The sequence below is a fragment of the Chiloscyllium plagiosum genome, unplaced genomic scaffold (genome assembly GCF_037043375.1).
Source record: "Chiloscyllium plagiosum isolate Xiang-an unplaced genomic scaffold, Cpla_swu_hap1 HiC_scaffold_11, whole genome shotgun sequence".
NCBI lineage: Eukaryota > Metazoa > Chordata > Chondrichthyes > Orectolobiformes > Hemiscylliidae > Chiloscyllium > Chiloscyllium plagiosum.
The window spans coordinates 26,017,534-26,089,622 of record NW_028270149.1 but is presented as its reverse complement, the minus strand read 5'-3'; the positions used below and the strand labels follow the sequence as shown (position 1 = coordinate 26,089,622).

Sequence of the window (72,089 nt, the reverse complement as noted above, 5' to 3'; positions counted from 1 at the left end):
TTCCCATCTAAATGCTTTCCCATCCTGTGCCATTTATGAAATAATTTTATTGAACAAGCTGGCTCATCACTGAGCTGTTTAAAGAAGCAATGTCTAGCTATTTATATAGTTAAATGAAGATGTGGGCTGAAATTATCATTACATGGAACATTTGGCTCCAGGGTGACATCTCTATTTAAATGAAGTATTGACTATGCCACTGTTTTGTTAGTGTGATCCTTTGGAAATTTATGCTGATGGAATTCTTGAAGCAATTTCCATGTTGGTCTGGACACCCACAGGGTTTGCTATGTATAGAATAATAGATGTTTCAGGGAGTTACGAGGCAGGATGACAGTCGTGTGGCTTAGAGAATGCCAGGAACCACAAGAGTGATTTACAAAGTTCTCTGAACTACAAGTTTGTCTTACAGGCTTTGGCTTTCCTTCTTTTGTTGTTACTTTATGTTTATGTAATAAGCTTACAAATTATACCAATTTATGTCCTTCGTGTTTTAACTGTTGCTGAAGCACCATTACTCAGATCATGATCCTTGCTACTCAGGTCTCAAAGCATTTGAATCAAATGACAAGAATCAGGGTGATAAATAATATTCACATATGAAATTGTAATACTGATGAGGAAGTTCTGGTTATATCTGGGTACAATAGCATAAGGACCATATTGGGTGACACGAGTTTAAATCCTGTCTTGAAGAATTTCAATTCATACTTGATTAAATAAATATGCTTATTTTTAGAAAACTGCGGATACTAGCTTCATCTTTGTCCAGTGTCCTTACCTAAACGTGACTTCATATTGATAGCAGGAACATCGCCTGAAACAATTCAGTAAGCCATTCTGTTGTATCCAGTGCAACCAGAAACTCCCTCACCATGTGAGCGAATAAAAAAGTTGTTTAGTGTAAAATTTTGCAGATGGGTCTCTCTCACATTGTCTTGCAAGTTTCAGTCACTTTAGAAGAAGATATATTTGTTAAAAAAGTTTAAAAAAGGAAGCCAATTATTACTATTGTAGGAAGAATTCCTGTCATTTCACTCACATGCTTTGAGACTGCATTATAGGAAGGATGTGGAAGCTTTGGAAAGGGTTCAGAGGAGTCTTACTAGGATTTTGCCTGGTATGGAAGGAAGGTCTTATGAGGAAAGGCTTTGGGACTTGAGGCTGTTTTCCTAGGAGAGAAGAAGGCTGAGAGGTGTCATAATTGAGACATATAAGATAATCAGAGGGTTAGATAGGGTGGACAGTTAGATAGGGTGCCTTTTTCCTCAAATGGCAATGGTTAGCACAAGTGGGCATAGTTTTAAATTGAGGAGTGATAGATGTAGGACAGATGTCAGAGCTAGTTCCTTTACTCAGAGAGTAGTAAGGGTACATAATGCACTGGCTGCAACACTAGTAGACTTGCCAACTTTAAGGGTATTTAAATGGTCATTGGGTAGTCATATGGATGAAAATGAAATAGTGTAGGTTAGATGGGCTTCAGATTGGTTTCACAGGATGGTGCAACATCAAGGGCCAATGGGCCTGTACTGCGCTGTATTGTTCTATGTTCTGTGATAAAATACTTCACCGGCAGATGAATTCAGCCATATACTAATGGCAATTGACTTCAGATAGTGAAAACTTATGGGGACAGGTTTTTAGGTGCAGATTAAAATGTTTGTATGTTGTGCGATAAAATATTTCTGTTCTTACAAAGTATTTTGTCTTTATATGTGCTGTTAGCTATGTTACTGTTAGAAAGTACATAACCAAGCAATATACTCATCAAGCTCAGTAGGTAAAGTGAAGGGGGAAGAAAGATAGATTCAATTTAAGTATGCAATTCTTAAACTGAAAATGCACTATAACATGTTATGGTATAAATGTTTCTCACTACTATATCAATTTCTTCTGTGTATAATTCTAACATAGTCATTAACCATTCACTTTAACAGGCTAAAACCTTTATCAAAGGATCAAGTCAGAAGTCACATGACACCAGGTTATAGTCTAACACGTTTATTTGAAATCACAAGCTTTTGGAGGGTAGCCCCTTCATCAGGTGAAAGAGCAGGGAGGCAAAGGCCTAGTGGTATTATGTATCTGGACTATTAATCCAGAGAGCCAGATAATGTTCCAGGGACTCAGGTCTAGATCCTACCATAGCAGATTGTTGAATTTGAATTCAATATAAGATTTGGAATTAAGAGTCTCATGACGACTCTGAATTGATTGTCGGAAAAACCCATCTGGTTCACTAATGTCCTTAAGGGAAGGAGATGTGCCATCCTTACCTGGTCTGGTGTACACGTGACTCCAGACCCACAGCAATGTGGTTGACTCTTAACTGCCCCCTGGGTAATTAGGGATGAGCTATAAATGCTGGCCTAGCCAGCGATGTCTACATCCTGTGAGTGAATAAAGAAAAAAAAGAAAAAAACACTTGGTATTGTGTGACTTCTGAATTTGGCTACCCCAATCCATCACCAGCACTTCCACATCATCAAAGGATCAAACAGCGGAATTTGACATGAATACATGAAGATTTTGCCCAATAATATTAAACAGCATAACTTTCTGGCTTTAAGCTCTATGGCACATTAAAAATCAATGTGTGATAATGTAGTGATGACAGATACCAGTTCCAAAGACTTGCAGTAAAAGACAAACCTTTAGTATGTCTAAAGAGATGCACAGATAAAACCAATTCTCAAACAAATCACATTTAACTCCAATTGGCGTTGCTATCAAGTTGATAAATTATATCAAATATTATAGTTTAGATTATGCAAGAGAGAATATCAAATACATCTAGGCTGTAAAATGTGTAAGAAGTAATAAATAAATTAGGAGTAACAGTTGTGAAATTGGTTCACAGAATTCTTGTAAATGAATTAGTAATGATCAGCTGTACGAATTTGATTAACGGAGGGACTATGTACCACTTTGCTTTGTCAGCATCACACATGATCACATAGATATAATTGTAAGTATTGTCCTGGCTCATTACTCCACATTTTGGATATCTACATAATAATTTAGCCTTTGAAAGAGAAAAGCAAACTTTTTGGGTTAAAGTAAAATTCAGAAATGCATAGCGGGGAGAATGTGCAAACTCCACACAGACAGTCACCCAAGGCTGGATCGAACCTGGGATCCAGTCTGGGTGGGGTTGCTCTTCGGAGGGTCGGTGTGGACTGTTTGGGCCGAAGGGCCTGTTTCCATACTGTAGGGAATCTAACCTAAAAGTCAGCTAATATCCGAATGGATAATGCCAAAATATCTCTTCAGCAAATCGTAGTCTGATTTTTTTCTTATTCAAAAGAAAGCTAATCTGTTTTATATATTTCTATCATTTTGTTTATTTGTCTCAGACTTTCAACATGTAGGTCTTTTCTTTTCATTGAGTTGTTATTAGGTATTCCTAGAGAGAAGGATAAATTTAAAATTTATCCAGTACGGTGAGATGCCTGGATCCCTGCAAACAAAGGTCAGAGAAATGCAAAGAACCCACAATTCAATGATCTGTGCTCTTGTAGGATAGTGCCTTGCTGAAGGTAAACATTCAAAGTACACCTACTATCTGCCCATTGAAATTAATTATGGACATCAAAAAGACATTGGTTCTTAATATAGCTCAGGTGTTATTGTGGATTTAGTGGAAACAAAATTAAACTTAATGGGGCAATATCCCAGGACAGCCTGCGACGCCACCACCTGGTGCTTTTACTCATCACTGCCAGAGTAGTTGCTTCCCTATCTGGAATGAATGTGAAGATAGGAGGCGATATTTTCCTTTGTTTAATATAATAACTCTTTATTGCATTTCATGTACAACTTGCAAGCAAAGTCGCAAATACACATGATTTTTGCAATACTATCTTGTCAGTGGAATTGAAAATGAAAATACTCTGACAAAACGCATCTAATATATGATTCTTTTGCAGTTTGCAAGCAGAAAATATATACTATCCAGAGAATTAAAAAAAACATTTCAAATTCAGCTGTGAGGTGTACAAAACCTTCTGCCAAATGGATGAGCAGCTACAAAAAGAAGCTGATTTGTGGACCTAGCACATGTTCACTGCGTAATGGAAAAACAGCAGCACATTTTTGATCTAGGAGGAACCCCTCCCCACAACAAAGCAGAGATAAGATATGTGAGAAAGTATAACTAAGAATGTGAACTTGCTGTTCACCTTGTACACCATCCAAAACAAGTTACACGACTTGACAAAGAGCCAAAAGTAAGTCAAGTATGCCACTGTAAAATAGCAAAACAAGACATATATAGGCACACAGAAGCATTGGAGATGAGCAGAAAACATTGTGCTCAAACACACAAATATTTTCATGTAGCAAAGGAAGTTAACACAACTGCACGTAGCCATCTTAGTAAAGAGAATGCTCAGCAAGAAGAAACCTCCAAGGACAAAATTACACTGTTGCATTCGCATTGTTTTATGGGATATAATAGGAATGCACAGAATGAAACAGCAGGAATCTTTGAAAGAACAGTAAAGGGTGGAGTTTGGCAACACATATAACTTCGTCATGCCTAAGGCTGATCCAGTGAAAGGATAGCCACACAATGGTAATATCTGATCACTAATTAACTGTCATCTATCTTTATATTGTCTGTTTATTTATGCCTTTTTCACACTCATCTATTTGCAAATTTGTTATTTCATTAAGGAAGTGATATTTTGTATTATTGTGTAGTAGGAGCTCCAAACTGAACCGATGCAAGGACAAACACTGCTTCTGAGAGCAATATATAATTGCTGATTTATTTGGGAAGAAGTACTTAAAAGCACTGACCTGAGGCATGTGGAGTTGTGAGTAGGCCTATTTGCACAATTCTGCATCAATGTATTCAAGTGTGCTTTTGGAGCAAAACTGCATTGGAATAAAGTAGCACATACCATGGATCAATGGTTTGACTTGCTTCTGAGCGTAAGCAATAAGCAGTTTCTGGCATGTGGCTGAAGAGGTCATTAGATGATCTACCATTACATTATCTACCAATTGATGATCAGCTTACAGTAACCAGCTGGGAATACGTTGTTGGTGCATCTGCTATGGGTCACTGCTAAGTTTATAGACAGGAGATTATAAAACAAAATGGGCTGATGTTATTTCTCTGCTAGCACAATTCACAAAAAGTTGCTAAAACTTGTTTCATAATCAGGATATGCCTGGAAGTAATCTGCCTTTATGAGATAGTGATGCCTTTACAATATGATGGTGCAGTGCAGTTGGTTCTATGTTTACTGCCTATATGAACATACCAGCATATGAATTAGGAGTAGGAGCACATCATTTGGTCTCTCTAGCCTTCTCCCCATTTGGTATGATCAGGGCTGATCAGATTGTAGTCTCAACTCTACTTCTTCCCATTCCCTTCGACCTTCTTGGTCTTCAAGGATTGAAAAAAGCTCTGCTTTAAAAGTATTCAATGATTCTCTTGTAGGCAGCAAGGTGGCTCAGTGGTTAGCAATGCTACCTCACCGTGCCAGAGACCTGAGTTCAATTCCACCCTCAGGCAACTGTTTGTGTGGAGTTTGCACATTCTCCCTGTGTCTGTGTCCAAAGATGTACAGGTTAGGTGGATTGTCCAGGGTTGTGTTTCCAATAAATACAGTGTTCTAATGAAAATGCTAGAAATACACATCTTGTCAGACAGCATTGTTAAAGGTCATGAACAGTTCTGATGAAGGGTCATTAACCCAAAATTTACTTTGTTTCTCTACCCACAGATGTTCCTGATCTATTAAATACTTACAGCAGTTTCTGGCTCTGTTTCTGATTTCCAGCATCTGCAATATTTTACATTAGTGTTCAATTGATTTATTATTGAAACTCTTGCCTATAAATTTCTGACCTCTAGCTCAACACCAGGTTATAGTCCAACAGGTTTATTTGGAAGCACTAGCTTTTGGAGCACTGCTCCTTCATCAGGTAGTTGTGGAGAATAAGACTATAAGACACAGAATTTAAAGCAAAAGATTACAGTGTCATGCAACTGAAATTATATATTGAACAAATTTGGACTGTTGTTAAGTCTTTCAACTTTTAGGATGGGTTGCAGGTTTCAGTTCATTAATACATAAATCTCAGAACTTTTTTAAGTCACCCTCTTGAGATAACTTAAGGTTTCATAACAAAATTGACATCTGAGCTCAGACAATGCAATAAAAGGTGTGAAGTTATAGTCTGGCTGTATCCCAATCTTGAGTCAGGCTGGTTCTATTTCTAAAGTGGAGTTTGCAAAATATTACATGGATTGACTGCCTGCAGATTGTGCATTTTTTGAGCAAAATAGAATGTATCTGCAAATATAATTCTGCAAATACAAATTCACTCCATAGACTTATATCTATGTGTGCATGCATGAGAGAGAGAGTGAGTGAGTGGGTATGTGTGTGTGAGTGTGAGTGCATGTGAGAGAGTGTGGGTTTGTGTGTGTGAAAGCTTGGTAAAGCGTGTCTGGGTGTGATGGAGTATAAACCTGTGAGAGGGTGTGTGCATGGGTGTGAGTATGGCGAGTGTATGTGTGTGTGTCTATGAGAAAGAGCGTGTATGAGACAGGGTCTGTCTGATTCATAGAGTCATGGAGTCATAGAAATGTACAGCACGGAAACAGACCCTTCGGTCCAACTCGTCCATGCTGACCAGATATCCCAACCCAATCTAGTCCCACTTGCCAACACCCGGCCCATGTCTCTCCAAACCCTTCCTATTCATGTACCCATCCAGATGTCTTTTAAATGTTGTACTTGTACCAGCCTCCACCACTTCCTCTGGCAGCTCATTCCATACACGTACCACCCTCTGTGTGAAAACGTTGACCCTTAGGTCTCTTTTATATTCTTTCCCCTCTCACCCTAAACCTATACACTCTAGCTCTGGACTCCCCCACCCCAGGGAAAGGACTTCGTCAATTTATCCTATCCATACCCCTCAAGATTTTATAAACCGCTGAGAGGTCACCCCTCAGCCTCCAATGCTCCAGGGAAAACAGCCTCAGCCTGTTCAACCTCTGCCTTTAGCTCAAATTCTCCAACCCTTCCAATATCCTTGTAAATCTTTTCTGAATCCCTTTAAGTTTCACAACATTCTTCTGATAGGAAGGAAACCAGAATTGCACGCAATATTCCAAAAGTGGCCTAACCAATGTCTGTACAGCTACAACATGACCTCCCAACTCCTGTACTCAATACTCTGACCAATTAAGGAAGTGAGCGTGTGAGTATGTAAGAGTGTGTGTGAGAGAGTATATAGTGTAGTGGGGTCACCTGTAGTGTGACAGGAACTCAAGGTCCCAGTTGAGACCATCCCAATGGGTACCGAACTTGGCTATCAGCCGCTACTCGGACACTTTGTGTTGTTGCCTGTCCCAAAGTCCGCCTTGGAGAATAGTCACCTGAAGATCTGAGGCCGAATGTCCCTAAAGACTGAAGTATTCCCCAACTGGGATAGAACACCCCTGTCTGGTGATTGTTGTTTGATATCCATTCATCCATTGTCATAGCATCTACTTTTCTTTTATATTCATACATGGAGCATGGGCATCACTGGCTGGTCAGTATTTATTGCCCATCCCTAGTTTCTTCTGAACTGAGTGACTTGCTTGCCCATTTCAATAGACAGTTGAGAGTTAACCACACTACTATGGGTCTGCAGTCACTTGTAGGCCAGACTAGGTAAGGGTGGCAGTTTCCTCCCCTAAAGGACATTAGTGAATCAGATGGATTTTCCTGACAATTTACTTTGTTCTCATGGTTATCAGTAGATTCTTAATTCCAGATTATTATTGAATTCAAATTCCACCATCTGCCGTGGCAGGATTCAAACCTGGGTCCCCAGAACATAGCTGAGAAGGGGTCTGATTGAATATGTAGAATTTAACACGGTTGGGCAAACTGAATGCAACAGTGACACTAAAGGACGGTGACCTGGCCAGAGGTTCCAGAACAAAGGTCTCAGAGTATGAGGTAGGCCAATTAGATTGAGAGGAGGATAAATTTCTTCACTCAAAATGTGGTAAACCTGGAGAATTCTTGTCCACAGAAGGCAGTGGAGGCCAGCTCACTGAATATATTCAAGAATGAAAGTTTTCTGAAAGTTAAAGATGGCATGGTTCAAGGGGAGAAAGCAGGAGTATGGATTTGAGGAAGAGGTTCAACCATGGTCACACTGAATGTGGACTGAGCTGAATGGGCCAAATGGCCTACTCCTCTTAATTTCTACATTTCTCTAAGTTAAGATTTGTTCCCAAATTTTAGTAGTTGAGAAGTAATGTAATCATAGCTTTCAAAATGAGTAGATCCAGAGAAATTATATCCTGAAGAATCCTAAACAAGAAGTCATATTTATAATTAGAGCTCGTCTGTTTAGGAGTGAGATCAGAAAGTACTTTCTCACATTAAGGATGATGGAATTGTATTCCACAACCACCTGATGAAGGAGCAGTGCTCCGAAAGTTAGTGTGCTTCCAAATAAACCTATTGGACTATACCTTGGTGTTGTGTTATTTTTAACATTGTACACCCCAGTCCAACACCGGCATCTCCAAATCATGATGGAATTATAGCAATTTTAAAATGTTCAAGGTTGTGATCAATTGACATTGCATGAGATAAAGGTATTGGGGGTTATAGATTAAATATGTGTAAATCAAGTTGAGGTACAGATCAGCCATGACCTACTTGAACGACGTCCTGGCTCAAGGGCCTGTTCCTAAGTACTTGAAAAACTTTCTGCCTGTAGCCAAGTAAACAATGTAAAAAAATCCTGTCATCTAAATGGATGTGGCAATTACCACTTGTTTTAATCATCTGCCTAAACAGAGGTGAGTTAATTCCCTTCACTTTGAAGTGGCAGTAACATATACTGCCAAGTATATTCTAAGTGCTTACTAAGCTAGTCTTTTTTCCAGCCAGCAGTAAACAAATCAAAGTTGTCACCATATAGTCAGCTACTAAAATTCCTTAAAGCAATAGACAAATAATCTTTTATGGTCAGAAACAAAACAGACCTCTAATTCATCATTAAGGTCTTAACTGCCATGTTTTCGTCTCAGTAATTTCCCTGACCCTTTTTTTGAATAATAGCAATCTTTGCAGAAGTGCCAAGCTCAAGGAAATGGTGTTTTCCACTTTAATTAGTGAACAGAGAAAAATAGAGACCAAGATCCATAAAACGGTACAGTAGGAGTTGAACATTTTTTTTTGTAGATGGAGTGATTAATGATACCAAATTTCTGGAGGAGTGGAAAGCACTGGAGATAGAATTACGTAAGTGTGAAATGGCTTGTGTACAGTTCAAGTCACATTCCATGAACTTGAAACAGTATAAAAACCATCCAAAGCCATCTCCAGCTCCTGTTGTGTTATTTATTCCCTTTGAACTGAAAACAGAGGATAGTCCATCCTTCAGGTCATCCTTCTTACATTTTGCATCTGTCTCAATTGTTCACTCATAACCTTGCTAGAGATCTTGATGGATGCTGGTTTCAGCCTGGGAAATGATAACACCACTGGTCTTTATTTTGTACCTTCAAACATAAAAGCATGTTCCATGGCATCATACACAACTGTATTCAGGAATTGACACTGAGCCAAAGAAGGAGATATTACAGAAGGGATGACTAAAATTTTGGTCAAAGGTTAAAAAGTTTTAAGGAGGTTTTAAAGAAAAAAAGGTGTAAAGTCAGAGCTTTAGGGAATTTCAGAAATAAAACTCATACAGTTAAAGGCTTGATTGCCAATGGGGAGGCACAAGGTCAGAGGTAGAGAATGTGGCAAAATGTTTGTAGGACTGGAGGAGTTTGCAGATATATCAGGAGAATCAAGAGTATGATAGAAATGTAAGGAAAAGAATTTCACAGTGGAGGTATTGAAATATTGAAACCCATTGCAGATCAGTGAGCACAGGGATGATGAGTGAACAAGAGGTGATGTAAGTTAGGATATGGACAATGGGAGGTGGAGAATGGATGGCCAATGGGAGTAGTAGAAGCAAGTGGAACAAGCAAGGATGGAAATGAGTGGCATTGCAGAGTCAGTAGACAATCATTGCAATGGGCAATACATAGGATTGAAAGCTCAGTTCCATCTCAAATCAAATTCCAATGTTGCAAAAAATCAGCTGAAGTGTTTGGAAGTGTTTCCAATTAAAATTCTTATGTGATGGAGATCGATTATCATTGTCTTCCCAAAGTTCTACTGAAGGAAATTACAGCTCCATTAATATTGGTTGTTGGACATGAGGACTAACAACATAGTCCTCTGAACAGTGATGAGCAGAAGTTGAAGGACAGTTTGATCTCATTATTTTCCAACAACAGGAAAATTCCAATGTAAGGTAAATTTCTTATTTTCAAGGTACATGCCCAAACAAATCCTCTTTACAAATCAAAAACCAGAAGATCTCCGGATGCTGGGAATCAGAAACTAAAACTGAAGTTGCAGGAAAAACTCAGCAGGTCTGGCAGCATCTGGGGACAGAAAGCAGAGTTAACGTTGCGGGTCCAATGACCCATCTTCAAAACTTGCAGTTCCCAACAAAAGGAAAGCTGTTCAGAAAGGAATGGCTTCGACTGACTCATTCTTAACTTCTCAGAAACCAGCATATTTCTTTAAGACAGAAACAGGAAGAGTAGTATTAGGCAATTAGAGATAAGCAAGGGTGATTTGGGCTTGAGCATCTTGTTGCCTGGTGTATCTAAGAATGAGAAAAAAAGAATGACAGACTTAGGGCAAAAGACAGAACATGAAAAGGCAAGCAGACGTGGCAGCTCTCCACCTCTCCCTATTGGACCCTGTTCAGTGCCATATGATATGTGCTTAAGCTGTGGGCAGGGAAATGCTGGGACATTTTTATTGCGAGTTGTAGTGTTTACCTTGCTATTCATAGAGATCCCTTGATACCCACTGTCAGCCTAGCTTAAACTTACAACTGCCTATAGTTATGCAATAACTAATCAATCTTCTTAACAGGAGGTAAGACCCCAAGAAACATGACTAGCATTCAGATTTGAGAACTCGGCTGATCTCTTGTGATGGGTGTGGGCATTTAGGCCAGGCAGGTAACAAAGTATTGTTGATGTTTGAGGGATTAACGCAGCTCACACATAGAACCTGAGTTGATCAGACTAGCAGCAAGAACATTATCAATACTGATGTGGAGGTGCCAGTGTTGGACTGGGATGGACAAAGTTAAAAATCACACACCACCAGGTTATAGTCCAACAGGTTTATTTGGAAATACAAGCTTTCGGAGCACTGCTCCTTCATCAGGTAACTAGTGGAGTAGAATCATAAGACACATGTATCACATCAGTTATACGACATTATGGTCCAATATAGCGCATCACTTGTATGACACTATGATCATTTGCTATAAATCCTGTGTCCTATGATCCTACTCCACCAGCTACCTGATGAAGGAGCAGCACTCCGAAAGCTGGTACTTCCAAATAAACCTGTTGGACTACAACCTGGTGTTGTGTAATTTTTAATATTATTAGTACTCTAAGCATTGTTTCATAATTTATTTAGCTTTGGGATGTAGGCTTCAATGGCTAGGACAGCATTTTGTACACATTGCTAATTGCCCTGAAGAAGGTAGTGGCGAGCAGCCTTCTTGTACAGATGCAGTCCATTTGGTCTAGGTATCCCCACGATGTTGTTAGGGACGCAGCTGCATAGCTACTCAAGCTATAAATCTGTGGGCAGTTGTAAAGGAGGGATGCCAGGAACAATACTAGGCACCACTTCTTAGAATGAGAAACCAGCATAATGTGAACAACGTTGAGCTGCAGAAATCCTAAATACAAAAAACAGCAGGCAGAGCAAAGCATTTACACATTCAATGGGTCAGAAAAATTTTTTTTTATAGGACTACAATACTCAAGAATGGTTGTTGACAATCCGACATCTAATGGGAGGAGGAAGCCACCTGAATAACCCCATCCTCAACTAAATTGGAAGCCTGAACCGAAGTGCAAGAAGCAAGGCTGAAGTGTTTTCAAGTGTCTTCAGTAATAATTGCCAAATTGGTGATCTCATTTGGCTTCCTCCCAAGTTTCCAAAACCATAGATGCCAGTGTCTAACTAATTCAGTTTCAATGAAGTATTAAGAAATGCTTGGGTATTTTGGAGTAGAGCTGGTTAGCCCAATTGATTCAAGTGTGTTTCATAATGACAATGGTGCATGTCAAGGTCAAAAGGTATGGTGCTGGAAAAGCACAGCCGGTCAGGCAGCATCCGAGGAGTAGCAGAGTCGACATTTCAGGATAAGCTCTTTATCAGGAATGTGGGACCCCCAAGGGGGCTGAGAGATAAATGGGAGGGGTTGTGACTGAGGGGTGAGGTAGCTAGGAATGTGATGGGTCGATGAAGGTGGGGGGGTGATGGTGATAGGTCAGAGTGGAGGGTGGAATGGTTGGTGGGAAGGAAGCTGGACAGGTAGGCCAGTTCAAGAGGGTGGTGCTGAGTTAGAGGGTTGGATCTGGGATAAGATATGGGGAGGGAGATGAGGAAACTGGTGAAGTCGGCATTGATTCAGTGTGGTTGGAGATTCCCAAGGTGCAAGATGAGGTGTTCTTCCTCCAGCCGTCGGGTGGTTAGTATTTGGCAGTGGAGGAGGCCCAGGACTTGCGTGCCCTTGGTGGAGTGAGAGGGGGAGTTGAAGTGAAGTCGCGGAGGGAATGCTGAAAGGGGTGGGGAGGGAAATATATCTGTGGTGGTGGGGTTTGATTGTAGGTGGTGGAAATGGCGGAGGATGATGCATGATATTCTAACTGTAGTTGGTGGAAATGGTGGAGGATGATTCTGACTGTAGGTGGCACCACCCCATGGATATATTTCCCTTCCCTCTCCACCCATTTCAGCATTCTGCAGAGACCATTCCCTCCACGATTTCCTTCTTTGGTCCACGCCCCACACCAACCCACCTTCCACTCCTGGCACTTCCCTCGCCACCGCAAGAGGTGTAAAACCTGCGCCCACATCTCACCCTCCACTTCCATCCAAGGCCCCAAAGGATCCTTTCACATCTGGCAGAGGTTTTCCTGCATCTGCAAACATTTACCTTATATACTATGTCCATTACCCTCAATGTGATCTCCTCTACATTGAGGAGACAGGACGCCAATTTGCGGAGCTTTTCAGAGAACATCTCTGGGACACACACACTAAACAACTCCACCGTCCTGTGGTCAATCACTTCAACTCCCCCTCTCACTCCTCCAAGGCGGTGGCTCCACCGCCAAATCCGAGCCACCCGACGACTGGAGGAAGAACACCTCATCTTCCACCTTGGGACCCTCCAACCACACTGAATCAATGTCAATTTCACCAGTTTCTTCATCTCTCCTTCCCTCACCTTATCTCAGATCCAACCTTCCAACTCAGCACCGCCCTCTTGAACTATCCTACCTGTCTATCTTCCTCCCACCCATCCGCTCCACCCTCCACTCCGACCTATCACCGTCACCCTTCACCTTTATCAACCTATCGCATCCCGAGCTACCTTCCCCCCAGCCCCATCCCCTCCTATTTATCTCTCAGCCATCTGGGACGCCCTCCCCCATTCCTGATGAAGAGCTTATGCTCGAAACATCAATTGTCCTGCTCCTCAGATGCTGCCTGACCGACTCTGCTTTTCCAGCACCACACTCTTTGACTCTGATCACCAGCATCTGCAGTCCTCACCTTCTCCTGGTGAATGTTCAACCCCCATAGCAGCTGAAATTGTTGTTCTATTTATCTTGTTGGGATATCATCAAGGTATCAATGAGCCATGATTAAAAATCCATGGACAATGAGGATACAACATGAAGAGAAGGAGAGAGTAGAAAGAGAGAGTATCCTAGAAACAGCAAAGACTATGTACCCTGTAATGCTGAAGACCTATGCACCACAATAGTCTGCTATTCCAATATAGTTATGATTCTGACAAATGGTAGCATTGTAGCAGATTGCCAAGGCATAATCTATCCACAAAAAAAAGAGTAAAGATACACCAACCAATTACTACTCTACCTCCTGCTAATCATCAGCAAAACATTGCAACAGTTTAGATAGTTACTAATCAACCTGTCCGAAGATGTCATTACATACCTCTGGAGCAGGTGGGACCTGGACTGGTTCTCCTAGGTCAGAGGTAGGGATACTATCATTGTGCCACAAGAGCCCCTGAATGGTGCCATCCTGAGATCCACTAATAATTTGATCATTAATGCTGATTTCAGGTTGCTGCAGAACCATTGGGGATCAGACTATGTCATAGGCTTGATTCAGGTGTGGACACCAACCAAAAGCCATGAACAAGGTAAAAGTAACTGTCTTCATAAATAAGGCAGTATTCAACTGAATATGTCACCAAGGAGCCCCATAAAAATTGAGATTGTTGGAATTCAAGATAATAAGCATTTAGTATTTAGAGTTATGCCTGTTTCAAATGTAGTTAGCTTTGGTGGTTGGAAGATAGTTTTTTCAGTCTTATGATAACAGAGTAGGCATTTTTCAAGAAAATGTTTACAGGCCAACTGTCTTCAGCTGCTACATTAATGACCTTCCCCATATCAGAATATCAGGATTGGGGTTGCTTGACCACAGTTATACTAATCACAATTTCTTTGATAATCTATCATTCCAAGACAATCTATAGTAATACATGAAACATCCAGGCTTGAACTGATGCCTCATGGGTAATAAGCTTAAACAACAGAAGACCCAATTATCAACCAATGACCTGCAGTCGCACCACCATCACCAAACTAGTTCCAGCAATATCCTAGGGAAGTGACTACCAACCAGAAACTTCACTGGACCAGCCACTTCAGGAGTGTAACTTGCAAGGGCATCCTACAAGCAATTGACATGCACCTTAGTTCATTAATGACACTCCTCTAACCCAAGTCAGAAATGTAGATGGAATATTCACTACGTGATTACATGGGTAATGGTACCCTCTGCGAGTGTAAAGTTTACCACACCACCCAGCTTTAAGAAGATCATGGGAGCACCAGCAATTCGGAGTTTCCTTCCGGTCAGTTGAGTTTGACCTAAATTATTCCCTTTATAGTGAAGGGTCATCAAACTTGGATTTCCCTACCTAATGCCCTTGTGGATGTACCATCACCATAAGGAATGAAGCAATTCAAGGGATGCTACACCATCACTGTTCCAAGACAATTAAGAATGGAGGATCAATGTAAATTTATCAAATTCACGTACATCCTGAGAACAAGATTTTAAAAAATGACAGCAAACATTACCAATTCTAACTAGAACCTAGGTTCTCTAGGCAAATATTAATGTGGAATTTCCCTGTTGGCAAAGAATGTATCTCCATTGAAAATACATAGAAATGCCATCTGAATAGTTTTTTCAGTTGTATGACTTGGAAACTATAAAATAGGGTAATCAGTTTTTGTATATGTCTGACATCTAGCTGACCAACAAAAATTAAACATTCTCTCAGGCACAACCATGCATTCCTCATGAGGTGCTGAGCCTGGGCATATCATCAGGCAAAGAGGAGCCAAGACCCGAGAGACCTCCCTGAAGCAAAACAAATCTGAGACAAATCAGGCAATATAATCTCAAAAAAAAACTAAGGGTTTATTTTTATTGGGCTTAGATCCTCATTCTCCTCAAAACAAACAGAATACTTAGCATTCAAGGGGAAAAAGGCGACAGCCAAAAAAAAAACTTTATTTTAAGTCTCCATATGAAAATTGAAAAGTATATAATCTTTATATTGTAGCAAGCATGAATAGAAAGACGGCCTATGCAACTATCCATGTCACTCTGAAGGAATACCAGGTTGAAGAGAAGATGGAGAGGTTATTTGATTGAAGTGTCTAAACATATGAAGGGATGGAACATAGCAAATATTTCAAAGACTCAGGAGGGTGTTCTGTAACAAGGGGCCATATACATAAACTGGATGAACCGTAAGGGTTTTGGAACAGAGAACAGGAGCAATCTTTTTCCACGGTGTGTTAAAATGGAATGAAACGTAAGAATCACAGAGTCCCTAAAGTGTGGAAACAGGCTATTCAGCCCAACAAGTCCACACCGACCCTCCAAACAGTACCCCACCTAGACCCATTCCCCTACCCTATTACTTTACATTTACCCGTGAATAATACACCTAACCCACATATCCCTGAACACCACGGGCAATCTAGCATGGCCAATTACCCTAATCTGCACATTTTTGGATTGTGGGAGGAAACATACAGGACAGACTCAATGGACTAGTTAAGCTTTTCTCTTATTGTATTTTGGATGGGGCTTGTTACTTTTAAGAAGAAACAAAGGGAGATTAAAGGAATACAGTTAAAGAGCAGGTAAATGCAACTATAAATACTGTTCCTTTGGGGGTGGGTGGAGGGAATAAGTTCCATCTTATAATATTGTGTATATTTGAGATCTCCTTATTTAAGGTGAGATTTACTTACATTGGAAGTAGCTCAGGGAGGGTTCACTGTGTTGAACCCTGGGACAAGGCAATTGTCTTAAAATGGAAGGATTGGGGCAGGTTGAGCCTATACTTATTGCAATTCGGTAAACTCTGCTGGTTGGAGATGTATGTTGAAGGTCAGTCATCTCAGCTCCAGAACGTCTCTATAGGAGGTCCTCAGGGTAGATTCCTAAGCCCATCAATAACCTTCCTTCCATGATAAGGTCAGAAATGAAATTAACATTGTTCATCGCCATTCATGACTCTGCAGATATCAAAGCACCCATGTTCAAATTCAACAAGATCTGGACAGTATCCAGGCTTAGGCTGACAAGCAGCAAGTAATATTCATGTCACGCAAATGTCAGGAAATGATCATTTTCAATAAGAGACAATCTAACCACTCCCCCTTGACATTCGATGGTGTTACTATCACTGAATCCTCCACTATCAATATCCTGGGGGTAACCATTGACCAGAAGCTCAACTGTACTTGCCACATTAACCCAGTGGCATCAAGAGTAGTTTGGAGGCTGGGTATACTACAGCAAGTAACCCATCTCCCGATTCTCCAAAGCCTGTTCACCATCTACAAGGCACAAAAGAGAAATGTGATGGAATATTCCCCACTTGCCTGAAAGTGTGCAGCTTCAACAACACTCAAAGCTTGACACTATCCAGGACAAAGCAGCCCACTTGACTGACACAACACCCAAAGCATCCACTTCCTCCACCAGTGATGCTCAGTAATAGCAGTGCGTACTATCTACAAGATACACTGCAGAAATTCACCAAAGATTTTCAGACAGCACCATCAAAACCCATAATCAATTCCAATAGAAGGGCAAGGGCAGTGAATACATGGGAACACCACCACCTTCATTTTTCCCTCCAAGTTACTCATCATCTGACCTGGAAATATATCACCGTTACTTCGCTGTCATTGGATCAAAATCCTGGAATTCCCTCCCTAAGGCATTGTGGGTCAATTCTACCACTCGTAGACTGCAGCAGTTCAAAAAGGCAGCTCACAACCACCTCTCAAGGATAACTAGGAATGGGCAATAACTGCTAGCCAGCGATACCTACATCCCACAACTGAAAAGAAAATCCTGGGAGCTACCATGTTTCTTATATATAAATGAAATCTCAGGTTCTTGTCTCCTTCCATACAGGAATAGCTGCCGTGAGACTCCAAATATTTCTGATGATAACTTTGTGAAACCATCAATCTGTCATAGAAAATAGATGAAGCACTTGCTTCTACCAAGGCCCCAGTGGATCAACCTGGAAGACCCTTGGAGGATATTCCCAGAAACTGTGTTACATCATTCATAAGGGCTGTAACCTTCATAACTAGACAAACAGGAGACATAATGGATGCAAAGTGAACAGGGAAATATACAGCAACTTCTGAGGATTGAGATGAAAATGAGGATCAGAACATTCTGATATGTCTGCAGGTCAGATGAGATCCATCCCAGGATACTAAGAGAGGCAAGGAAGGAGATCGCTGTGATCTTGCTTTGACAGAGATCTTTGAATCCCCATCAGCCGCAGGCAAAGTCCCAGAAGACTGGACAATGGCCAATGTTGTTCCTTTGTTTAAGAAGGGCAACAGGGATAATCCAGGAAATTATGAGTCTTACATCAGTGGTAAGGACATTATTAGAGAAGATACTCAGGGACAGGATTGGCTTGCTTTATTAGGAATAATCAGCATGGTTTTGTGTGGGGAAAGCCTTGCCTCATAAACTTGATTGAGTTTTTGAGGAAGTGATGAATTTGATTGATGAGGGTAGGGTAGTGATGTAATCTACATAGACTTTATTAAAGCATTTGACAAGGTCTCTCATGATGTGTTGGTCCAGAACATTAAGTCACACGGTGACTTAGTAAATTGGATACAAGATTGGTTTGGTCATAGAAGACAGAGGCTAGTTATGGAAGGGTGTTTTTCTGACTGGACGTCTATGACCAGTGATGTTCTGGAAGGATTAATGCTGGCACCCCTGTATTATGTAAGCGATTTGGATGACAATGTAGGTGTACTGATTAGTAAGTTTACACACAAAATGAAAATTGGTGGAGTTGTGAATAGTGAGGAAGGTTGTCAAAAGATACAACACGATTCATATCAGTTGAAAAGTTGGGCAGAGAAATAGCAGATGGAGATTGATCTGGATAAGTGTGAGTTGATGCATTTTTGGAGGTCAGATGCATAAGTTTACAGTGAATGTCAGGATCCTCTGGAGCATTGAAATACAGAGGGATCTTGGAGTTCAAGTCCAAAGATCCCTGAAAGTGGCAATACAGTGGAGAAGGAGGTAAAGCAGGTACATGGCGTTTACCATGGCCAATCCACCTCGCCTGCATATCTTTGGACCATGGGACAAAACCGGAGCATTCAGCGGACGCCCACACAGTCACACGGAGAACATGAAAATTCCACACAGTCATCCAAGGCTGGAATCCAACCCAAGTCCGTGACGCTGTGAGGCATCAGTGCTGATCACTGTACCACCATGCCACACTAGTCAAACACAGAGATAACTAGCCAGAGATAGCATGGTAATTTGATTTGATTTGATTTATTGTAGTCACATGTATCTAAGTACAGTGAAAAGTTTTGTTTTGCGAGCAGTACAGGGAGATCATAGCAAACAAAGACATAGGGTGTGTAGACAGAGGGAAGCTACAAGATTAAGGCTGCACAGGAGGTGCAGAGAGCAAGATCAACTTTAGCAATATCACCATTATTTGAAGTTAGAGATGTCAATTCAGCAGTCTATTAGCAGCATAATAATCTAATAATTATAACACTGATGTCCTGCTCCATTTTTCAATCCACTTTGATGATTGTCTTTGACAAACCTGCTGATCCTGTGTCTGTGCATTTTGACAGCATCATTAATGATCAAGAGTATGAGGTCTTCTGCCTGGGGTTGAGCAGATGCCTGATCTCTGGCAGTTCTCTGAAGGTCAGGGACCTAAGGCATTTCTTTCTTGGCTAGCTGCAAAGATTGCTGAGTGATGTGCTCACCAGATTAGATTCCTGAGTCTAATCTAGAAATAGAACCATCCCACTAGGGAAAAAGGCACTGAGCTGGTGGAGGCTGAGAGGAAATCCTTGCCAGTTCATTCTGCAAGAAGTCTTCCTTCTCAGACGTGGTGGTGGCTCTGGAGATCTCTGACACTGGCCTCTTGGTGGAGGTTCACTGGGTGCCACTAGTGCAAAACAGAAGAGAAGGAATAAGTTTAGTCAGAGGGATCAAAGCTGTTGCAAAGAGGAATGAGTTAGTGTTTTTGGTAATGGGAGGGCAGCAAGTCACAGTGAAAATTACTGAGTCGGTTAGCCTTGAAGGGCTCCTATCCCCACATTATGCTCACTCTCATCCAATCCAGGATTTCAAACTTTATGTCTGTCACCCACCTCGTCGCCACAAACCCCACCCTCAAAATCTTGGTCTTGGCTCTCTGAGCTCAGTTTTGATCTTATTTCTCTTGTAATGATGAAAGAATAGAACAGAGTAGCCTTTAATGTCACATAACTCAAATGAGTGCAGTGAAAAGTTTGTAAATGTTGTTGCTTTGGAGCCATCTTAGGTACTGGGTACCTAGGTACAGATACTTTACGTGTTGGTTACAGAATTGAAAGAGTGAAAGAAAGTCTGGCAAAGGAATACAAAGTTTTAAAAAGTACTCAAATTACTCAAAGTCCAGATTAAGAATAAAAAGTATCTTTAAAAAGTACTCAAATTATAGTCCTTTTCACTGAGTTAATGCATGTCAATCTTCACAACATCAGGCCTCGCCACCTCCACGTGCTGGGCTCCGGACTGTGACTCATCTCCAAGACTTGGATTGTCTTCCACCCCGGGCTCCAGGCTCCAGGCTTCGGCCCCTGACTTGCTTCCGGGACTTGTCTTCTAGGTTGGACTGGGCTCAGACTGCCTCCTGCTCCAGGCTCCATCCTGCAACTCGCCTCTAGGACTTGCCTCCCGCGCTGTTATGGTCTCCAACTCATCTCCCGCGTCAGCTGGACTGAGACTTGGATACACCTCCATTCTCCATTCCCTCCAGGTAAAACATGAGGTGGGGGTGGGGGTGAGCTGCAGAAAAAGTGAAGAAAAAAAGAAAGGAAAAGGAACCGGCAAAACAGATGAGATTTGCCACCATCTTGGAACCATAGGGCCAAAAGGAAGGATTGATTCTGATGCAAGAGGATGGGAGAGCAGTTAGTGAAGCGGAAGCTGGAGAAGAGATGAGCTGTCTCCAGTGGGAGAATAAAAAGTGCAAAAAGAAGGTAGGATTAGTAGTTTGGGAGAATGAGGTGGTTGAGCCATTTATGGACATGCTGTGCGCAATGAGAATTGACATCCATGAGTCTCGGTGAGATAGGTTGAGTGGTGGACCATTGAGTGTGAGATAAGAGGGAGAAGATGATGGCACCAGGTTCACTAGATTGATTCCAGATATAAGGAATTTGTCTTATGTCTTATACTGTCTGGAATTTAGTAGAATGAAAGGAAATCTAATTGAAGTATATAAGATGCTAAAAGGGATTGTCAAAGTAAATGTAAAAATGAATGTTCCTCATGTGGAGCAATCTGGAATGAGAGGTCATAGTTTTAAGATAAGGGCAGCAAACTGAAAATAGAAATAAGGAGAAATTGCTTCTCATAGAATCATGAATCTTCAGAAATCACGAGCCCATAGTTGGGACATTGAGTAAATTGAAGGAGGAGAAAGACATTTTTAATTAGTAACTTGTTGAAGGGTTATGGAAAGAAGCCAGGCAAGTGAAGTTGAGGCCAAGATGAGATCATCTGTGATGGTATCAATTAGCAATGCAGTGTCGAGGGTTAAATTGCCTACTCTTGCTCGTAGTTCTTATTTTCTTATGGAGCACTAAAGATCATGAAACATCTTCCTGCAGGGCTATCTTGCATTTCACCCAGGACACTGTGCTGACTCAGACTGCTATCTTGGTCCAAGGTGACCAGATTTGGTGGTATGGCCTCCTTTACTGGTCATCAGCGTGCAGCGTCCACCACTCCATCTGCCAGCACCTCCAAGTCCCTCTCAGTGAGCTGCAGAACTAACTGCCCCTTTCTGGGCCATTTCCTTGAAGTTGACAGTGGGGACCACCGTGGGAAGGACAGCTCCTGGCTTGCTGCATCTAAAATGCTTCTAGGGTTAATCATGGTGCCATTGGCAAACATGCCTTGCCTGCCAGGCAACTGCAAAAGACAGGCACTGCATAGTTAATGAGATGAAGAGCAGAAAATCGTGTAAGGAGTGTCACTGTAAGGCATAATAACCTGGGTCCATGATCTCACTTTCAAAAAAATACTTTGCCTGAAAATGGGAATATTCAGCTCTTTTTAAATGTTTTCTTTTTAAATGCCTGTTTTGACGGCATCTCTCCAACTTGTACCTGTTTCTTTAAGAGTTGGGAAGAAAGGAAAGGGAATAGTTTACTCTACGGTCTCCAGCCTCAACTGTCAGGGTATCACTTTCAAATGAAGCAGTGGGATTTTGTGGGAATCATGCTTCAAGAGTCAAGTGGGACATCTCCTCAGATTCACATACCTTACACCAGCTCCATCATTTAATAATGATGGATTATGTTTTGCTGAAAAGCTAAAGCTGGTAGGTTTTAATATTGCATTCAATTCTTGTGGTGAAACAGAAATCTGTGTGCAGTATTCCTTCATGTCTAATTAGGGATCACTTCTTGACAGAAGATGAATATCAAACATTTTCAGGGGAAAGCTGGGTTCCTGGAAGAAGTTTTTTAAAAATTGGAGAAAAAATGGTGATGGAAAATCTGAGCAAAAAGCTGATAAATGGGAACTAATAATGTTTTGACTGTGTCTATAGTTTATCTGAAGTCATGAAAAAGACTTTTTTTTTGTGGGATTCCTCAGACAGTACCCGTATGTGTTCTACAGTCTCCAGTAGAATAGTTACTTAAATCCAAGGATTAAAGATACATTTGTTTTGGCAAAAGAGCAAACAGAAATTCGAGACACAAATTTTAATCTTTATTTTATGCTCCATCAAAGAATGTTTGTGTCAATGACATTTTTTTACCCTCTTTTTTTAGGTTAGATTTCTGGTTTGCTTCTTTTTTTTGTAGATTTATATCCATAACAGTAATAATTTGCAGTTGTACATCTGTGTTTGCGGCCACACTGAGAATGTTTTCTGCTTTGGTTTCTCAATCTTTCAATCCGCAAGTGCTGATCTCACCCAAAAAGTATTGATGCAAACTCTTTTCTCTTGGTACTGAAGCACTTCTATTTAAAAAACCTGATCCATGTGAAAGTAAACGGATAAATTAGAAAAAAAAGGTCACTTTTGTTTTTAATGCAAGGGAAATTGATTCCTTAGCCACAGTGAAAATTAAAATATCTGTCTTCAGTTAAATCAACATCTTGTATTACAGAACAAAAATAGAATAATCTAGAAATAGGCAATAATTTTGTCAACAGGTAAAATAGAAAGAATACAGGAACATTTGGCATTTGCCTCTGCTGATGCATCGAAGATTGTATCTCAGAATCTTGTCAATTACTGATGCTGATCGAACTGCTGTATATTAAACAGTACCTGTTCTTTTACAAAATTCCAGGATTAACCGTTTTCTGATATGACCTTTTGGTGTCTGACTTATTCTTAACAACTACATGTCTAGGGCCAGATTGTTCAAAAATTGCATCCTGTCCCACAAGATTCAGAACTCATCTTTTCCACGCTCCACCCCAAATCCCCTCCTCCATAATACACAATTTTTTTTTATTCACTTGTGGGATATACTAGCTGGCCAGCATTTTTTTGCCTGTACCTAGTTGCCCTTGAGAAGGTGCTGGTGAGCTGCCTTCTTGAACCACTGCAGTCCACGTGCTGTACGTTGACCCACAATGTCCTTAGGGAGGGAATTCCAGGACCTCTGTGAACAATCATGAGCTGCGAATTAAGCTGTCATTGCGGCTCACACTATTTATGTGCAGACTGGGTCTGCTCTCAACCAGTCTGTAGCCTGCTTATGCTGGAAGAATTCCAACACTTAGGAGGTGCATGCAACATTCAGGGGAATACTTGACATGCCAAAAACATATGGGTCAAATACTAACATCTGACCCTGTGTGACAACATTCTGCACAGAGAAGATAGTCAGGCAATATTAAATTTATTTATTGCCGTGCAGAAAGCTGGGCTTCATGTGGAGAATATTATTCAACAGGGGAGAGCAATCCTCTGGTTTCTTACTAAGTAGCCATTCAGTATGACTGAGCCCAGATATTGAGGGTAGCATCTGTTCGGGCACTGAACGATGTGGACATTGGTGTGAAAACTGGGAAAATCATGTGAGATGACCAATGAGGAGCTTTTCAGTGTCAAGAGTAAAAAAGCCCAATTTTCCAAAGAGACAGGATTTATGCTAGTGAGCAGTGAGAGGTCTATTTACAGGTATTATAGCAGGCATTAACAACTCATTATTACCTAAACTCATCTCATGAATATTTCCAATTCCCTACTCTGTGAGCAGAAATTCCCGACATCAAAGTCAGTGATTTCCTGGAAACTCCACTTGCTCCGACGACCCTCCACCTTGGACACCAGGCACTTACATCTCAGGTACACTCCATTGGCAGTGATCATGCACACACCCCATATTGAGAAACCAAAAGAGAAATGCTGGAAAATCTCGGCAGGTCTGGCAGCATCTGTAAGAAGAGAAAAGAGCTGGCGTTTCAAGTCTAACTGACCCTTTGTCAAAGCTACTTGAGATGTTGGCACCAGGTATGCACCAGCCTCATCACATCACCAGGGAATATTTCCAATCTACATCTAAAATGGTTCTGAACATTAATGGTACACTTTTGGGGTGCTGCTGCCAGGACACTTTGTGTTCAGGAACAGGCACATATTCTATGAATTCAGCCAGGCTCCTTCTCAGAGCTTCTCACTTGCTCTCGTAATGCTCACTCACTTTGTCTCTTCTCGGATGCTCACAGTGTCTCTGTCACGTCTTGTCTTTTTGCACTTTGTGGTGTCAGCCAGAGCTTATTCAGAAACATGAGAGGTACGAGCAGGAGTAGGCCATTCGACCCATCTAGCCTGCTCCACCATTCATAATGATTATGGCCAATCATCGAGCTCAATACCCTAATCCTGCTGGCCCCCATACCCTTTCATCCCTTTAGCCACAAGAGTTAGTTCTACCTCCTTTTTGTAAACACATAATGGTTTGTCCTCAGCTACTTTCTAAGGTAGTGAATTCAAGACTCACCACTTTTAGGTAAAGATATTTCTTTTCATCTCAGTCCGAAACAGTATACCACTCATTCAATTATGACCCCCTCATTCTGGACTCTCCCACCATCAGGAACATCCTTCCTACATCTAACCTGTCTCAGGCTGTTCGAATTTTGTAAATTTCTATGAGGTCCCCCCCATTCTTCTAAACATCGATAAATACAATTATAACTGACTCAATCTCTCTACATACGTGAGCCATGCCATCCCAGGAAACAATCTGGTAAACCTTCGCTGCACTCTCTCCACAGCAAGAACATCCTTCCTCAGAGAAGGAGATCAAATCTGCACACAATATTTCAGGTGTGGCCTCACCAATGCCCTGTATAATTGCTGCACGCCATCCCTGAATATTTAGTACTTCTGTTTTGCCTTACTGCTCAGTGCAGACACAAAGCCAGGCAACTTGTCACGGTTATAGCAGTGAGTGTAATGGATATGTTATCATACCTCACTATGGATACATCAATCTCACACCCACACCATGTACCAGAAACTACGTGCATTATCACACTGCAGGTCCTTCAAAAGGCAATGTCTCAAAGGGAGTAGTCCTTGGTCAAGTCAAGGATTTCAGTCAGGGATTCTGGCATAGTAGGCCAAGGGCAGTCTTCAATATCAGTCCAGGACTTTGGGTACAGTCAATCGGTCATTTGGGGTGGTCAGTTTTAGAGGTCCATACCTCTAGTGGACGATGGTCAGCCCTGTGGGTCCAGTGTCATCAATCTGCTGGCTCATGGAAGTCACTTAGGGATCTGAACAGAGATCAGTCAGGGTCATGTGTTTAAGTTGGTTTTATCAGGGACCACAGCTATGGAGTGAAGTTGGTGAACTCAATTGTGGGGGAATGGAGAAAGCACATTGGAATGTAAAGAGAAAAGCAATTGTGAATGGCAGCAACTCAACATAGAAACATGGAGACAAAATGGAAATGGGTAATTCAGGAGGGAGAGCAATGGTCATTGGCAGTCAGCAACACTGGCTTTGATTGGGTAACAGTGTATTTTGCACTTTGGTTTGTTATGCCTGGATTCAGGGGATAGAGTGGGAGATGAAGAGTTGGATAAATAAATTGATTGGGAAACATGGATAAATTCAAAGCTCATGGGATTGACAGGAAGGGCAACCAATAAGGGAATGTGTCTGAGTCTGAGCCTGAGACTCATTGTGTTAAGCATGGTCTTACAATTGTAATACAAATGGTGCTGGAAATGGCTGCAATCACACCTAGATAGGCTGGGGTACATGTTTTTTGCCATGTGAGAGAGGAGCTTTACTTTCAAGTGATGTGAGCCCTTTGCAGGACAATAGCATGATACCCACACCCAAACAGCACAACTGAAAAACACCACCTAGCACCTGGGGCATTAACCCACTGTGTGGACCACAAATACGGGCTCCTAGCACTCTCAATCACATCGTGCAACTTCAAGAACCAATCACACTAATGGCTATGATGTATTAGCTATGAAGTCGGGCCTGGGAAATTTGTCCAAAAGTCTCATAGCCTGCACATGCTATTGGAGCTACTCATTTCACACCTTGGACCATAAAACATCACTAAGCACTAAGGATGACTGGGCTCTACACCATCTTTCTTATAATTGCAGCTAGAATGATAGTCACTCATACAGCTAATGAGGAAAAGTAAACATATATTTACAAATGTGATAATGCGTTTACAATGAAAATTTCACCAGCCACCTATGTAGCGTCAGAATATCTCTTTCTTCCTTTACTTCACATTACAGTCCTGAGGTCTGCAATTGTGATGATGGAAGTCTGGCCTACAGTGCAGCCTGTTTACCTTGGGAGTTTTGGTTGGGTGACCCCTGGGCTCGAGGGCCTGGACATGCTGAGTGTGTCCTACCCAGAGGCAGGTACACTCAGTTTGGCTTGAACCTCCACAGTTTGACAGGCAGGTGAAGGTGGAAAGAACAGGCATGTCTGGACATTCTCAGAGGAGACCTGTATGAGGTTCCTCCTCTAGTTGGATGCCTCTTGTCACCGACCTGTTTTCTTGTGAGGAAAGGCATCTGGAATGAGGTGAAGGTCCATCAGCACTCTTGCTGCAGGTTGCTAGAGTGAGGGGATACAGATCTGTGCACATCTCCAGCAGACACTGAGGGAGTGCTAGATATGGCTGTCCATGAAAGCCACCAACATGGAGGTAACCAGGCACTCACACTCCAGGGCAATATGGTAAAACTGTGTTTGTCCAATATGGCAAACTTTATGTCAATTTGCCCAGTGTCTCTGACAATCCTGCCTGCTGCTCCTCTGTCAGCATGTGTATTTCTGTGAAGTTATGTGTAGCCAGCTCTACAGGGTCCCCTCCTTCCTGAAGCTGAGTATTCCTGCTCTCTGGCACTCCTCCAAGTACCAGTGATCTGCAGCATTTCTTTCTCAACAGGTTTCAGAGACATGGCAGTGATATGCTCACCAGCAGATACTCCTGACTCTAACTCCCTGAGCTGTCAGAATCTGAGCTGGCAGCAGGAGGCAGCCTTGCAGTACAGCCTCAGAGAGATCTGTGGATTCTTCCTCTGAGCTGGATGAGGAGATTTCTTTTAGATTAGATTACTTACAATGTGGAAACAGGCCCTTCTGCCCAACAAGTCCATGTCTTGTGGGGCTGCACCTCCTGTCTACTGAGGTCATGCAGAAGCCAGTTGTATCTGCAGAAGGAAAAAGAGAAAATGTGTTGCAGAAAGGTGTAGAAATTGGGAGATGTTAAGAGTATATTCGCAGTGGTTGTAATGTGAGAGTATAGCATAGCAATGGGCAATGCCTTTTTCAAGACATTGATATTTCAGCATTACTACGCGAACTGACTCAGTCGTTACCTAATCTTGACTCCCTGCTCCCTATTATAGGGCGATTTTCTCCTAGAATGAGCCAAAAGGAGGAATTAAGTGCAATGAAAGTGCCTGGCACAACTGGTGCAGGTGGGGCAAAGGTGGTGAGGTATCCTGAATGAATGAGTAGATGGCACAGAGAGCATACAGTGTCAGTAGTGTGTGACGTTCAGGTGGTTAAGAGAATGTGAAGGAAGATTTTAACATACAGTGAAAGAAGGAGACGATGAACTTTGGTAGCGTAGAGAAGATAGCCTTGCAGAACAGCAAAGATCATTAACCTTCTTACTGCACTGCTGGTCAATTCTCCGGATGGTTGAGACCATGGTGATTCAGATGGCAATCTTGGATTTGACTGGCAGGGTCTAGTGGTTTCATCTGTTAGTCCTTGGGAAAGGGGATGGCCCTCCTCTACACTACCCTCATCTACCAGGCCCATCATTTCCGTGGAGTGAGTACCTATTTTCCCTTGTCTGCCATGTCCAGGGCACATAACATGAACCATACAAGACAGCACCAGATTTTGAGCATTTGACTGGGTGCACAACAGCCTTTTAAATATGGCACCAGGTACCCTGGGATGTCTTGGCAATGATGGATACTTCAACCAATGGCGAGTGGGAGTTTACGACGCATAGGTAATGAGGTGAGTTTAGAGAGGTGGAGTGTGAAAACTCACTGGGCCTCGTAGAGAGAAACCCTCTATGAAACTCAGTAGTAGTGATACTTAAGCTGATTTCTAGTAAGAATCAGCGCTGAGTGTATATAGGTGATTCGATTATAGTGACGCATCACACTAGCATGAATGTCTGGTTGGAGAGGAGTTTTCCAGCATATTTCCAGATTTTGTTTTGTTATCTGACATGTTGCCTTTTCCAAGATGTTACAGGAATGATGAGCGACATCTCATTACAAAGAGTAGCTGGTCTTTTTCAGCCTATCTATTTAGCAACTGAATAAGATGTGCTTGTTCTTATCCATCTAGTGACCATGCAAACTTCCCAATGGAATCAATACGTCACTCCTATACCGAGATAAACTAAAACAGTACAGGTCAGTGACCAACGCTGCAACTTATTTGACTGATTCAGCCCACATCTTATGGTGCACTTACCCACCATAAGCCACGTGTCCAATGGTATGCAGTCAGTCGTTATGTCAATTCAAAGAGGAGGCCAGGGTATGATATGGAATCTGTGCATTAGTTGACGACAGTTCAGTATGTGGCCAGCTGTGTTCTAATGGGTAAATTCAATCAGGTCTCCCAATTCTATTGATTTACCAACGACCCCTGCAGGAATGCAGCAGTGGGTGGCAGGATTGAAATCAGGATGAAGTTCATCATTTCCCTTCCTGAAAAAAGCCAGTCAACACTTATTACTGAAATGTTAATCACAAACAATACTCCCTGAACACAACATGAGAGAATGGCTACCAACCATGGAATTGTTCCCTTGTTAGAAGCCAATCCCTTTGGGAAGCAGGTGAGAAACTTAAAAGAGAAACTATTCCAGAGACAGTAACACACTGGCACATAGACATATTTTACTAGTGTCCTTTCAGGCCTCCATAAAAAAAATCAAAGCTACTTTTTAACAGCTTTTTTAAGTTGGCAAATGAATATTGAGATCATGATGCTCCAGATATTTTCACTCCAGGCAAAATATTATTATTTTCACTGGAATGAAAATTCTGCCGATATTCCTGCCATCCAGAAATGTTACACTGTGGTATTTCGCTCCAGAGAAAATGTAAAAAAATATTAGTTCACAGCAGAAAAATAACATTTGCCACACGATGTGATCTCACCATGGAAACCACATCAGTAGCCAATATGAAGTGGATGGGAACATGCACTGTTAGTTAAACAAGACCTTTTATGTGAATTTGCATCTTTAAACTTCTTCACATAAAGGCAGTTTACATTCATGTGGGAAGAAATGTCTGATTAAAAGACTGCATTGCAAACCAGGGCGACTTGAAAAAAAAATGATGAAACGCAAATAACTCTATTAATTCTATATTGAAATTTCCATACATTAAGGGTTCTTTACGACAAAACACTATTGCAATGTAACATCCTTGCTGATGAGTGGGTAACGAATTAGTGAAGGTGTCAACGACAGATTCAGCCATCTGTACTTTCATGGTATGCACAAGGGGGTATGTTTCTAGATGGGGTTTACTGTCAGTAAGCTATAGTTTATGCCCTCTGAGCTTATGTCCTCTGCTCCTAGAGTCTTCCATGCAGGGAAGCAACCTCTCCACATCTATTCTGCCAAGTCCCCTAAGAATCTTGTATGTTTCAACAATATCGCTGCTCATTCTTCTAAGTCCCGATGAGTACAGATTCAAACAACTCAACCTCTCCTTATAAACCAACCCTTTCATACCCAGGATCAGCCGAGTGACTCCAATGTCAATATATCATTCCTCAGATAAGGTGATCAGAACTGTTCATAGTTTTCTAAGTGTGATCTGACTTGTGCTTTGAATACTTTTAATAAGACTTCCCAATCTTTGTACCCCATTCCGTTAAATAAAGGTCAACATTCCATTTGCCTTCTATATTATCTACTGAATTTCTATCCTAGTTTTTTTTTCTGATTTATGTACAAGGATTCCCAAATCTCTCTGTGCTGTAGCTTTCTGTAGTCTTTCTCCAGTGAAATAAATATTTAGCACTTCTATTCTTCTTGCCAGCATTCATAATCTCACATTTTCCCACATTATATTCCATCTGCCAGGATTTTGCCATATCATTTAATCTGTCTATGTCTCTCTGCAGTCTTTTTGTGTCACCTTCACCCCTTGCCTTCCCACCAATTATTGTTTCAATCACAAACCTGGCTATAGGACATTCATGTTCTTCATATAGGTCATCAAAATCTATTGTAAGTAACTGTGGTCTAAACACTGATCCTGTGGCACTCCATCAGTGACAGGTTACCATGTTAAAAATGCCCTCCTTATCCCAACTTTGTTAGCTAGCTAATCCTCTATCCATTTTTATACACTACCCCCACACTATGGGCTCTTACTTTATTAAGTAATCTAACATGCGATACTTTATCAAATGCTTTCTGGGAATCCAAATATATTATATCTACTGGTTCCTCTTTATCTATCTTACTTGCTAACTTTTCAAAATATTCTAATAAATTTGTCCCTCTCAGACTGAATGTTAAATTCTAATATGTTATGAACATTGATTTCTAGGGGATCGTTTAGTTCCTCAGTTTGATTTGCTTGCACCCATATCTCTAGAAAGACTATAAGATCTTAGGGATTAACTTCCATTTGTGCCATTCATTCACTTAGTTTGTTTCAAATGCTATGTACCAGTAAAGAGCCATTCATTTTGCCTTTTTTATTGTTTAATCCCCCTATGGCTTTTTTTTTATATTTCTACACCTATCCATTCCTGTTCCACTTTGAATATCATCACCCAAATAGTTGTCATGTAAAGCTATAATATCCTTTTATATTGTACACCTTCATTATCCCTCTCCAAAACCCTAGCCCCAACATCTATAATGACTTTAAAGCCCTCTCTGCATCTCTAGCTATTTGATTCACCAGGACACAGGTGCCAGCATGATTCAAGTGAAACCCAACCCACGGGAACTGCTCTGTTCTACTGTAATACTGGTGCCAGTGCCCCATGAACTGAAGCCCATTCCACTGATGCCAATTTGTGAGAATTTAACTCTTTGACTTTATTTGTCTTGTGCCAGACAGCACTCCCTGGAATCCCAACCTTTTGTGGTCAAGTGACCCGAGTCCAAAATTGGACATTTTAAATTGTCCAATGGCCAGAATAATTGGGCATGACAGAAAATTGGCCAAATCAAAGTAAACAGCAACCAACAGCTACAGGCAACAGTGAACCATGGAAATTTAGATCAATGAGGTTGTAAAGGTTGAAGATCAGCCTGTTACAACCAGCCCGAGAGTAGTGTGTTGGAGGAATATTGATGAGGGGGATAAGACCACACACAGTTGGAAGCCACACCCTCAGTGAAGACACAGCAAGACTTAGGACACAAGATCATGTGGCAACCCAAGAAGACCAGGAGAAGATCTACCCTGCAAGACCCATCTTTGTGGAAAAGAATCAGCCTTACATCAGAGAGGAAAAAGATTCCAATGGACCAGCTCAAAAGCATGGACCACTTTGGGTAATATCCTGTCTCAGATGGATACAGCCAGGTGTAGGTATTAAATATTGTAGGAAGAGAGGAAAGGCTCACACAGTGTTTTAATAAGGAATATTTTAATATTATAATCAAGTTGAACTGCAAACTGAATTCTTTGTCCCTTTGTCTGCCTCACCAGCAAGAATGCTTGGGTACAGTGTTTTTAATACATAACTCGTCAAAGTGTCCAAAGCACGGGTAACACCTTCCTCACTCACCATTTACCTGGATGTCTTGCTGCTTCTGGGCATTTGGTGTGTGTATTACCAGTAGCTACAGTTTTATCCTTGGTGATAGTGGTGGCAACAATGCCCTACCAGTCTCAGACTGGCTTGTTGAATGAGGAATGGGAGTTGGATTTCCACTCCCAGAATCTTTGATCCAGGAAAGCTCAAGTAGCCATTGGTCACTTAATGGCTGACTGACAATTAATGTGGAGATGATCCCCAAAGGAAGTGACAGGGTCTCTCACTGGCACACCAGCTGGTGGAAGAAACCTCTGTCATCTGCATTAAACTCTCCCCTACACAATTGTGGGGATGTCAGGTGCACTTATGATAAGACTCAAGTTTGGTGCCCTCTCCTTGGAGCAACAAAGACAAGATAGAGAGAAATAAGAAATATCCTTCAATTGGAATTTTACAAAATTTGACGTAAACCACATGTTTTGGTACATGCAATACTAATGAAAAATTGTTGTTTTGCACTTTCAAAGGTTAACCGCACTGAGTGTTTTTGTGGATAATAAGCCGGCTGGTTTAGTCACTCTCTTGTTGTTTTAAGACTCTGAGCTAAAGTGTAGCTTGTATCTTCCATGCTCTGGGCCAGCCAATGAGAAAGAGAACCACTAATCCTCAAAATCAATTATGTGCTGAAATAGGAGGCTGTTAAACATTTGAAATAGGACAGGCGGAGCAAAGCCAGATGTTCAGTCATCAACCTCGCAGTGGAGTCTGGCATTACAACGTGAGGAAAGCCAATTTTCCAGGCCAAAAATTGCCAACCTATTCTGACGAGGCAGGGAAAAGTAAACAATTTATCATATCAATGATTACCCCTTTCCTTTTCACACTGTTTTTGTCCCATCCCTCTGAAAATAACACCTCCCAATCCTCTCCTGAACATTGTGCCTCATCACCCTGACTTCCCAGAATCAATCATAGTAGCATCAGGTCAACAACAGCAGTAAGCCTGCCGTAAATGTGGTTGACTCACAATGTACAAGGAAGTTGATAATATATTAGAGGCTCAACTGATTTTCATTGGGAAATAATGCACACTTATTTTGCTTGGAAGTGAAATAAAGTGTTAAATTTTCCTAGAGAATCTGCTAACTATTTGCAGAGAAGAAAGAAACCACAAATTTCAAAGCGTTATTGGAAATATTTTCATCCTGGATATCACTGAAGAATCCTCAGAGGATAACTATCAGCAAGACTAGAGTCAATAACCAAATGTTGCTGGCGCAGTGAGAATTACAGTCTACACAGAATCCTTGGTGATCTTTTACAGTTTAAACAACATACAGCAGAGTCCCACACATGGTGGCGACACAGAATAGTCATCACCCCTGAAGACGATTGTGAGAAAGAAATCTATTACATCAGGCAAAAGAATATACTGCACAATGGAAGATGTGAGCAACCTCTTGAGAGAGACCAGTCACATGACCAGTACATGGCATGAAAGATGAAACTACACTTTTCATGAACACAATGTCTTCCATGAAGCACATTCATGAAATCAAAGGTCCTCCAGACCAGACAAAGGACCACCACCAATTCAAACATCGTTTTTGAACCGACCCCTCAACAAAAGTGATTCACAAGATAAAGTATCGTTCAAATATAGGAACAGGAGGGGGCCATTCAGCCATCAAACCTGTCACACCATTTAATTAGATGATGTCTGATTTTCTAACTCATTGTCCCTTTCCTACATTATCTCCACAATCCCTGATGTCATTAGCCTGCAGAAACGTATCAATTTCCTTAAACCTGATTGAGCTTCCACTGCTTATGTAGAGAATTTCAAAGGTTTACCCTCTCTGACTGAAGAAATTCCTCCACAATTCATTCTTAAGTGGCCTAACATTTATCCTGAGATTATTACCTCTTGGGTTTGGAGTCACCAACCAGGTATCTGTATCCAATTTTATACTTTTCACTGAGAATGCTTCTCGTTCTTTGAAACTCCAGAGATAGTGACTAAGTTTTCTCAATCTCTCCTCATAAAACAATCCTTTTATTCTCAGGAATTAAATGAGCTAATCACCACAGAATATCTTCTATGGCATGTATATCTTTCCTTGACTAAGGAGACCAAAGTGGCACACAGTACGTAGTTATATTCAGTATCCAACATGCAGTAATCAAGTCTCTGTCATGTAATCAATATCATCCCAGTCATGCATTTGTACTGGCTTCATTATGCTTCATCATTTCTATTTGCACTAGGATTTTATTTTTTTTTTCATGAGATATTGACTTTGTTAGCTATGCCAGCATTTATTGCCTATTCTTAATTGCTCAGAGGACAGTTAAAACCCAACCACCTTACTGTGACCCTCAATCACATGTAGGTCAGACCAGGCATGGATGCAGATTTCATTCGCAAACAAACATCAGTATTTGATGATGTTGTAGCTTTAAGATGTATATTTTGTCTTGGCTTCTTTTAAGAGAGATTGAACGAGAGGTACAGAGTTGTCTGTGGTTATGTAACTAGTTTGTGAGGCTCTGGGTTTTTTGTAAGTTGGAACAATAGAAGCAGCCTGGATGGGAATGGCCAGCTCTCACAGACCAGGATTTCTAGTTCTTTTTAGTTTTTTAGGTTTAGCTTTAAGCAGTTGCTGTTGGAATCTCAACAGGATTGGAAGCCGCAGTACATGTATCTTGGCTGCTATTGTCTCTGTGTTTTTGCTTGATTGTGTTTTCTCTCTCTCTGCTGCTGGATTGTATGTGAGACAATCTGTTTCTGACTTTGCTTTTTTGCCAAGGGGTGTGTTTATGAAATGCAACAATATTGGAACAGTTCATTAATAATAGTTACTGTATCTCTTTGTTACGTTTTCTGTTACGTAGTGTTGTTATTGTAGGTTCTACTTTCTTTTGTTATATTATAACCATAGTATTTTAACAAATTGTGTTTTGCTTAACGTCAAACAGTTTGACCAGTCGAATTGCCTCTGGAACACAGCACTTTACATTTGCCTTTAAATAAGAAAATGTCAGGGTCTGGGCTTCCTTAAAATATTTTGAGGGGGTCTGGTCTGGTCTGGTGTGGTGCATTATAGTAGAGCAGATGGGCTTTTATGACAATTGACAATGATTACATAATGCCATTAGGCCAGCTCTTATTCTAGAGTTTATTGAATTCAAATTTCACCATCTGACATGAGTCAGAGTTTTGGCCTGGGGTTCTGGAATGCTCGTCCAATGATTTTAGTATTGTTCCACTGACTCCCCAGATCTGTTTTTGTTTCAAATTCTATGTGAATTCAGATACAGAGCCTTTAGTTTTATTCTTTTATAATTTCTTAACCATATACTTTCTACACCTTCCTATCAGAAATCTATTTTTCATTTTTCACATGTATACCTTTCTTTCTTATCTTGACTCTACTCCTTGATTTATTACAGCCTTTAACTGAATTGCTCAGACAATAAAACAGCCCCTGAGCAAACTGAAATAGCTAATTTGAATTTGCTTCAAGATCCCTCTAAACCTTTCCTATCCATATACCCATCCAGATGCCTTTCAAATGTTCTAATTGTACCCACCTCCAACCATTCATTCCACACACACACCACTCTCTGTGTGAAAAAGCTACCCCTCTGGTCCTTTTTAAATCTTTTGCAACTCACCTTAAACGTATGTCTTCTAGTTGTGGACACCTCTTCCACTTGAAAAAAAGAGCTTGGCTACTCACTCTATCAGGACCAAATGCTTGCAAATGGGACGAGGTCACATTAGGATGTCTGGTCGGCATGGACAAGTTGGACTGAAGGATTTGTTTCTGTGTTGTTTGACTCTATCACTTTATGGCATCTTCCTAGATTTGATCCCTTCTCTCCACTACTTAGTTTAAAGTTCACTCTAATTTCCCAGTTTAGTTGCTCATTAAACCACTCATCTCAGCACGGTTCAGATGTAGACTCTGATCATTTTTGCATTATGACAATTTGCATGTGGCTCAGGAAATATTCAATCAATTTCCTCAACTGCTTGGTGACAAATTTATGAGGGTGCTAGGATTTTGAATGCAGTGTCAGCCACTTTGAGATGAATATGTTAGCTCATTGAGGAAACAGTCAGTAGCGTAAAAATTCAAAGTCAATGCTGCCTACATTGTCCATGGATTTCTACTTTGGTGACAACACAGTTTCCCAGATTTTAAGAAATTATTTTCCAGTCGAACACAGTTAACTGTGCCTGAAGTGATATAGTTGGTGTAAAGCATAGTTGCAACTTTGATCAGTACATTTTTGGCTGCCTCTCTGCCAGCCTGTTCCTGCTTATCTACCAGAGCCAAGTCAAGTGGAAGGGTAATATTGAATATTATGCCTTGGAAATAAAGAAGAGAATTTGATGAAAACTGAGAATCCCTACAGTAGGGGTGCAGCTCTGTACTTCATCTTGAGTCCTATTGACAGAAAGAACCTATCACACAAGAAATTCATAAGCCCTGGAATATGATTTGTCTCCTAGGTACAGATAATTTTGCTGGAATGAAGAGCCAAACATGCGATTTAGTATTCCCATCAGACTCTCACATCGTCAGAAATATGAAGTTGCAGCTGAGCTGATTGTATGGTATGCCATATTCCTGATTACAAAGATGGAGAAGATATGCTTCAGATGTGCAGAGCCTTGTTCAGACCCTTTCAAAAGTTTGCATTCAGGTTTGGGTGACTCAGCTCTGGCTGACAGTGGACATGCAGATTTTCCAGAGTGACAAGGTTTTAAATTATGAGGACACTTAAGCTATGCTTGCATTTCCTTTGGGGATCCAGGGTTATCTGATTGTTTGCAATGTTTTAAGGATTCAATAAGATAAATTGTGAAAAAAAACTACTTGCTGCACTGAAGAAGCAGGAACTCTGGGATTTGGATCTTGGTTTTTTTGCCATGACAGAGAATCTTCCCACTGTGGAAGTCGGGAACCCAATATCCTGATATCTCTCACTTTTGCAGGGGCTGTTTTGAACTGTAGATCATAGTTCACACTTTGTGATCAGCTGCCTCCACTGAAATAAAATTTTGTTGACCTTGGTCTCTGGGACCTGGAGTATGGTGATCAGACTAGGTGAGAACAGGTCTGTTCTCAATACATTTCTTTTGATAGCCCTTTGGAGAGTTGTAGTAATTCTGTGCATATTTTTGTGAAAGATCTTCTGGAGCAATTTCGCAATCATGTTACAGAGCTGCCTGTCACACAGCGTAAATAGCACTGTGTGGGTGTAGTTAAAACACTCTAGAATGAGAGAGAACCTCAAGAGCATGCGGATATGAGCTATAGGAAGAAAATAGATGAGTTTATCACCTTATGTAATTATAAGTCAGAAACTGGAATACCTATGATTAGCATGTGCAGCAGTGTTCAGTATTAATGTATAATAAATGGTGTTACTTCAAAGTCTAAAACCTGAAGTAAATTCTTGAGTTTGCTTTCTCTTTGACCAGTGTGTTTTGAACCTCTGAACTCATTGTGTGGCACCAAACCAAAAGATGGTGACAGTAACTTTAAATCACTGCCCACAGCTGTGAGGCAACAATGATGATCAAGAAAAAGACCTGAGATTACCTGAGAACAAGGAACTCTAAAAATTGTTTTGTCAAGGATTCGTCAGTACAGTGTTAAGATCAGCTCACAGCAATAGACAATAGACAATAGGTGCAGGAGTAGGCCATTCTGCCCTTCGAGCCTGCACCACCATTCAATATGATCATAGCTGATCATCCTTAATCAGTATCCTGTTCCTGCCTTATCTCCATAACCCTTGATTCCACTATCCCTGGGAGCTCTATCCAACTCTTTCTTAAGTGAATCCAGAGACTGAGCCTCCACTGCCTTCTGGGGCAGAGCATTCCACACAGCCACCACTCTCTGGGTGAAGACGTTTCTCCTCATCTCTGTCCTAAATGGGTCTACCTCATATTTTTAAGCTGTGTCCTCTGGTTCAGCACCCACCCATCAGCGGAAACATGTTTCCTGCCTCCAGAGTATCCAGAGATGAGCACCTACTATGAAGGAACAATAAATAGACAACTCCTATAGAAAAATCACCAGAGACATCAGTAATTCACTGAAACCATTTTACAGCCGATAGTCAGGGAAATAACCCTTTAAAAAGCAGTGAGAGCAATAAAAGCCCACTTACAGCCAAGCACATTAATCTAGATCAAGCACCAATGAAAAGAGGCTGATTACTGGACATGCAAAGCAAATATCATTTTATAAGGCGGGGAACAAAATGTTTAATTTCTACATGGAAAATCAGGCCGAAGAGCACAGTTAAGAATTTTAAAAATAGACAACAAATTTCTAAATTATTTACTCAACAGCAATTAACAACAGGAAGATAAGTATTCAGGTACAGGCTTAAGGAACATTGATTTAAAAAGGAAAGAAGAAATCAAGAATAAGATTCATTATTGCAATTTGAAATAGCAGAGCCGTAACAGTGAAGACAGATCCAATTTTTACTTGGCAATTAGGAAGCTTTTAATTTTACTCAACAAGATGAAAAGCTGGACTCACCACAAAGATGCAGTGGCTGCCACAGCAGGACAGAGGCTAGGAATACTGCAGTGAGCAACTCACCTCCTGACTCCCCAAAGCCTGTCCACCATTTACAAGGCACAAGTCAAGAGTTTGATTGAATACTCCTCATTTGCCCAGATAAGTGCTTCACCAACAACATTCAAGAAGCTTAACACAATCCAGGACGAAGCAGCCCACTTGATTGGCACTGTATCCACAAGCAACCACTACCGACGTTTAGTCGCAGCAATGTGTACTATCTACAAAATGCACTGCAGAAATTTACCAAAGATCCTCAGAAAGCATCTTCCAAACCCTTGACCACTTCATCTAGAAGGACAAGGGCACAGATATATAGGAACACCACTACCTTCAAGTTCCCCTTCAAGCTACAGCATACCTTCACTGTTGCTGGGTCAAAATCTTGGAATTCCCTCCCTAATGGTACTGTGGGTCAACCCCCAGCAGGTGGACTGCAGCAGTTCAAGACGGCAACCTTCTGAAGGGCAAATAGGGACAGATAAGAAATGCTGGCCAGCCAGCGACACCCATATTCCACAAAATGAATAAACAAATCTGATCATTTGATGTTGAAGTCAAAGTGAAAATGCTTCAGGTGCAAAGAAATCAATGCAAATAGCGGACATATTTGATACAGTTAAATATGATTGAATTTTAGTATATAAAGTTGTTTTGAGAAAGTTTCTGCCCACAGATATTGGAAGCCTTTCGGCCATCTAGGAAAAAGGAATATCTTTATACATCTGGATGGAAATGCCACCCTGGAGAATATATCATAAACATTTACTACTGATAAAGGATGACAAACTCTACAATGTAAACAACATTTAAAACAATAGAGACTCTAAAACCTTTCAGTTTTAGTACTGCAAAATCAATTTTTGCAACAAAGATTCAAGACCAACATTAATCAGCTAAGAATGCAACTAGACAACAAAATAAATGCCAAGGTTAGAGTGACGCTGGAAAAGCACAGGTCAGGCAGCATCCATGGAGCAGGAAAATCGACATTTCAGGCAAAAGCCCTTTATCTGATGAAGGGCTTTTGCTTGAAACGTCGATTTTCCTGCTCCTTGGATGCTGCCTGACCTGCTGTGCTTTTCCAGCAACTCTCTAATCTTGACTCTGATCTCCAGCATCCGCAGTCCTAACAAAATAAATGTGTCCAAGATAATCAAAATCCAATTCAAGAAAATACTCAGTATTTCAATTGCCTATCAACAATCAGCCAACGCAACAGAATTCTCTGGTAACAATTTTCCACCAGAAAATGTAAGCTACTTGATTGATTTTATAGATCAGCAAGTTGGCAAAACTGGAAAGCACAGTTCCCAAGGTTTCAAAAGCTTCTGGATTGGACACTGAATTCAATGTAGAACTTGTCAACACACTTTCTACATGGGAAGAACAGCTGATTTCATATTATACAGAGAATAGATCAATGTGAAACACATTATGTTTGATAACCTTACTAGAAAGTTTAGATTAAGGCCGACCCTCCAGACTGATGTCTCTGCGGCATCTTGATTTCCTGACTGGTTAACCATGGACTGGTTGCAACCTCTTTATAGCTTTTGATCAATACTTCACTTCAAGAACGAAAAGGATACTGGTGAGATCACACTTCAAATCCCAAGAAGGACTGTGGATAGTTTCATTAATGACCTGAAAGAAAAACAAATTGCTCGGGAAACTCAGCAGGTCTGGCAGCTGAGAGAAAGCAGAGTTAATACTTTGAGTCCAGTTATTCTTCATCTGATGAAGAGTTACCAGACTTAAAAATTCTGTTTCTGTTTCAGATCTCCAGCATCTGCAGTTCTTTGTTTTATCTCATCATTAATGACCCATATGTATTATCTCAACCATAGGTTTCTGCAAGGGCTTTGACAATGTCCCATATAGGAAACCAATAAAAAAGGTTATAGCTCTTGGGATTTAGGTAACTTGGTAAGTTGGATCCAAAAGTGACTAAGTGACAGAAGAAATAGGATGGTGGTAGGAGGCTGTTTCTGTGACTGGAGCCTGGTATGGAGTGGCATATCATAGAGAACAGTGCTGGTCCCTTATTGTTTATGATATTCATAAATGATGTAGATGAGAATGTGGGGGAGGTGGGGGATGATAGGCTTGCAGGTGACACAAAGATTGGCCAGTTGTTGACAGTGAGGAGGAAGGTATTAAGGAGGTTTAAAGGGGATTTAGGAAAAGCTTTTTCACGTAAATGATGGTGGGGGTCTGGAATGCACTTTCTGGGAGGGTAGTTGAGGCAGGAAACTTCACAAATGTTAAAAAGTACTTGGATGAACTCTTGAAGCCTCATAATATTCAAGGCTAATGGGTCTATGATCCATGCAGCTAGGGAAACTTACAAGAGCTCATTTGTGACAGATTTGTCACTGGCCTCTAAAATAAATCAGTTACAGAACTTCTTCAATGAAAAGAAGATCTAATTCTAGAACAAGTGGTTCAAATGGCTGTGGACACAGAGCCTAGAAAATTGTTTAGATAGTTTATTCAGCAAAAGTCCTATTTAATGCAAGACATGCGATGGAGCAAGTTACTTAAGGTATCATAAAAAACCATCTGATCAAAGATCAGCCTTTCATCTGAGTGCAATATTGGTTTTGTGGAGCAAGGATTTCTCGATACACTTGACTCAGAACAAAGGTCTGGGGTATGACCTTCAGGTTAGAAGCAGACTCTTAAGGAGATGAGTCAGGTCACACTTTTTTATATAATACATAGTTAAAAATCTGAAATTCCTTCCACCACAAATCTGTCGATGTTCAGCTCATTGTAGCTTTCACAACTAAGAGTGACAATTGTTGTTAGGGGAAGTGGAGTTTTGCAGAATGATGCTCCAATGCTCAGTATCCATTTCAAATGGACACTTGATGCTCCGCTAGTATATAAAATGAAAATAAGCTGTTTGCTGATCTCATCTCTCCTTTTTGCGAGGTAAAGTACTGTGGTCTCCAATGCCTAATTTACAAATTGACCTGCATTTGTCCTTGAAACACGCCATTGGCACAAGGATTCACAGTATCCTTGTCAGCCACCAGGGTAGGAATGGCCACTCAGTTCTGAATGCAGGTCCTGCAGCAGCAGTTTGATGATGATACCCAGGATATCCTTAATCAATGCCTGCACGGTCTTTCAGCCAAGTGAAAAAAATAACAAGACCTTTGGTTGTGGAATCTCTTCATTCTCACTGATCCTCCCTCTGGAGACCTTATGTGACTGTGTACTTGAGGTTCCTGTTGCAGTTGTAATCCCTGCTTCCTTCTCCAATCTCTTCTTAGTTGCATCAAGCCTACAAGAAATCCAGCCACAGTGATATCAATGTGAGCATTATGAACAAATAATCTGTGGGGAATATCAGAGACAACACACAGTTCTATTGAAGGAATTCTTGAGCCTCCACATCAATCGCATTGACACTTCATATTATGCCCTCATATAGAGTGACCAGTAGGCTTCCAGGGAAGGACATTATATGCCTCCATAGGAGCTCTGAGGTATGTCACTTTATCCAATTGTATATTGTACAACAATGTGTTTGTGCTACATTGACAATAAGACATTGTGAACATCCACCAAGAAAAAGGTTCCCTTCCACTTCACAGATCTTGTCCTTGTATAATTATCATGTGTGAATGTAACAGCTGCAAAGCATTGTCTTTCAATGCTATTGATAGAATGTGTTATAGAATGTGAAATGGGAAGTTCAAGTACAGCTTTTAGATGTCTTGTTTTCAATACATTTGCTGAGCTGACACGACAAGGAGGCAATTAGCGTTCACAGTGTAATGGTCATGGCTGTTGAGGTCGTCATTTTAAATGTGCATTCTTGGACAATGAATCACCTGCCACTGACATTCAAACTGAAGCCAGAGCGTGGCATTACACAATGGGTAGAACCATGACTGGCTTCAGCAAGACCTCAAATTCAAAATGTTACATTCCATTCATGGAAAGAAAAATAGCAACTTACTCCACGCATTCTGAAAATGGTGTCAGCCAGTTTGTGTAGCAATTGACTTTCAACAGCAAATGTGTTTCACTGTGAGTGACTTGCAAGCTCCACCCACAATATATGATTCTTTCCCCCATTCTTCATTCTCCTGTGTTCGTTACTATCCTGAGGTCCCTTTGAACTTTAAGCCTCTCCTTGTTTCCATAAGGTCCCTCCATATAGCTATTAATGTGACCACTTTGTTCCCCTGGGCCCATGTCTTTGAAAATTTCCATGCACTTGTTAGCTTTACACCCTTCCCATGTAGAGACCAGAACACCATGACTGGTGTTAACCCCCTTTTCTGAAGTTCCCAACCTCATCCTGTTCATTGTAAGTCCTACAATACTATCTTTAATTGCCCCATATCATGTCACACTTTACGTTGAGGTTCATCCCCAGACTTGTGACACTTGCTTTCCCCATGAACTGCTCCTTGATAAACCCCTGCTAATTACTGATCAAAACCCCAGGACTGACCATGGCCAATGCCCAAGGTCTAATTTCATAACACAGTCTAGGCTAACTAAGGCTATTCCCTCTGGACTGAATTCTCTAAAACATCCTGAATTACCTACTTTTAATCCCTGGACTGGTTGCAGTTGACTTGCAGAACTGACTATGACCCAGAATGCAATGACAGGCATCCTGGTTCCTAGATCCTGGGAGGATGAAGTACCTGACTGACCATGCCCAACCCCCTGTGTCAGACCCCCTTGACTGACTGTAGCTCCCCTCGAATTCCCTGAAATCAGATCCCCTTTGACTTTCAGACAAAGTTATTTGTTTGAAGCCCATGCAGTGTGTTTTCCATGCAAACTGCTTGCACAAGCTGCATTCCTGACGTTGACATAGCACTGTGCTGGGCAGGCATGTCCAGCCCTTTGATTGTTCAGTGCTCTCCATTATGACAGGGTGGCTGCCTCTCCATCTGCGCTAAAGTGCAATGCAAGTCACAGATGCTGGCAGCCTGTAATTGAGCACTGAAGGCCCTGTGCACTAAGAAAGCATTGCGAGCCAACAGAGACTGAAGTCAGTGAGCGTGCACAAACAGACCAACCTGAAGTACATTGAGGCTGGCACCACCCAGCAAACACAAAGTGTGTGCGCACTAAGATATCAATGTCATAATATGAAACCAGTTAGTTGCACAAACTGTATGTGTGTTCCTGCAAGCAGAGTGACATGGCAGAAGCATGCACATCATTGTTATCCCAGAACTCCAAAGTAGGGTATTGAAAGGACTACAGTGGTGAGAGGGTTGATTCAAGAGCAGGAACGATAATACGGTCAGATTGGTGGTTTGCCATTGTCAAATTGTGTGGTCAAAGGGTGAAGGAAGGTGGTAACCATGAAACATGCACGGGTGTTGGTGTAGAGAAGCAGTGGCATATGGTTCAGATAAGCACTCAGTGAGCTGCAGTCACCAGGTACACACTGTGAGTTACACATTTGGAATTTACATTATCTGGTTTCTTGGTGGCAAAGAGGAGAATTGAAAGTGGCGACTAAATAAGGTGAGTTGAGGTTTTAAAGAGTTTCAAATGCAAAAAGTCAGGTAGTTACTGCTCAGTGGCAAGATCCTAAAGCTTGAGGGAAAATTGCAAAAATTCTTCTTGACTTCTAGTATCTCATTTTGATTGACTGTATTTCCCCATCGTTTTCACCATTGATCACACTCCACCAGGTCGATGAAAATTCTGTCCTATATCTCATTTATTTTCTTAGTCTACTATTTTATTTAATAATGCTTCTTTGAGGCGCTGTATGACATTTCATTGCATTCAACTCATGGTAGCAAGCTGATAACTGCCAGGGTTCCTATGGCATAAATACAAGTTGTTGTTGCTGAGTTGTGGTTAACCAACAAGTTATACATGGGTAAAAGAATGAATTAATTAGTCTTACTGAAAGCAATCATATTGGCCTAAGACATTTACTGGTGGTAAACAATCACACCAAACTGACTGATATGTGTACTATGCTAAGTCTCTTCACCTTCAGTTTAAGCTGCTAATCTTTACTTCAGTTACCTAACTCATCTAGTTCTCTCAAAACTATTTACGTTACTCATGTAGTTATACCATTAATTAAGCACCAATTTTGATAACATTATAATGAGCAGTCCCCTACCCCACACACTCCCATTCCCACCAAGTTCAGAAAAAAATCTGTTGATATCCATTGTTCACTGACCTCAAGCAGACCCTCTTTTATCTATGCCTATTTTCTACAGCAAATCAATTTATAATGCCTTCCATCTTTATCTTTTAAATTTGAGATGCAGCACTTGTTAAAAATCTTCTTTAATTTCACCTGCACTATAGAATATTTAATAATTTTTCTCATCAATAATTTTAATTATCTAAGTGAAGTAAAGTCAACTAAGTTTTAATTATGTTTTTAAATTGATTTAAATAAAATAGGACATTATGCTGATAACATTAGATGAAGGTGCATGGAAGAAGGGTTCACATGGAACATAAACAGAGGCATAAAAGGTTCTAAAACATGGTAGTGGAGATGCAATAGAACATCCTAAAACATTATTTACTAGAAAGTTTAGGAACTCAAAAGCTGAAATGTTTGTCAGTACATCTCTATGACCTATCCTTTAACCAAATTTGGTAATCCACTTTAACCAGCTTTCATATCCTCATAATGGCCTTTTTGTCTAAGTCTAAGACCCACTTCTTCCTCCCTCAAAATAAATGTAAAATTCAATTATTTTATGATCACAGCTACCTAAGAGAAAGATTTCGAGATCATTAATTATGCAATGAGGACCAGTACTGACTTCTCTCTTACTGATTCTAGAACATGATGTTCTTAGAAATTATCTTGAAAACATTTTATGAATTCTTCATCTCGGCTCTCTTTACCCAGCTGATTTTTCCAGTTGAGGTGTAAAATAAAATCTTCCGTTATTATCACCATGCCTTTCTGACAAACGTGCATTATTTCTTCTATTATGCTGCACTCTACCATGAGGTTATTGTTAGCTGGTCTCTACAAATCTTTGCAAGCGTTTTCTTGCTTTTTTTGAACTCATTTTTTCCCTTTGTATTGTGCTAATGCCATCATTAACTAATTGAGTAGTCCTTCATATTTTCTGTCATTCCTGAATGTCCTATACCATGTACTCTTCAAGATTCAGGTCCTTATCTCCATGTCATCTGAGAGCTATGTCTCTGTAATGTCTACCAGATCACCCTTTCTCATTTCTATTTGCACTCTCAGTTCTTCTGTTTTGTTTGAATGCTATGTGCATTCAAACAGAGAGCCTTTAGTTTTATCCTTTTACCGTCTTTGTAAATTCTAGTCTCATCTGTTGCTAAATTCATAGATTCATACTCTGTATTCTTTCCTTGCATGGTTTGTTTATTGTTTTCTGTATTAATACCTTTCTCTTCACCTTGACTCTCTTTGATTTACCACATCTTCCCAAAGTTGACCTCTAAACCACGATTTAGACCATAAGACATAGGAGTGGAAATAAGGCCTTTTGGCTCATCGAGTCCACTTCACCATTCAATCATGGCTGATAAGCATTTCCACGCCACTTACCTGCACTCTTCCTGCATCCCTTAATTCCTTGCAAGATTAAGAATTTATCAATCTCTGCCTTGAAGACATTTAACGTCCCAGCCTCCACTGCGCTCCATGGCAATGAATTCCACAGGCCCACCACTCTCTGGCTGAAGAAACTCTCCTCATTTCCATTTTAAATTGACCCCCTCTAATTCTAAGGCAGTGCCCACAGGTCCTAGTATCCCCACCTGACAGAAACAAATTCCCAGAGTCCACCTTTTCTCAACCATGCATTATCTTGTAAGTTTCTATTAGATCTCCCTCAACCTTCTCAACTCTAATGAATACAATCCCAGGATCCTCAGCCATTCATCCTATGTTAGGCCTACCATTCCAGGGATCATCCATGTGAATCTCTGCTGGACACGTTCCAGTGCCAGTAAGTCCTTCCTGAGGTGTGGGGCCCAAAACTGGACACAGTATTCTAAATGGGGCCTAACCAGAGCTTTATAAAATCTCAAATTTACGAAGTTTCAGATTTAATTCAAAATTCTCTAAACGGACAGGATTTTCAGTTTCTGAAGGTGACAAGTATATTTTCAAATATCATGTCACCAGCATGTGGCCTTCTGGTTTGGGTAGTTCATTGCCACCAATCATCTTTTCTCTACACTGAGCCTAGGACCTTATTATGCCTAATATGCAGACTACCTTTAAGAGATATGCTCCGGATATCATCATAATTTCATAGCGTTTGGCCAAAGGGTATAAAAATCTCAGACTCAGTCTTCACTTGGGCCACTTGAAGCAAGACACACTGTTGGAAGCTTTATAGATTGTAACCAAATATTTTAGTTTTAGTTCAGACATTGAATGGCTCTGACAGTAATATGTGTACATACCAGGAACTGTAATAAACTTTTTATGCCGCGTTATCCACATCTAGTTCTTATGTTATGGGAGCCAACATAAATATTGCCTCATCAGGTACAAATACCTTGCTGGAGGCATGACACAATTATAGGGATACATTGATGAATTCAATGGTTTCATTGCCATTTTTACTTGTCTTGAAGTTAATGACCTTTGTAATATTTTCCAAGGCAATGGAAAACAAAAGTGATGCAGTTAATGTTGGCTACATGCCTGGTTGATTTTAAACTCATGACACTGAAGAAATGGCAATATATTTCCAAGTCAGGATGGTGAGTGACATGGATAGGGACATTTTCAGGTGGTGAAGTTCCCAAATATTTGCTGTGCTTGTCCTTCTAGATGGAAGAGGTCATGGATTTGGAACATGCTGTTCAAGGAGCCTTGGTGAATACTGTTACTTCACCTTGTGTACTGAGCATTGGATACTTTGCTAGCTATAGTCTAATGATACTCATCCTGATAATTATTTGAGATACCTGCCTAATCATTCAGGTGTCTGTTGTGCTGATCATGTGGTACCCATTTTGGACAGAGATTCTGAACTGCCATTGAAAAGGCAAATTAGATGAATTTAGAAGCAGCAAAATTCACATGTAATGGATAGAGTGCATCGACTGCACCCCTTAGCTACCTTCTCCCCAGCCCCACCCCCCTCCCATTTATCTCTCCACCCCGGACACTCCCAGCCTCATTCCTGATAAAGGGCTCCTGACTGAAACATCAATTTTCCTGCTCCTCAGAAGCTGCCTGACCTGCTGTGCTTTTCCAGCACCACTCTAACCTTGAAACTTCCTCTCGCTTATTCTTTCAGTCCTCCAATTCCAGTTCTTTGGTACATGCTCTCCACACCCAATTTTCGCTTTAAATGCCTTTAAATGTTTCCTGAACATACATATTTCACCCACGATTTTGGAAATCTGAACTAAATTTCCAAGTATTGCTTACCACCCATTTTTATTCCGTGAAACAATTAGACTTGTTTAACAAGTTAAGGCATTTTTAACATCCTTGAGAAGGTAACAAGCCGGATAGATAAAGGTGAAGCAGTGAATGTAGTTTATTGGGATTTTCAGAAGGCATTTGATAAGGTGCCACACATTATGCTACTTAATAAGAAAAGAGCCATAATATTGGCGGTATTACATCAGCATGGATAGAGGATTGGCTAGCTAATACAAGTCAGAGACTTGGGATAAGAGAGACATTTTCAAGGTGTCAAACTACAATGATGGAATACCACAGGGATCAGTTCTGGGGTCATAATTATTTACAATATATATGAATGACTTGGATGAAGAAAGTTAATGTACCATAGACAATTTGCTGATGACACAGAAAAGGTGCGCCGGCCTGTGGCGAGGATGACAAAGAGTCTGCAGAGGGATAGAGAGAAGTTAAATGAGTGAGTAAAAAATTGGCAGATGGAATAAAATGTGAAAATTATGGGGTTATATACTTTGGCAAGGAGAATAGAGGAGCTGAGCATTATTTAAATGGAGAATGAATGCAGAAACCTACAGAACAAAGGGATTTAGCAGTCCTTGTATATGAACCACAAAAAGCTAGCACCCAATTCAGTAGATAATAGAGAAGGCAAATGGAGTGTTGGTCTTATTTAAGAGGGAATGCGGTAGGGAGGTTTTGCTATGACTATACAAGACACTAGTCAAACACAGTTGGAATATTGTGATTTGTTTTATCTTTGAGGAAGTGACCAGGAAAGTTGATGAGGGCAAGGCAGTAGACATTGTATACATGGATTTCAGCAAGGCCTTTGATAAAGTTTCACATGGTAGGCCACTTTGGAAGGGTAGATTACATGGAATCCGGGGGAGCTGGCAAATTGAATACACAATTGGCTTGATGGTAGGAAGCAGAGAGTAATAGTGGAAGGATACTTGTCAGGCTGTGACTATTGGAGTGCCTCAGGGGTCGGTGCCGGGCCCATTGCAGTTTGTTATCTACATCAATTATTTGGATGAGAGTGTACAATGCATGATTAGTAAGTTTGCAGATGAGACAAAGTAGGCAGTATCATGGACAGTGAGGAAGGTTATCAGAAATTGCAGCAGGATCTTGATTAGCTGGGGAAGGGGCTGAGAAATGGCAAATGGAGTTTAATATAGATAAGTGTGAGGTCTTACAGTTTGGAAAGTCAAATCAAGATAGGAGTTTCATGGTGAATTGTAGGGCCTTAAGGAGTGTAGTGGAATAGAGGGACTTTGGAGTCCAGGTGCATGATTCTCTGAAAGTGGAGTTACAGATGGATAGGGCAGTGAAGAAGCCTTTTGGCATACTTGCTTTCATTGGTCAGGATATTGAGTATAGAGGTTGGGAAGTTATGTTGCAGTTGTCCGGGATGTTAATGCGGCCACACTTGGAGTATTGTGTTCAGTTTTTTGTCAGCTTGCTATAGGGGGGATGTTATTAAACTGGAAAGAGTGCAGAAGAATTTTACAAGGATGTTGCCAGGACTCAATGGTCTGAGTTATATGGAGAGGTTAGACAAGCAGGACTTTTTTTCTTTCGAGCGTAGGAAACTGAGGGGGGATATTATAGAACTGTGTAAGATCATGAGAGGCATGGATAGGGTGAATGCATTAGGATTCCTAGAGGGCATCAGTTTAAAGTTATCAGGGAAAGAATAAAAAGGAACTTGAAGGGCAACTTTTTTACACAGAGGGTGGTACACATATGGAATGAGCTGCCAGCGGAAGTGGTTCAGGTAGTTACACTAACAACATTCAAAAGGCATTTGGACAAATACATGGACAGGAAAAGTTCAGAAGAATATGGGCCAAGTACAGGGAAATGGGGTTAGTGTTAATGGACATTTTGGTAAGCATGGACCAGTTTGGGCTGGAGGGCCTTTTTTCCATGCTGTATGACTCTATGAAATATAATGGTATTGAACTCAGCCCCAAAGAAGGTTCACAAGGCTGATGGAGGAACTGTCTTATGAGGGGAGTTTGAGTAGATTGGACCATTACTCATTAGCATTTGGAAGAATGCAAGGTTACCTTACATGCAAGAATCTTAGCAGGCTTACAGGATAGATGTGGAAAGGTTGTTCCCCCTTATGGGAGAGCATCAGAGCAGAGGGCATAATCTCAGAATATGAGTTTGCCATTTATAACAGAGATGAGGAAGAATTTCTTCTCTCTGAGGGGAGAGAGTTCCTGGAATTTTTTATGCAGGGGGCTGTAAAGATTGGGTTCATAAGTATATTCAAGGCTGAGAGACAGATTTTTAAAAAATCAGTAAGGGCATCAAGGATGATGGGAAAAGGTAGGGAAATGGCATTAAGCACAGAGTGCTTTAGGGAGCATCTCCAGGACACTCGCACCTATCAACCCTACTGCCCCATGGTTGAACATTTCAAATCCCCCTCCAACTCTGCCGAGCACTTGCAGGTCTTGGGCCTCTTCCACCGCCATCCCTCACCACCCAACGCCTGGAGGAAGAACGCCTCATCTTCCGCCTCGGAACACTTCAACCCCAGGGCATCAATGTGGACTTTACCAGTTTACTCATTTCCCATCCCCCCACCTTACCCCAGTTCTAAACTGCCAGCTCAGCACCATCCTCATTACCTGTCCTACCTGCCAATCTCCCTTCCCACATACGTGCTCTACCCTCCTCTCCAACCTATCATCTTTATCCCCACTTCCATCCACCTATAGCACTCTTAGCTACCTTCTCCCCAGCCCCACCCCACTCCCATTTATCTTTCCACCCCGGAGGCTCCCAGCCTCATTCCTGATGAAGCACTTCTGCCCGAAACATCGATTTTCCTGCACCTCGGATGCTGCCTGATCTATTGTGCTTTTCCAGCACCACTCTAATCTTAACTCTGATCTCCAGCATCTGCAGTCCTCACTTTCGCCCGGGAGGTAGTTTCAGTTACAGGGAAGGGAAAAGCCATGAGATTTCTTTTAAACTAGAACAGCATTCTGGTTAATACATTGGAGGATACGTCAGTGAGAACAGTGCTGATGAGCAATCAGGATATGATGCAGGACAGAATTCAAGCCAAGAAAATGAATTACAGGTGAATAGCAAAGGTCTTTTCCCAAGGGTTAAGGAGTTCAAAACTAGAGGGCATCATTTTAAAGTGAGAGGAGAAAGATTTCAAAGAGATCTGAGCGCCAACATTTTCATGCAGAAGGTGGTACGTAGGCAGACTGAACTCTCAGAGAAAATGATAGTTGCAGGTATAGTTACAATATTTAAAAGACATTTGGATAGGCAGATGAATAGGAAAGGATATGGGCCAAGTGCAGTAAAATGGGAATAATTTAGTTTGGGAAGCTTGGTTAGCATAATCTGTTTCTCTGATGTATGACTCTATGACTCCATGACTGTATTCATTACATCAGGATGTAGTCCAACAGATTTATTTGCAATCACAAGCTTTTGAAGCTCTGTCCTTCATTACTGTTGGACTATAACTTGGTGTAATGTGACTTCTGACCTTGTCTGCCCCAGTCCAACACCAGCACCTCCACCTCCATTTGTGAACTACAAAAGCATAAAAGTTTTTTACACAAACGTTTGCTAGTTGCAAATAATTGTGGAAACTATTTAACACTTTTGTTAGGATACTTCTCTGATGACCTAAACGAAATGGTCATTGGACCTTTGTCATTTTACTTTCCAGTTCTTGAAATTGCTCTCACTTACCAGCAGCTCCTTGCCTATGTGTGTATTCAGCTGTTTTTTAGTGTATTGACTTAGGAAATTAGAACTTCTAGTCCCATACCTCTCCTTCACTTTTGGTTTATTGGTGTTACAATATTTTCTATGATCATAACCACAAAACACATGTCATTCTCTGTGATTCAGAACTGAACAGGTTTCCCATAACTGGGCTGGGATGTGGTCATACAATAATATTGAAAAAATGTTGAAGTTTTCTGCATGCTTTGTCTTTTCACACTGGAAAACACCAGCTGAGTGGAGGTCCTGTGTGAACATGATATGATGTTTTGAATATTTAGGGACTTCCCTTGGATAGACTATGCTTTGTCTCAGCAGCAATGTAGCCCTCAAGAGCTGAAAATATTCAGCAGGGGCTGTGTCCCATTGCGGCATAAGTGGAAATAATTTACTTAGCCAATAATGTAGACCAAAAAAGTGCTTAGGAATTGGGTTCAAGGGGTTACCTTATCACTTACACTTAGACACAATATGTAAACATGCCCCAAATTTATTGTCATTACTCGGCTATATAAACCACTGGTTTTCAAAAATTTCCTGTATGGTGCAAGCCCTGCAAATATTACTACACTCCTGGGAAACAGTCCACAACAACTGACATAATGCTGCAGACCTTGGGCAAATATTGTGAAATTCCTAAGGAACCCCCTCCCCCAACCTCTAGAAAACACTGAACCAAGAATCCTCCACAACAATCAGCATTCTTCTGGAATGGCAGTGTCACTTACCCAAAACAAAACAGTGAAACCGTGGCAGAGAAGACTTCTTCATTGTTGGCACACAGCTGTAGAAATAATAGAGATAATTTTAACATAACCCTCCCTAAAGGCTACTGCAGAATTGGATTGATTGCCCGTTTAATACAATGCCTGAATATATGTTCAATTGAATATTTATATATCACTTTCTATACTCAATCAGAATCAATTTTTAAATCTCAGTAGTCGCTAATTCCACACAATTGTGTTAACATTATTAACCAGGTACTGCCTCAAATGTTTTGTCTGTACTTTCTCTGTTACTATCTTGCATTTGCGTTGAGAACTAGTTAGCAGACTGCAAAGATATCCTCATTCTCCAAACAACTACTGCTTGACTGAAGTAGGAAAATTACAAATAAACATTTGGAGCAGGAGATAGCTACTTCGTCTTTCGAGACCACACAGCCATTGAGCAAGATCATCGCTAACCTTCTTCCCAACCCCACCAAATTATGTTATTCTTTAATTCCATTCAGCACCTAAAAAAATCTATCAACCTGTCATCTTGAACATACTCAATGGCAAGGTATTCACAACTCTCGGTGTTAAAAGAATTCCAAACAATTTGACCTAATTTCAGTCCTATTTAAGAAAGAGGTAGCTTTGAACTGCTATGAACCATCTTGGAAGTGTATTTTATCTATGAAGTGGTAACTTCATCAATTAAGCCTAACAAATACAGAAATGCCAAGACTTGTTGAATGACTACTTTGGGTTGAATATTCAGCAGAGCTGGGAAGTTTCAACAGGTTTGTAAGAAGTTTGTATAGATGTACAAACAGATTCAAGAACAGCTTCTTTCCCACTGTTATCAGACTTTTGAATGGACATCTTTAATGTTGATCTCTCTCTGCACCTTCTCAGCCACTGTAACATTGTATACGGCACTCAGTTTTATTACTACAATGTATTTGTATAGTACAATCTGCCTGTAAGGCAACACTTTTCACTGTACCTCAGTAAACGTGACAACAATATATCAAATTAATTCAATTCAAATGGTAAGTGGGACGTAGAGGCAAAATCCTGCCTCCATTTTTTATGGGTATGATGTATGTCAGTTGTTTAAATGGAGCAGGACATGAATCACATCAGAGGGAAATGAAAAATTAGAAGAGCCATTTGAACTTAGCACTGAATTCCAAAAGACCTGGTTTTGGCTGTTGCATGTCATATGGAAGTCATGGATTGATGGAGTAGATGTAAATACACATGAATATTGCATAAGTTTTCTTTAAATGTCATGGTCTAGAGCCTTCTAAATGCTCTGCTTTTAAAAACATTTTTAAAAAGGCTACAGAGAAAATTAAATAAAAAGTTCTGCTAGACCAGTCTGATTAGGTCAAATGGTGAAGGCTAGAAGGAAAAAATGTTTGTGCTGTATTGATAAAGCTCTTTCTTGACATTTTCACAAGCCATATGAAAGCTTGGCTGAATTTCAAAAACCAAAACTTATTTCAATAGAGTGTACTATTTGCACAGCTTGAAAAATTAAAGAGGTTATTAAAGGATTGCATGTTTTTAATGTGGTATCAGATTGATGTTTGCTTGTTTTTTTAAGAGATTAGCAACTTCAGAGATTTAAAAGTTTGAATGGATGTCCCGGCTAGATTATTTTTCAATATCAGGTCCATATGAATAAAAACGCCCTTAGATTGTTAGTAATCATTTTTTAATCTTCACTTATCTCCAGAGGTCGGCCCATGGTAGATTCTGGGTGAGTTGCTGTGGAATTAGTACTGGTCTGGGTGAGGATCATACATTGGTATGGAGGGTTACAAGAGGAGATGGAGAGAGATGTTGAAATGAGGGTAAGGACTAGCTAAAGGGCCTAACCGATTATCAAGCAATGGAAACAAAATCCTGGAGATCTGAGGTGAACCTTTAAACATACCTGCTCTGGCACTCACTCATCCCTGCAGCCACCTGTGCTCTGCATCTGGAATGGATGGGCTAGCTAAAGCTCCTCTTCAGCTCTAGAGCAAATATTTCACATACTGGGACAAATCTTATTGAGACAAATTTGGTAAGTCAGAAAATTTGCCAACTCAAGTTACGTACTTTGATAGCAACTTCACAAAATAGAAAGATAATGTATCTATTATTCCATGGAAATCATCATTGATTCAAGGATTGGAACTCACTAAAGTTAACGTAAGTAAGAAAACAACATTAGGCATAATAATGACCCAGACATTAAAATCTAAAATGTCAAGGATCTTACAGTTTTTATCCGAGGTTCTAAAGAATGTAGGTCATAAATTGTATAGTTTAGCTATAATCTTCCAAACACTATCACTTTAGGAGTTGTCACATTAAATTGAGAAGTTGAAAATGTAACTCATTAATTTAAGAAATCTGAGAGAAACAAAACAGAGAATTATAGAGTTGTCAGACTAACATCTATCATTAGAAGTTACTTGAATCTATCATTAAGCACAGAGTGACTGAGCATTTAGAAAAATTGAGATGATTACAGAGAGCCAATGTGCATTTATAAGGGTTGGTTTGGTGTAACAAACAACTTAAATTTTTGAGAATGTTAACATGAGGAAGTCTATAGATACAGTTTAAATGGATATTACAAGTTATTCAGTAAGGTACCATATTACCGCATTTGTGGGCTAAAATTAAAGCTCATGGAATTGAATGCCAATTAACTTGTTAAGACACTGATTAGGTGGTGGAAGGCAGACAGTAGTGATATTGGGTATGTATTTGAATTGAAAGGAAGTTACGTGTAGCTTCCCACAAGGATCTGTGCTGACCCTTCAACCATTTATTATATTTATGGATGACTTAAATAGCACAATAGCCAGCCATATATTCAAGATTGGTAGTAGCACAAAAAATATATAATTGGTGTACACGGGACCATAAAATTACTAAGAGGCACTGATGGATTAAATGAATGGGTGAAAATCGTGTCAGATGGATTTTGACACAGATAAGTGCGATGTTATCCATTTTGGACTAAAAGACGATTGATTTCATTATTATTGAAATGGTGAAGAACTAGAAGCATTGGAGGTCCAAAGAGATATGAGGATCTATGTGCATTGATGACTTAAGCATAATAGTCCATGTACAGAAAATGATCAAAGAGGCTAATGGCAAGTTAGAACAAAAAGGAGACAGACTTTTGTTATAGCTGTACAAAGCCAAGTTAGACTACCTCTGCAGTGTTGAATTTTTGCATTTTATACAGTGCTGCATATCTTAGAAAAGGTATGTTAGCCATAGAAGAGTGCAGCACAGATTCATCAGAACATTATCAGGATTTAGGAGAGCGTACACAAACTGGGTTGCTTTACTCTTAAATATAAAAGGTTGGAGTGATTTATTTGCAAGTATTGTTTAGGAATGCCTGAAGAAGTATTAGAATAGGTAGATACTTGTTCCATTGGTGAAGGAGTCTAAGGCAAGGGGCCCTAATTTAAAACCAAAATCAGACCAATCAGGAAAACAATTAGGACTTCTTCAGGCAAAGGATTTGAGAAGTGTGGAAGTCCCTTCTACAAATTGCAATAGATGCTAACCCAATGAATAATTTGAAAGCAGAAACTGAACAGCTGGAGGAAATTAAGATAAAGATTAACCATGATCACTTTCAAAAGCAGGGCAACTGGGATAACTGGTCAATTTCTGTTCCTATTTATGTCCCTGGACTTCAGGGAAGCCTACAAAACGCAGAACCTTTTCAGTTGCTAATTTCCCTGGTTAAATGTGGTAAAGATGTTTCCAATTATGCAAGATGCACCTGTGACCCTCTTGATGAATCTCAGCACAACTGTTTGACTGCTTTTGTTGAAATCCCTTCTGAAATTTTGGAATGACTCTTAAGCATGAAGTGTGTGTGCTATGGTTTGGGCTGAGAATTACTCACAGACTGGTTTCCAGAAAGTAGCATAGCTTTATCTTGAACATCCTAGTGAGCAAAGCTTATACAAGTAGTTTTCCTCTGACAGTCTTAGGTAGTGTGTCTCAATCATTACAGAGTGTCACACAGAGAGTATTATGGAACAAAGAGACCTTGGAATGCAGATTCATAGTTCCTTGAAAGTGCAGTCACAGGTAGATAGGATAGTGAGGAAGGTGTTTGGAATGCTTACCTTTATTGGTCAGTGCTTTGAGTGTAGGGGTTGGGAGGTTGTGTTGCAGCTGTACAGGACATTGGTTAGGCCACTATTGGGATATTGCATGCAATTCTGGTCTCCCTGGTATAGGAAGGATGTTATGAAACTTGAAAGGGTTTAGAAAAGATTTACAAGGATGTTGCCAGCGTTTGAGTGTTTGAGCTATCGGGATAGGCTAGGGCTGTTTTTCCTGGAGCATTGGAGACTAAGGGGTGACCTTATAGAGGCTTATAAAAACATGAAGGCCATGGATAGGGTAAATAGACAAGCTGTTTTCCCAGGGTGTGGAAGTCCAAAACTAGAGGGCATAGGTTTAGGGTGAGAGAGGAAAGGTTTAAGAGACCTATGGGCCAACATTTTCACACAGAGGGTAATGCATGTAAGAAATGAGCTGTCAGAGGAAGTGGTGGAGACTGGAACAATTACAACATTTAAAAGGCATCTGGATGTGTATGTGAATAGGAAAAGGGTTTAGAGAGATATGGGTCAAATGTTGGCAAATAGGACTATATTTATTTAGGATGTCTGGCTGGCATGGATGAGTTGGACCAAAGGGTCTGTTTCCATGTTATACAGTTCTATGATTCTGAGTGTTGCACTGGTAAGGGGACACATTAATGGTCTGCTCTGGTACAGGTAAAACTTGTCACATTCTTCCTATCTGCCTCCTTTTCTGTCTCTCTTTCTGTTATCACAGGAAATGTTTTCACTTAGCAGATGGTGTGAATCTGGGAAGATAGTGGAGGCTGGAAACCTTTCAAACTTTAAAAAATATTTGGATGACAGCTTCAAATTTCATAACATTCAAGGATATGGGGCAAGTCAGGAAATTGGGATTAGCACACTTTTAGTGGTAGTTATGTCAGTGCAGACTTGTTGGGCTGACTGGCCTTTTCTGTGCTGTATAAATCTATCAATCTGTGGAAGAGAAGAAATAAAGAGAAAGAAATACCAAGTGATCTTCAATGTTCTCTTTTTTTGAATTGGAATAAAATTGAGCATCAGAATGAAAATTTGGGCCCAATTTTATTTTCAAAAATCAGGACATCGATCCCTGAAAGTTCATGTGAAAACACATGAATAGCCTCCTGCTCCCCCTTCCAGGTATCACTTGGTGTCAGCCAGATCTAGCCTCATCTCCACTTTTATCATTGAGCATTTCCCACTAGAAAAGTGGAATTATAGCTAGACTCCTTACGTAGCCATTGATTTGAATACTTAATTAAAAGATTTGCCCATTTTTCACAGAAGTGTGTTAGCCTGATTTCCTGATGTTATTTTCCCATTTTGCTCACAGACCATGTTAAATAGGTAGTGTACCCATTGCAATTAAAATCTCTACAAGTTTTTTTTGTTGATGCACAGTAATTCACAGCTCCCACCTTTCTATCCAAAATTCCTAGACAGGGATGGTCACTGCAGTTTGTTTGGTTCTTGCCGTTCCTGGCATCTGCTTCTCCTTCTGTCACTTGCAGACTGATGTATAGCCATGCCACGTTCTTGCATATGATGTGTCCAGACATATCAGCACTCCCTGTGCCTTTGTGGTTAATCATTGGCCCTCTACCATGTGGTTGCTGTTTTAATTCTCTGTTTTGCATAGGTGATCTGAATAGAAATCTCAGGTAGTCCTGCATCTGATACCTCTGTGCCGGGAGACCTAACAGTGAAAAGAAATGTGATTGCCTTCCATTATGATCACTTACTGTCACTTTCAACTGTGTTATCTGACATTTGCACATTTACCAGCTACAGAAACACTCAAGTCAATTGCATATTAAAATTCAGCACTTGCAGTTTAAATTCAATTTGGAACATTATTAGGTATATTGTACAACTTAACATCAATTGATAAATAAGTGTTATTGGGCATGTTAGACTAAAATTATGGTTCATTGTCAGTGCCTATGTTAAATGTAACTTCTAAGAATATAGTTAAAAATCACACAACACCAGGTTATAGTCCAACAGGTTTAATTGGAAGCACACTAGCTTTCGGAGCGACGCTCCTTCATCAGGTGATTGTGGAGGGCTCGATCGTAACACAGAAGTTATAGCAAAAATTTGCAGTGTGATGTAACTGAAATTATACATTGAAAAATTGATTGTCTGTTAAGCCTTTCATCTGTTAGAATACAGTGATAGTTTCACTTCTTTCATGTGTAAATCACAAAACCCTTTTTTTAAAGTTGCATTCTCGGGTTAGCTGTTAACAATGGTGATAGCTAGACAATATGTTGAAGGTGTTAGCCCCCTGTGTTCTCTGTCTATGACCTGACATTTAGATTTATTCTAATCTATAAAGTGAGATAACAGAGTTTTACATAAATTCATGCAGTTTTTGAGCTCAGAGTTCTACATGAATGTATGCAGTTTTTGAGCAAAGTGCAATATAACTCTGCAAGTACAAATTCACCACACAAAATATATGTGTGCATGTGGGTCTTTGTCTGTCTGTGTGTGTGTCTGTCTGAGGTGGGGGTTGTGAGTGTGAGAATGTGTGTGTGTGTGTGTGTGTAGCGAGTGCAGAGTGTCTTAAGTCTGTGAGGGGATACATGTGTGGGAGTGTGTGTGTCTATAAGGGTGTGTGTGGGTGTCTGTGTGCGCGTCTGTGTGTACCTGTGTCTGTGTGTATGTGAGAGTGTGTGTGTGTAGGAATATCTGTGTGTGTAGTGCAATGGTGATCACCTGTAATGTGACATGAAACCAAGGTCCGGTTGAGGCCCTCCCTATGGGTACCGAACTTAGCTAGCAGCCTCTGCTCAGCCACTTTCCTCTGCTGCCTGTCCCGAAGTCCACCTTGGAGGATGGTCACCCGAAGGTCCAAGGCTGAATGTCCTGGACCACTGAAGTATTCCCCAACTGGAAGGGAACCCTCCTGTCTGTTGATTGTTGTGCGGTGCCCATTCATCCGTTGTCATAGCCTTTGCTCGGTTTCCCCAATGTACCATGCCTCCGGGCATCCTTGCCTGCAACGTATAAGATAGACAATGTTGGCTGAGTCACATGAGTACCTGCCATGTACAAGGTGGGAGGTGTTCCCACGTGTAATAGTGGTATCTATGACCACAATCTGACACGTCTTGCAGAGTCCACCGTGACAGGGTTGTATGGAGTTGTCCTGAGAGCCGGGCAGTTTGCTACGAACAATGATCTGTTTGAGGTTTGGCGGTTGTTTAAAGGCAAGTAGTGGAGGTCTGGGGAAGGTCTTGGTGAGGTGCTTATCCTCATTGATAATGTGTTGCAGGTCACGAAGAACAAGGCATAATTTTTCAGCCCCTGGGAAGCCCCTGGGTTCGAACAAGATTTCTTCTCTATGCAGGATCTCCAACCAACATTGTACAGCAGGTACATTGATGACATTTTCATCCTCTGGACCCATGGCGAGGAGTCACTGATAAAACTACACAGTGACATCAACAAGTTTCATCCCACCATCAAACTCACCATGGACTACTCTCGACTGTCTGTCTCATTCTTGGACATGTGCTTCTCCATCAAGGACGGACACCTCAGCATCACACTCTACTGTAAACCCACAGACAACCTCACAATGCTACACTTCTCCAGCTTCCACCCAAAACATATTAAAACAGCCATTCCCTATGGACAAGCCCTACGCATACAACAGATCTGCTCAGATGAGGAGGAACGTGACGGACACCTGGAAGTACTCAAGGATGTCCTCACAAGAGCGGGGTACGATGCTCAACTCATCGACCGCCAGTTCCAACGTACCACAGCAAGGAACCATAATGACCTCCTCAGGAGACAGACACGGGCTGCAATTGACAGGGTACCCTTCATTGTTCAGTACTTCCCAGGGGCTGAAATATTACGCCATGTTCTTCGTGACCTGCAACACATTATCAGGACATTCAGCCTCGGACCTTCGTGTGACCATCCTCCAAGGTGGACTTCGGGACAGGGAGCAGAGGAAAGTGGCTGAGCAGAGGCTGATAGCTAAGTTCGATACCCGTAGGGAGGGCCTCAACAGGGACCTTGGGTTCATGTCACATTACAGGTGATCACCATTGCACTACACACACACACACACACACAAATATTCCTACACACACACACTCTCACATACACACGGACACAGGTACACACAGACATGCACACAGACACCCACACACACCCTTATAGACACACACACTCCCACACATGCACCCCCTCACAGACTTAAGACACTCTGCATTCACCACACACACGCACACACATTCTCACACTCACAACCCGCACCCCAGACAGACACACACACACAGGCAGACAACGACCCACATGCACACACATATTTTGTGTGGTGAATTTGTACTTGCAGAGTTATATTGCACTTTGCTCAAAAACTCCATACATTTATGTACCGGAGGTGCCAGAACAGACAATCAATTCTTCAATGTATAATTTCAGTTACATCACACTGCAAATTTTTGCTATAAATTCTGTGTTACAATCGAGCCCTCCACAAATACCTGATGAAGGAGCGTCGCTCCGAAAGCTAGTGTGCTTCCAATTAAACCTGTTGGACTATAACCTGGTGTTGTGCGATTTTTAACTTGGTACATTCATGTAGAACTCTGAGCTCAAAAACTGCATGAATTTATGTAAAACTCTGTTATCTCACTTTTTAGATTAGAATCAATCTAAACATCAGGTCACAGACAGAGAACACAGGGGGCCAACACCTTCAACATATTGTCTAGCTATCACCATTGTTAACAGCTAACCCAAGAATGCAACTTTAAAAAAAGGGTTTTGTGATTTACACATGAAAGAAGTGAAACTATCACTGTATTCTAACAGATGAAAGGCTTAACAGACAATCAATTCTTCAATGTATAATTTCAGTTACATCACACTGCAAATTTTTGCTATAAATTCTGTGTTACGATCGAGTCCTCCACAATCACCTGATGAAGGAGCGTCGCTCCGAAAGCTAGTGTGCTTCCAATTAAACCTGTTGGACTATAACCTGGTGTTGTGTGATTTTTAACTTTGTACACCCCAGTCCACATCTCCAAATCTAAGAATATATATATGGGCAGAATTATTTTCGAGGAGGAGAAAGTGAGGACTGCAGATGCTGGAGATCAGAGTCGAAGAGTGTGTGCTGGAAAAGCACAGCAGGTCAGGCAGCATCTGAGGAGCAGGAGGCACTTTTGACCGTACCATTGTACCACAAGAACTTTGAAGAGTCAGCATTGTAAGGTTAGCACTGAACAAGACTTCAACGCAGAAGGTTAGGTGACAGGCGTTCAATCCATTAGATGCCTCATTTGCATCAATGTCTGCCCTGCATTGCAGCTTCTAATGTAGCATGATCAACATCATGTTGGTACAGTGTTTCACTATCTGCCAGGGCTCACACTTATATCGGCAAAGAAGCTACAACACTCAGCGATGATTTTTCATCATGATTAGCAGAATGCACATTTCTGATGGTTTTTCAGCAAAAGCACAAAGACACAACCACAAAAGATGGCATTTTGATTGGAACCCCACTGGCCTGACAAGGTCAGGTTTGCTATAGCTGTTCCACTTTGACAGGTTTGTTACCACAGTCAGGATTCACTGCGAGCATTTAACAACAAAAACCCAGACTGTGTATGAATGACACGTTCCATGAGCTGATCAACATGAGGAGGCTTCACTACTCAGACTATAAGTGTCTGTGCAAAGAAATGCCTTGATTATGAAGGAGCCAACTAACTAAAGCAGTTTGTACTCACTGGAGCTTGAAGGAAGAGGTCTAACCCATCAGGATTATGCCTTATTTATATACAGTAGTTGAATTTGTATTTGTTCGCTTAATTGGATTGTGCCCATCGACGTAATTCCTGCCTTATTAATCCTTATTAATGATATGCTGATAAATCCAAAAAAGGTTCATGGTCAGAAAACTGACTTAGAGTCATAGAGTCCTGCAGCACAGAGACAGGCCCTTTGGCCCATACTGGTCCATGCCGGCTGAAATGTCCATCCACACTAACTCCATTTACCTTCACTTCCTTCTAAACCTTCTGATCCATGTATTTGTCCAAATGCCTTTTAAATGTAGTTATGGTATCTGGCTCAACCACTTCTACAGGCAGCTCATTCCATATGCATACCACACTCTGTGTAAAAATGTTGTCCCTCAGGTACCCTTTGTTTCCTTCTCCTCTTACATTAAACTCATGCCCACTAGTCCTTTATTCCCCAACCTTGGGAAAAAAGACAGAGTGCATTCGCCCTATCCATGCCTCTCATGATCTTATACACTACTATAAGATCCCCCCTTCAGTCTCCCATGCTCTAAAGAAAAAAGTCTTAGCTTGTCCAACATCTCCCTATAACTCAATCCCTTGAGTCCTGGCAACAGCCTTGTAAATTGTGTTTGCATTCTTTCCAGTCTATTACTGGAAAGCTTCTGAGAACATCATGACAAAACTTCAATCCGTCAACTGGAAAATGAATTTATACTGCCCATACCCTCCCTTTGAAAAGCTGAGGCTGGGCCCAGAAAATTCTATTCTGTGAGTTTCTTTTTCTGCCAGTTACATTGGGACCGATTGGTTTTCTAAAGAACTTAATTTGTTTTAGTAATTTAACTTTGGTGACTCACATTCTGATAACCTGAAGCTCCAGTTGTGGTGGAGTTACCAGCTGTTCCATCCAACAAAATAAGAATCCAATGGAACGATGTCAGTGATCAGCCCAAGTTCCATGTAGTGACTCAGGATTAGTTTGTCAAAGGATTGTGCCAGCCAATCAGCACGGAGTTAGGCAGTGCTGGATTTATAGGCAAACCTACAGCGGGGGCTGCAAATTGGTCATGCCCACATCCTGAACAAGGGTGCACAAAGAAACATTTAAGACTGGACTGGCTTTCCACCTTTTACCAATAACCCTTTAACGTTTAAGAATGAAACGTGTCATGATGGAAAGTGAAGAAAGGAAAATGTAACTGCTTTGGTTTGCCCCAATATGGATGGCATCAAAAAGGTGCTGGTTCTTGAGACTGGAAATTCCAAGAAGCCACATTGCTATACGAATGTCAAGACCGTCCAGGCAGTACAAGGGCTAGCAAACCCACTGAACTCCAGGACTTTTGAGGCGTGGATCAGGAAAGCTGGAAAACAATATCAATAGAAGAAAGGGAAGATTATCATTCTGATGACCTGGAAAGAATCTACAAATGCCTGCTGCTTACCTGTCTGGTTCCACAGTGAAAACACAAAGGCTGAAGATAATTTGCAGGAACATTTTTAGCCTTCATCTCAGGATGTGAGGGTTTGCAATTGCGTTCTCAACTACATTGCTTCTGCTCATCTTAGTGGAACAAGTTTGGTGATTGCTGGACAAACAGGAAACATCCTAAAAACGTCATCACAACTGAACATAAACCGGGTGCTTCAAAACCCATGTCCCACTCCCCCCTAGTCACTACAGGTTGTGAGGGGCTGAATCTCAGAGAATCTAGGTTCTGCCTTAAATCCCATCGTGGATCATATCACAATTCCACTTTGTTCCCTACCTAAGTAGATCTTTTTTGTCTTATGGCTCGATTTAAAAGGACAACCATCAAGTCAAATATAGATGAACAAAAATGTTACGTACCTGTCACAATGATCATCAAGATTATCTCCTCATATTTTGAAAGAATTCATCGCTGAACCCATGTATGTTTGGTGCCACTCCTGGCTCCACTTTATTTCATTTTTGCTGAATCATAGCGTTGGCTTTTAAATCATATATTTTTCCGCATTAGATGAGAGATTTATTCTTCAATTTAACACAATTTGAATTGAGTTGGCAACAGCATCCTAGTAACTGAAAACTGACAACATTGTACCACATGTCAATAAACCAATCTAGTGTTTGTTTAGTAGTTCCTATTTAGTCATTCCAGCAATTTCAAAAAGATTGTTACTAATAAAATCTACAGTAACTTTAGCATTTTGTCCATCTATCTTTCTGCCTGCAAATATTCCATGTATCACAAAGTAAGACCAGTATTTGCAGCACATACATTGGAATGTGAAGATACACCTTTATGTAAGATTGACAAAGTTGTTCCCAATTCCCAACTCCCAACTCATTGTTAGAGAAACATATGACTAAATATTGACCACACATGTCTCGCAGCCCCAATACTACTGTTAATCCTTACAAACAATCAAGCTATATTAAAACTAGTGTTGCAATTTTGTCTCTCAAGTATACTTTGTTCCTCATTAGCAATTTCCATAAAAATTTTCAAGAAAAATACAGAAATAATAGAGCTGCAATGGTTGATCTTTTAAGTAGACAGGGAATGAGTCAGTTCCAAAACTATTATGTTAAAGAAAGTTATTGGTTTATGGTGAGTAGCAGGTGTCTGCCTGGTCAGTAGCCCAGAAAAGTCATTTGTATTTTGTGTCTCATGCTAAGCAACTTGACATGGGAGCTAAGTTTCCAAGCATAAATTAAGCTTGTGGGAAAATATTAAGTAACAATGTTTTTGGTGTGGTTTTATAGATTCATAGAAAACTATCATTATAAAGGAGCAGTTAAAAGTGGGAGGTTTCAATTAAAACCAGATGAGGCAAGCACATGGGGCAGCAAAGTTCATGGCTGTGCTGGGCAAGAATCACAAACTGGCCATAAAAACTTGCAGCAGACGTAAAAAGTAGAAGGAGAGGATTTTCATTATATTCCACAAAGGGCCTGTTGCAACATTTAGCTTTAGTGTTCTCAGAGCCTTGGGGAACAAACATAACAGCCTTCATCATGCTGTGCTGCAGTGATATATGGCATGTCGACAGAAAAGAATGTACACCGTTGGCTGTATTGTGTGTCATAAATGCATCTATCATACCTCTGCTGCTTTTGTAGTGAATGAAGAGGAATCGCCTTACTTAAGGAAAATCCTGTACATTAGTGGCAGATCAATGCAGGAAGTCTGAAATTATTTAGAAGTGATTATGCCACCAATAATATACCAGCAATTATTATTGCAAATCGTCTATATTGACAGTTCAAACAGCAATCATGGTTCAATGATGGAAGGATAACAGCAGAAATAAAAACTTTATAGGTTGAGTCAATTCTGTTCTTTAAAAAAAATTAGGGATGAGGCAGTAATTATAGGATTTGAAATGGTTAGACTGAAACTTTGAAAACCTGCAGTTAAAATTCTTCATGTGCTAAGGAGTGTAATTCTTATACAGGAAACATATAGTCACGGAGCTGATGAATTGGATTTTGGCAGTGGTGTACTACTCTTGCTGTGCTATACAGGGAGGAAGACAAATAGAGAGATCCACTAGAACAAGTGTGCCATCAAAGACCTTCCAAATGTGGGATGATTTCCATTCCTGCCTTTATAACCAAACCATAAAGCTGTCTTGGAAAAGATCAAAAGAGAATAAATACTCAAGTGAATTGTAATGACATTTCTTGTGGGTCAATTGAGTATTAGTTCTACTTGAAATGATTTGAGCCTGCAGCTACTATCATTAATAAAACAATATATTACCTCACCAGCCTTCTTGCAAAGTCTTTAAAACATTCCACATTTTAGAAAATTAGAGGATGAAGGCAAGAGAAAAGAAAGTCTTGAATTTATATAACTCCTTTTGCCTCCTCAGGGCATCCCAAAGTGCTTTACAACCAATGAAGTATTTTCTGAAGTGAAGTCAGCGTTGTAATGTAGGAAATGCAGCAGCCAATTTGCTTCCTGCAGGCCACCACAAACTGCAACAAAATAATGACTTAGAAATCTGTTATGAGTGATAATTTAGTGGAAAATATTGACCTGGAGAGTGAGGAGTACTCTTCAGTTCTTTGTAAAAGAGTACCATGAAGTGTTTTATATCCAATTTTGGCATCTTGTCCAAATCCATCTCCGACAATTCAAAACTGAACTGAGTTGTCAGCATAATTTTCTGAGGTCAAATAGGACTTGAATCTTCAACTTTTTGACTCAAAAGTGAGAGTATTACCTATGGAGTCAGAACTAACATGAGGATGTAGGACAAGTGTGCATTGAACACCAGACGTTTAAACATTCAGTCACATAATGGAAAATTTGGCTGCTGCAGATGCTAATATCCTGTACTTTCACCCTTAGAACCTGAATTTGAAAGTAATTCTGAATAGTGGGATGGGGGCTGACTCTACTGTTTCTGGGCTGTAAGAATCCCACAGATGATCATTTTGAACAGTCTGTCAGATTCGAATTGGTGCACACAGAACAAACACGCCTCTCATTCAAAAATAATTGGCACTTTTAACTAAGAAAAATACTCACTGCTAATTCTCATTCAGTCTAAAATCATATTTGTTATCTATTGCCACTATTGGTATAAGTCATGCATATTTAAAACTTCTGCTGTCTCTGTTGGTTCCCCTTGTCTCAATTGTTCATACTTAAAATTGAACCCATCTGCCTTTCCATGCCTGATAAGTAACTTGGACTATATTTTGCCAGAGATAAGGTCGGGTTAAGATTGTCCTCTACTTATGTTCATAATTTAGTAAGGAATCTTGCACAATCATCAAACAAGAAAATTACCAATACCAAACCATCTTGTGGAAAATAATTTTCAATTTCCAGAATGTCCATCATTGAATCCTGATGTGAGAGAGAGTTTGTTTTAATTTGCCATGGAATGTGGACATCACTGGTTAGACCAGCATTTATTGTTCACTCTAATAGCCATTGGGAAGGGAAAGCAAGCTGCTTTCTTAACATCCTGGAATGTACTTAGTGTAAGTGCACTTATGTTATTGTTCAGCATGGAGTCCCAGAATTTGATCGAGCAATAATGAAGAAGCAGCAATATATTTGAAAGTCAGGAACATGTGTGACTTGGAGGGGAACTGAGAAGTGATGGTGTTTCCTTGCCCTTGTCTTTCTGTGCCATGGAAATCATGGGTTTGCAAGGCACTGTAAAAAGGTCTTGCTGAGTGCTGCAGTGCTTCTTATAGACACCTATATAGTTATAGATCATGGAAAAAGACCCTTCAGTCCAACTGATCCATGCCAGCCAGGTTTCACAAGCTAAACTAGTCCCATTTACCTACATTTGGCTGATATCCCTCCAAATCTTTCCTATTCATGTACTTGTCCAAATGTCTTTTAAATTGTTGTAAATGTATCTACATCCACCACTTCCTCTGGCAGAACATACCATAAAAGCACCACCCTTTGCATGAAAATGCCGCCCCTCAAGTCAATTTTAAATTGCTAATAATGGAGTAAATGAATAGTTAAGGTGATAGAGGATGATATGTTTGACCAAGATGGTATCAAACCTTTGAGTGTGTTAGATCTGCACCCATCCAGGGCATTGGAGAACATCTGTTCACACTCCAGACTTCAGCCGACAAGTTGTGGGAAGGTTTTAGGGAGTCCAGAGGTGAATTACTGGCTGCAGAATTCAGAGCTTCTCACCTACTGTGCAGCCATAACACTTATGCAGTTGCTCAGTTATGTTTTTGTTGATTGGTGACCCAGGATGCTGTACATAATGGATTCAGTGACGATCATGTTAATGAACATCCTGTAAATAGATTTTGCCTGGCTAATGTGGTGTGAACATTACTTGCCACTAATTAGCCCAAGCTTGAATGTTGCCCACTTCCAACTGCACACAGGTATAGGTAGCTTCCTGGTCTGACATGGTTGCAAATTATACTAAACTCTGTGCAGTCAATATTGATAATCCCCACTCCTGACTTCATAATGGAGGGAAGGGCATTAAGCAGCTGAAGGTGCTGGATCTCGAACAAGCTACAATTTCTGCGATTTTCTGAACTGAGATGAATAACCTTCAGTAATCATAATTAATCGCTGTTTGTGCTCGGTGCGATGACAGCCAGTTGAACCTTTCTCCTGGATTCTGATTGACTTTAATCCAACAAGGGCAGTGAATCTCAACTTCTCTTTGGAATTCAGCTCTTTTGCCCACAATTGGACCAAGGATGTAATGAGGTCTGTAAGCAGGTGGTAATGAGCAGAATTTTGCCATTTGAAAGAACTGTCGAAAATACTATTGATTGTTTTGCTGATGGTTGATAAAGTGATAATTGTAACAACGTTTTATAATTTTATAACTTCAATTTTAAATTAAAGCATATATTATTAAATTATTGTTTTTAATCTTTTGTAATCATGATAACCTTCTGACATGACACACCTGGGCAATCTTTCACCTTGGTCAGTAGAGAATGTCACAAATTGTTATATGTTAACCAAATAAATAATTAATGTAGGTTTTCTATACATCAAGAAACAAAAATAATACCTTTGCATTATATTACAATTTTTCACCGATTGTTTTCCAATTAATTTAGTCAAAGTGAACAGACAATATTTCAGCTTCCAATAGCCAGAGTCTGAGAAAGATTTGCTACTCTAGAAGGCTATCTGTAAATTATGTATTTTCTTCAAGTGTTTCCTGTAAAACAGATTTAATTATGATTTACTTTTAGGAAGCAATGTAAAGAGACTAGATATTTGCACCCACATTTGCAGGTAACACTCATTGCTACCTGTTCACTATATTTAGTGTGATCAGCGTGGAAACATTTTTCTTTTTCTTTCATTTAATTCAAATGTTCGTAGGTCTATCACAATCCTGACTTCTAACTAATAAATTGTGGAAAGATTTTGAGGAGTCAGGAGGGGAATTATTTACTGCAGAATTCTGAGTATTGGAGCAGTACAAGACTTTGGTTAGACCACAGTTGGAGTACTGTATGCAATTCTGGTCACCACACTTGTAGAAAGGATGTGACTGCATTTGAGGGAGTGCCAAGGAGATTCGCCAGGATGTTGCCAGTGATGGAGTAGTTTAGTAATGAAGAGAGGTTGGATAAGGTCAGTTTGTTTTATATAGAACAGGCACAGCAGAGAGGGGACCTGATTGAGATGTATAAGATTATGAGGAGCATGGACAGGGTAGATAGAAAGCAGCTGTTCCCCATAGTTTAAGGATCAATAACAAGGAGGTATAATTTTAAGGTTAAAGGCAGAAGGTTTAGAGAAGATTTGAAGAAAACAGCTTTCATCCATTGGGTGGTGGAAATCTGGAATTCATTGCCCGGGAGAGAATTTGAGGCCAGAAACCTCACAAGCTTTTAAAAAGTGATTGAATGAGCACTTGAAATGTCGCGACAGTCAATACTATGAGCCAGGTGCTGGAAAGTGTGATTAGTGTAGATTTAGAGTAATATTTATTAGTGCACAAATGATGGGCTGAAGGGCCTCTTCTGGGTGTATGATTCTATATTAGGACCTCGACACCATAGGGACTTGCTCTAGCAAGTTTGGATTAGAAGACGCAGAAGATAAAATAATGCAGGTTGATAACTGATGAACCAGTATAACTATCCGTTTTAGACTACCATAATTCATTGGTTTTCATCATATTCATTGTTCATTACAAACTAAAGAGAGGATAAAAATAATCTATTTCCAAATCTGTGTATTAGATTAATTAGTCAGTCCACATTCTGCTCTGAAGAGGATTATATCTGCAATAAATGCCGTTGGTTGCGAATCCTATCAGATCCGAATGGATTGGTTGGAGAGACAATTAGAGGCAATGAGGAATGTACAAGAGCATGGGGGTGGATGGATGGCAGTTATAGGAAGGGAGAAAGCTCGCAGATACAGTCACGTAGATGGGTTAACTCCAGGAAAGGTAGAAGAGATAGGCAGGTAGTGCAGGAGTCTTCTGTGGCTATCCCCATTTCAAAAAAGTATGCTATTTTGGAAAATGTAGGGGGTGATGGATTCTCAGAAGAATGTAGCAGAACAGCCAAGTTTCTGGTATTGAGACTGGCTCTAACGCAATGAGGGGTACGCTGGGTTCCAGGAGATTAATTGTATTAGGGGACTCTCTAGTCCGAGGCACAGATAGACGTTTCTGTGGCCAGCAGTGTAAAAGCAGAATGGTGTGTTGCCTTCCTGGTGCCAGGATCAAGGATGTCTCAGAGAGGATGCAGAATGTTCTCAAGGGGGAGAGGGCCCAGCAGGAGGTCATTGTACACTTTGGAACCAACAACATAGGAAGGGAAAAGGATGAGATTCCATGGGGAGAATATAGAGAGTTAGGCAGGAATTTAAAAAGGAGGTTATTGAGAATAGTAATATCTGGATTACTCCCAGTGCTATGAGCTCATGAGGATCGGAATAGGAGGATAGGACAGATGAATGCATGGCTGAGGAGCTGGTGTATGGGAGAAGTATACACATTTTTGGATCATTGGAATCGCTTCTGGGGTAGACCGGTTTAGGACCCAGGGAGATAGCATTGTAGCACTACTAAGGGAACTTACTTGGGTGGAGCTGAGAAATAAGAAAGGGATGATCACCTTACTGGGATTATACTATAGACCCCCTAATAGTCAGCCAGAAATTGAGAAACAAATTTCTAAGGAGATCTCAGTTATCTGTAAGAATAATAGGGTGGTTATGGTAGGAGATTTTAACTTTCCAAACATAGACTGGGGCTGCCATAGTGTTAAGGGTTTAGATGGAGAGGAATTTGTTAAGTGCGGACAAGAACATTTTCTGAATCTGTATGTGGATGTACCTACTAGAGAGGGTGTAAATCTTGACCTACTCTTGGGAAATAAGGCAGGGCAGGTGACTGAGGTGTCAGTGGAGGAGCACTTTGGGGCCAGTGACCACAATTGTATTAGTTTTAAAATAGTGATGGAAAAGGATAGACCAGATCTAAAAGCTGAAGTTCTAAATTGGAGAAAGGCTAATTTTGACGGTATTAGGCAAGAACTTTCAAAAGCTGATTGGGGGCAGATGTTCACAGGTAAATGGATGGCTAGAAAATGGAAAGCCTTCAGAAGAGGCCCAGAAAACACTTCCCTGGCTTCCCACAGAGTCCTAAGGTACACCTAATCAGGTCCTAGGGATTTATCTACTTTTATGTGTTTCAAGACATCCAGCACTTCCTCCTCTGTATTAAGGACATTTTGCAAGATTTCACCATTTATTTCCCCAAGTTCTATATTTTCCATGTTCTTTTCCACAGTAAACACTGATGCAAAATACTCGTTTAGTATCTTCCCCATCAACAGTGGCTCCATACAAAGGCTGCCTTGCTAATCTTTGAGGGGCAATATTCTCTCCCTAGTTACCTTTTTGTCCTTAATGTATTTGTAAAAACCCTTTGGATTCTCCGAACTCTATTTGCCAAAACTATTTCATGTCCCCTTTTTGCCCTCCCGATTTCCCTCTTAAGTATACTCCTACTGCCTTTATACTCTTCGAAGGATTAACTCGGGTCTATCCTTCTTTCCTTCTTTTTCTTAACCAAATCCTCAATTTCTTTAGTTATCCACCATTCCCTACACCTAC

At 40.6% G+C, this 72,089-nt stretch overlaps 1 protein-coding gene across 1 annotated transcript; it reads right to left on the bottom strand.

The window, feature by feature from the left end:
• Window positions 1-19,047: 19,047 nt before the first annotated feature.
• On the bottom strand, window positions 19,048-64,825 carry LOC122557359 (uncharacterized). The gene is made up of 5 exons (XM_087991916.1): window positions 64,340-64,825; window positions 58,120-58,397; window positions 52,569-52,624; window positions 41,823-41,952; window positions 19,048-19,695 (listed from the first exon to the last, which is right to left on the bottom strand). Exons 1-5 carry the CDS (start codon window positions 64,353-64,355, stop codon window positions 19,630-19,632), a joined length of 546 nt encoding a protein of 181 aa, XP_087848042.1. The 5' UTR covers window positions 64,356-64,825; the 3' UTR covers window positions 19,048-19,629.
• Window positions 64,826-72,089: the final 7,264 nt, after the last annotated feature.

Coding starts and splice junctions, on each gene's coding strand:
- LOC122557359 (XM_087991916.1), bottom strand. Junction 41,953..52,568: donor GTTTCACTGTTTTGTTTTGG/GTAAGTGACACT, acceptor GATTTCTTGTAG/GCTTGATGCAACTAAGAAGA. Junction 19,696..41,822: donor AAGAGATTCCACAACCAAAG/GTCTTGTTATTT, acceptor GTTTTGCACTAG/TGGCACCCAGTGAACCTCCA.